We start from the raw sequence: 72,089 nt of genomic DNA, 5'->3' as shown, positions 1-72,089 counted from the left end.
TTGTGGCTCTCCTTTTCTGACAAAGGTAGAGACAAGCTCCTCACAGTCAGTGATGAGGATGCTAACAATTACAAAGTCCTGAAGAGTGCTCTGATAGATGGGTTTGGCTTAACCACTGAGCAATATAGGTTGTTGTTCAGAGACACCCAGAAGACACAGACACAGGACTGGTCTGATTTTGTGGATTGTGCCACTAAGGCTTTGGAAGGTTGGTTAACTGGCAGCAAGGTGCAGGACTATATAGGATTGTACAACTTGATTATGAGGGAGCAGATCCTTAGTAATTGTCAGAACCAGCTTCTCCATCAACACCTGGTAGACTCAGATTTGGCCTCTCCCCAAGAATTGGGAAAGAGGGCAGATAAATGGGTCAGGACCAGGATTAGGCCTAAAAATCAGGGTGGTGACCAAAAGAAAGATACCACCAAGCCTCAAGAGAAGGGTGGGGATAAAACAAAAGAGAAATCTTCCTCAGGGCCCCAAAACTCCACACAGGGTGGTGGGTCGCAAGCTCCCTCCTCTACCACAGTTAAAAAGCCTACTGCCATGAGTGTAAAAGTCCTGGGCATTGGAAAACTGACAGCAGTTGCCCAAAGGCTAAAAACAAAACTGTTCCTCCAACTACTCCTGTCACACCACCTATTACTGTCAGCAGTAATCCCCCAGGTGGTGGGAGTGCCCCCAAAAATGTGGTTGGGTTTTCTTGGGGAACACAGGGGGACCCTGGCTTAGCCAATTCCCCTACAGCAGCTACTCTTGTCTGTGATGGTGGCATGGGGTTTGCCAACTTCACTGCCTGTCCCAACACTTTGGGTAGGTACAGACAGGAGCCCTACATCAATGGTAGAAAAGCTGAGGCCTACAGAGACACTGGAGCTAGCATCACTATGGTGGCCCATAGGCTAGTTCCCTCTGAGCAGCTTTTGCCTGGTTTCTCATACCAGGTAACTAACATTGATGGCAAACAGAACAGTCATCCCATGGCAGAGGTATGTCTCAGCTGGGGAGGGGTCACTGGCCCTAAAAGGGTGGCAGTGTCTCTAACCTTGCCTGTGGACTGCTTACTGGGGAATAACTTAGAACTCTCAGCTTGGGCTGGAGTTGAACAAGACACCCATTCTAAAATGGTAGGCCTTTCACAAAAGGGTAGTGGGGTTGTGCCAGCCACAACCCCTGTCCAAGTAGATTTCCTCCCTGAAAAGGTTGGAAGGGCAGTGGTAGCCACAGCCCTGGCAAAGACAGACTTCCCTGTAGAGATTGGCAGAGCTGTGACAGTCACAGCTCAAACCCAAACTGAGTGCCTCCCTGAAAAGGTTGGCAAGGCTGTAATGGTCTCAGCCCATACTCAGACTGACATAGGTGTAGTGAAGCCTGAAACTATGGATCACTCCACACAAACAGAGAGTAGTGGGGAGGAAGAAAAGTCTCCCTCTCCCCAGACATTAGGAAAAGGTCAGCCTCCTCAGGGATCTGACCTCACCCCTTGTGAAGGAACTGCCCCAGAGGTAGCCAGACCTGGCCTGGCAGAGCCTCTGATGTCAGTGGCCCCTTCCAAGGTGGGACCCAGTCTGGTGCAGGTAGCCTGCCTCTCTCTACCCTGCCTCAGTCAGCCCAGGGCTGCAGAGGTCAGGGAGGCCAGTGGACCCCAAGAGGGCCCCTGTCCACAAGAACGCCCCATCAAAAGAATGAGGATTGCCTGGCTAGTAGCCCTAGCCAGGTGATGGGTAAAAACATTCCTGAGGGATCCCCTTTACAGGTAGTTCGGGACCTCCCCCAGAGGGATTCTGTTGGGCACAGGCAAACATGGGACCTTAGGGCCCCAAACCTGACCTGTCCCTCCAGTAAGCCCACAAAAGGGACCCAGCCTCCAGTTTTAGGTAGCCAGAGGCTGACCCTGAGAGCACAGTGCAACTCAGTGAAAGAAAGAAAGGCATCCATGGTGGAGGATGATTGGAGGAAGCTGAGGCCTCACTTTGAGGACACTCACTTCAGTACTCCATCTCAACACCAGCCTTTTACTTTGCAAAGACACACCAAAGGTAGAGATTCCCTATGGTGGAGACCCTATGATACCTTTAGGGTGAGGGATTGCTTAGTGGACCATGAGACAGGGGGTAACCATGCCAGTGCTGGTTCTTCCTTATATGGCCACTTAGGCAATAGAGGCTTACCTTGTCAAGGCCAGCCTTATCTCCTTTCGTTTGGGGGGGGGGTTGTGTAGGAAGGTGGATATCTGACTATGGTTACCCCCAACTTTTTGCCTAGTGTCTAGCTGGTTTTTCGACTTAGTTGGCCTGAGATCCTGCCATTCAGGGTCTCAGGCTGTCTGCTCTCTCTTTAAAATGGACTCCATGTACCCTAGGTACATTCCCAATTGGTAAGGATCACCTTATTGGACCCTGTACAGTGTACCCTAGGTACCCAGGGCATAGGTGTACCCTAGGCCTCCCAGGGGCTGCAGCATGTATTATGCCACCCCTGGTCTGGCCTTCCAATCAGACACAACTGGCTGATCACTCAGCTGGGGCAAGGTCGTGTAATCACCCCTTGCTTAGATATTGTATACCTATATCTACCCTTAAAATAGACACATGTGTACCTATCAGTCACTCCTATGGCAGGCCTTAACAATCCTGGAGGCAGGGTGCTGGGTAACATGTGAGATGGTGCTCTAGCATGAGCTGAGCCTGTCTGCAGCTTTCGGAACCATGTCCTTATAGCTGTTCTATGATATAGCCTACCATATACTCTTAAAGTGCCTTATAATCTTAAACGGTTATGGTAACTATGGTTTGGCTTTATCGAAACATGTCGTGTAAGGTGTCTAACACTTTGGAATAATACCCCCATTCCATTTCTGGTGATGAGGATATTATTCCCCCCTTCTAGAGGGAGACACATGTTAAAATCCTACTTTGCTGTTTAACTCTAACCAAAGCCTCAGCATCACAAAAAGGATGCTGCTGCCACAGACACGAGTCTGACCTCCTGCTGCTGGGAGTGATCCCGGCAAGGGAGGCTTGGACAATAGGTTTCCTGCTTGGGGAGGTGCTAGCACCTCCCCAGACAGACTTTAGTGTATTGGGGCAGGGAGGGCTGAAAGGAATGAGACATGCCTGGGGCACACAAGGTGTCCCATGCATAGTCCAGTTCAAACTGGTGCTGGGGCACACCAGCCCCAGTCCTGGCGCGAAACTGGACAAAGGGAAGGGGGTGTAACCACCCGCCTCCCAGGTCCCACCCATAAGGCGTGACCTAGCAGGTAACCCAGCCCCCCAGATTAGTATAAGAGTGGTAGCTGGGCCCCAGGAGATTAGATTATCCTGAACCTGCAACTTGAACAGAAACTCTGGACCTTCGACATTCGACGAAAGAAGAAGACTGAAGAATCTCCCTTGTGGCCAAGGAGTGGCTACCCTATGCAAACAGGCACCATCAAGAGACTACCCTTTGCTTTGCTGAAGTTCTACGAGGGACCGACTGCAGAGCCCGACCAGAGCCTTGACTTCCAGACGTCTCCGACCCAGATCCACATCCACAGCGAGCTGAGATCCGTGGAGGCGACGAGAGACGTGGGACCGGCTACCTGGGAAAAGTGGCTAGTATCTTCCAGCGCAGCTACTGAGGCACCCTCGAAGTTGTGCACCGGGGATTGAGAAGCCCCAACCCCAAGCACCATCTGCACCGAAGATCAGCCCCCCACACTCCACGAGTCCTGCGTGGGGCCCTTCTGCATTTTCCTGCTTGCCGCGTCTGTCCGGTTGCTTGCCCTTTGGCTAGTGGCCTCTGTGACGACGCATCCAGAAATCTTCACTGCTGGTTTGGCTCCTCCAGACTGGCTCCCGCTTCCTTGCAAAAGAGAAGCACCCCAGACCTTCCTGGTCTGCACCAGAAGCAAGTCCTCCGTTCTTCGTGGGTTCCGCTTGCCAAGGCTTGGTGAGTCCTAGTTCAACTTCGACGCCGCCGACAGCAAGAGCCTTCGTGGGACAGCTCGCCTCCTGGTCCTGGTCGTCCTCGACGTTTCCTGGTCCCCGTGGCTGCAGCGACAAACTTCACCTTTAACCTGCAATCTTCACGACATCGCCTGGTTCCTTCCTGGTTCCACGTGGTCACTGGCTAGTGACCTTGACTCTGTCCCTTCTGCTCGCAGGTATCCTCTCGTCTTGATCCCAGCCTTGGGATCCACCGGACACTCTTCACTGACTGCCTGTCAGCAACTTTCCTTCAGGCATCCATAGAAGTCCACGACGAAACCCGACGCAAGTTTACACCTATGCACCCGCAGCCCGTGGGCTAGGTAACTTGGGTACTTTGGTGCTCACAAGGGTAGTGGCTATCCTAGGGTCTAGTTTCCGAGTCTCGACTCTCTAGCTGCTTCAGAAGTGTCCTTAAACTGTTAATTTCTAACTGCTAGTAATTCTATCGACTTTTAAGCATTACGCGTGAGTGTTTCCACTCTGCACCTGAATCCCATGGGCCTCCCACTTCCTACCTGTTGCTAGTGTAGTGTAGCCCCAGCGATTCCCTAGGCCTAGGCCTATCCTATTTCCGTGACAGTGGTCCTTATACCACTTCTTTAGTATATGGTTTGCGTGGCCCCTAGGGCCTAACTGTATTACTTACCTGTGTGACTTAATGTATGCTTAAATAAGACTGTGTTGTACTTACCTCTAATCTCATAAAGAGTGCTGAGGGTTTGACTAGAATAAATACACTTTATTTTATATATATATCTGTTGTGGTGTCCTTTCATTTGGTATTCAAGGGATTATATATGGTATCACAGCTGGCTTCACATGCCATTCAGAGTTTAGCCTAAGACTGCTCTTGTCCATGCTACCACTAGGATAGCTGGTCTATAAGGTTGACTTTACAACCAATCACCATAAGGGTTGTTTGGACTGATATAAGGTGTACACTAGAACTAGTGACCTCATACATCAGGCCAACTTCTCACACTGCCCAAAGATTGATTGGAGGGCTTTGTAAAATGCATGAAGCTGGGCAGGTGACTCTCCACTCCCGGGAAGGGAGGGAGGCTCAGAGCCGTCCCAGCAGGCTCCGTTGGCGGAGCCGAAAGACAACGACCTTCCTCATCCCGCATCAGCCGACGGACAGGGAGAAGGTGAAGAGCGACTGTGCTTCTTCGCCTTCTTCTTGTGCCTAGACTTACCCGATGACGAAGAGTTCGAGGAGGAATGATGGTGGTGACTCTGGGACCGGTCCTGCGACCTTCCTCTTGACCGGGACCTCGAGTGGCGCGGAGCTGACTGCCAGGCCTTGAAAAAGATGTCGACAAAAAGTCAAAAAACACTAGTCAAAAAACGACTAAGGGTAACGACGAAAGCAGAGTCGACCAACACCACTTAGTGACCCGCAGGGGTACTGCTGAGAAAAAATTCTCCAGATCCAGTCTTATGCCTGGGGGTAATTCTAAGGTAAGGAATCTATAACTAATAGTCTCTTTCAGATACCTGGCTTTTTTCGTCCTAGGTTGTTGCCTGCGCGCTTCCATCCTGTCTCCTCTTTGTCTGCTATAGTGCCTTGACATTCTTGGGTATAACTGCGCTTAATAAGTGATATCCTATCCTTCAATCTAGGAGAGATCTGAGTTCTTGGGCCAGAGGTGCCTCTTTATGACCAGAAAGTGCCCTTAGGAGAGGGTGTGGTCACTAGTCAATGAGATACTTAGATTCCATTAGCCTGATTACAACTCCCTGGGAAGTGTGGCATCTAGCTATCCCAGAGGGTTCTATTCTGCCCACTTCCAGGATGGCTGAACCCCTCTCTCTGTGTGTGGAGCTTGGTAGCCAACCCTAGCAGTGTGTCTACCTCTGGGCTATATGCCCACTGAAAAACTGGTCTGACTAGTGTTTCCCCTTGCTGTCCCTGACGCCATCCTGTCTACCGGAACAAAGGAGCAGCCCCTCTCGTTGGTGCTTGCAATTTGCCCTTTAAAGGCGGTTTTCTGTTTGTAACTGTTCCTGCCAGGAGGAGATAACATCTCTTCTCCCCCAGCGCACAAGTTACTACTTGTGTAACGATATATCTGTAAGAGACATTAGTTAGTGATAGTTTCCTTACCTTAGAAAATCCCCAGGTGTCAGACTGGATCCGGAAAGTTTTTTGTAGCAGTACCCCTGCGCGTCAGTAGGTGGCGTCATGTGGCTCCGCGTCCGTTGCTGGCGTCGTAAGCGCCGAGATGACGTCACGGAGACTACTTAGGCGCCACCCATGCGCGCTGACGTCAGTTCTGTACACGACTTTCCGCACCAGGAACGCAGAGCCATGCAAGAAACTGACCACTGTGCCATGAAACTAGGGCCCTAAAAAGGGGGATGACCTTAACCCTAGAAATCAGTTCGCAGAACGGGGAGGATGGGTGGGGCGGTAAGGAATCTATCACTAACTAATATCTCTTACAGATATATCGTTACACAAGTAGTAACTTGTTCATCTGAAAGACACGTTAGTGATAGATTCCTTACCTTAGAATAGATACCCCAGCAATACCAACCCCGGTGGTGGGTCTGCGAATAGATTACACCAGAAAGTCACGGAGAACAGAACAACCAAAGAAGCCGTCTCTCCGGACCGGACTGTCAAGGTAGTAATGCTTGGTAAACGTGTGCAGCGAGGCCCACGTACCTGCTTGACAAATGTCCTTTTTTTTTTTTGTCCTCATACAGCCAAAAACTCATGATGGGATTTCTCCAATCACTCCATGCCATCCTTTTCCAGCCCTTGGGAGAGGCAAAGGGCGGTCCATGGTGGCAAGAAACTCTTGCACCTGTTCAGGAGTCACCGACGGACCCGGGTAAGGCGGGTAGGCCGCGGGACTCCCAGGCTCCAAAGGAGCAGCAGGGGCAGAGCCCCTGTCACCCTCATTCGCATCCGAGGACTAACGGCGGGACGTTGGAGAGCTAACTTGCTTCTTCGACTTTTTTATGCCGTCGCTTACCCGAATCCAAGGGCGAAGACTTGGAGCCCGAGGAGTGACGACTGCAGCCCCGCGAGCGTTCGCGGGAATGGTCCCGGAACCTAGAAAGGCGTTGGGACGAGTGCCGGGCCTCCAGCAGTTTCCGGCGCTGCTCCCTCAAGGCCTTCAGGGCCATGGCTCGATAGTCCCGGCAGGACCGGGAGTCATGATCGGGCTCCAGGCAGTAGAGGCAAACATCATGGGGGTCCGCCACCGACATGTTGCGACGGCAGTCCCCACAAGACTTAAATCCAGGCATCCCTATGTGCACCAGGAGAAACAAGCATTTGCTATTGACATTGTAAATGACAATGCCTTTTATTTATGTTTTGGTTTTTACAACTTAAATAAAAGGCATTGACATTTGCAATGCTAATAGCTTAAACTCTCGCAAATGTGAAACCTATTGCATTGCAAATGCTTGTTTACAATGGGGTGGGTGGGAGGCGCATGCATCTTCAAGTAACCCTGCTCGGCCCAAATAAATAATGAAAGTGCCTTTTGTGCTCGCTTGGATCGTCTGTGTGCTGTGCTATTTGTGAAAGAGAGAAAAGGTGGCGCTGCGGGGAAGGGGGCCACGGGAAAGCGAAAAGGAAAGACAAGGGGCGGTGAGTGGGGCATTGTCAGTCAGCAACAAAGAAATGCTAATGAGACAGACAAGAGAAGGAAGGAGAGAGAGAGGATATGAAAGTGGGCGCCGTGCTTAAATTGAAAGTGCTGAGCCCGTGCAGATAAAAGTTATGCGCATGGCAGCAAGTGAAGCGTCACCTTGTTAATTTTTAAAAAAGAATAAAAGCGGCTGCCTGGTTAAATATTAAGCGTGGCGTATGTGTTGTTAATATAAAAGCAAAAATGCAGGCGCTGTGCTGAAACTAATTGCGGCGCCTTGGGGGGAGGGATGAGGGGCTGATGGCCCAGAGTCCGCCATTATTTATTGAGTGTTAATTGATTTAGTTGAGGCGTGCATTACAAAATAAATGTGCGCCCGCTTCACCTGGCAGGCTTATGGCACGCGAATGGTTGTAACAGAACACACCATATAATGCTATAATAATATAGCACGCGCGTGGTCGTAACACAACACATCATATAATGCCATAATATATTGTACTGCACTATTTCATACTATACCATAACACAATAGTATTCCACAGTGCTTTAAGAAGTGTTTTGTGTGCGTCTGTATACATGAACATCTACATGTAGCAAACACTACAAATGGGTGTGTCTCGTGGAACTGATGGCGAGTGTTATTGCTACTCGACATCAACGGTGCTTGTTTTGTCACAGGAGGATGAAAGACCGAGTCAGCCCGAACTCCGCATTGCTCACCGCAAATGGTGCATTTAAGCAATGAACGAACCCACTAAAGGCTGTCCTCATTTTATGACCACAATATTCAGCTGCAACCCCCGGGGTTGCACAACATCTACGTCACTACTTTTACATCATCTGGTTCTACTGTTTTTTTGCCACACAAATGTGCATAATCTACCATCCACTGCATAATGTGCAGATTTCAACATTAAACGAGACCTAAAAAGGCTTTGTTAATTTGGAATGACTTAAAATCCGTTATACATAGCAGCCATACCTGAACTGCCTAAGGCAAGTTAATACGATTAGTAATAATTCTCCCCAATGATTTATCATCTAAATATCAGCCTTAAAAATACTTTGGAAATTCAACCATTTTATTCCGAACATCAACTTAAGAGATCAGAAAACTACACACGTTTTCGTCTCAGATGCAAACTTTTTAATTTTGGTTTACATGCAGTAATTCAGCCAAGCAAAAGCTTCAAATGTAGTAGACTAGAATGCACAAAGGAGAACTACCTCCCGACAGATGGACAGTTACAGGTAGCTCACGAGCTACCTGTTGGAGAAGCCTGCCCTAGATAACCAGCGAAGAAAGAAAAACATAACAAGGAATGAATGAATGAAGGAAGGGAGGGAAAGTGTGAGATGGGACAGAGGGAGAAGACAAAGGGTAAGAGATCATAAGAGTGGGAAAGAAGCAGTGGGGGGGACAGCAAAGGGGAAACAGGAAAGACGAGAGTGTGTGAGAGAGGAGGGAGAGAGAGACCAGGAAAGGTAGGAGAGAAGGGAGAGAGGGCGTGGTTAAAGGAGGAAAGAGGGAGATGAAAAGGGGGAACCGAGATGGCCATTGCTCGCCCAGGCATCCATCCGCCTGCAGTGAGCCCTCCCCTCTCAGTGCAAACACTTGTCACCGGTGGTGGGGGCTAGCCCGGAGCACAGGGAGTTGCCGGCTGCTTCTGCTGGCATTTCATCGAGCTCTAATTACACAGCCTGCCCATTGTCTCAGATGTTTGCCTTCACCACATGTGCCATAGAGGCAGCCGTCCTGGGCCAGAGGGGTGCATATCAGCCGCTTGGGAAACCAAACAGATGCCGCAGGGGCGAGGCCAGGCTGAGCGCCGCAGATAGCAGATTTCCGGCTGAAAGGCTATTTGCCTGCATGTAGTGCTTGAAATGGAAAAATAGAAGTGCAGGTACTCCGTAGGAGGGTACCAGCTTGTTTCTGAGAAGTGCTGGTACTCTCCAATTAACAAGTGCCGGTACACAGTAGTACCGGCCCATTTAAAGCATTGCGTGCAGGTCACCCTTTTTATTTAAAAACAAGCACCAATAAGTGTTTCTTTGTGGCAAATGTTCAGTGACTTTAATTATAGCTTTTCGCACAGCCCCAAATAGCATCATTTTTAAATTGCTGCGAGTTAAAAGAAACATTGTCTAAGCCAAGTGGCTTTTAACCAGGTCTGCCTTCAGTGTGTGATGAGCACGAAGGTAAGTTTAAACTGTGGAGAGACATAATAGCGGTAGGAGGCCGGGAGAGCGCATGTAGCGGGGGGTGGGGGGGGGGGGTGGGGGAGGAATCCGCCTAATTACTCTGCCGATTGTTCTCCCCCTACTTGATTTGACACGAGCTCTAAGGCATTCCTTGGCTGCAGAATCGCCTCCAAGCTTCTCACCGGCTTCTAGTGGGGTCCCTCGCCATCCGCCCCCCTTCCCGGGAGGCCATCTCAGCTCACCGGCCACAGCAGAGCTGAGGCTCACTTCCAGCCGGGGAGACTGCACGGCCACCTCTGTAACCGATTGCCTTCGCTCATGCCGAATGTGTTGTCCACTGCAGAGAACCCCCAATTTCAGCTTAGGGGCGGGAGGGGGGCGAGCGCTCGGCCGGAGTGCCTGTTGCAGCTGGTATCCAGCGCTCAGCCACCGTACACTGCCCCCTGCCTGCAGTCCCCACTCCATTACATATTTGCTCGGCTTTTTCTGCCGGGACGGCCTCGCCTGCCAAAAGGTTTCTTGTCTTTATGAGGCCATGTGTTTGGCCCCATAAAGATAAGAAACCTTTTGCGACGAACGTAATTCAGGCGAGACCGTCCAAGTGGGACGGCTCAAAAAGCCAAGCAAATACGTCATGCACAGCTCTGTTCCAATGGCTGGCCACAGTTTACCATAAACGGTGACACCAGCCTATGGAACAGAGGGGCGGGGCTTAAAGCCCCTTACAGAAATTACCCGTTAACACTAAATATCGCCAGCGAGACTGCGCATGCGCGCAGCCTACGCCAGGCGAGACCTAAAAAGGGAGACAAAAGTCTCAAAAGAGTAGTCAAAAAGTGACTAAGGTACGGGCTCTATCCGGATCTGCGCTTGCTGGCGCGAAAAAAGAAAGAACTGACGTCAGAGCGCATGGGTGGCGCCTAAGTAGTCTCCGTGACGTCATCTCGGCGCTTACGACGCCAGCGACGGAGGCGGAGCCGCACGACGCCACCTACTGACGTGCAGGGGTACTGCTACAAAAAACATTCCGGATCCAGTCTGACGCCTGGGGATATTCTAAGGTAAGGAATCTATCACTAACGTTTGTCTTTCAGATAGATCCTTTGTAGAGTTTCCTGGAAGTCATTTACACTTCTCCCCAGGTCAGAAGATTATCTTAAGGACAGACCTTTGTGTGCAACCGAAAAGGGGCACTGGAAACCTTGGGCGACAAGGTGGCAACTTACTAAAGTTGCTCTTTGCCCACCAGTGACATTAGATTCGATTTCACTATTAAATCAGCTTTAATGCACCAACTCATTTGATACCTATGCGGTATTAACTTTTGTAGTCCCATTAAGAAGTTAGTAGGGCTGAGATGTCAATCTGTAACTCTGTACTTGCAAGTGGGACTACTAGGATTTCAACAGTAAAAACATCAATTGTGGTTTTTACTGTTAGGACCTAAAAGACATGAAACTGCAGGTCCAAACTTTCAATATAATGCACCCTGCCTTTAGGGCTCTGTAGGCCTGCTTAAGGGGGTGACTTGTATATATTAAAAAGGAAGTCTTGGGCTTTGCCATGGCTTGAAATGGCAAAGCAGAGTTAGCAGTTTAGATCTGCTCTACCAGCCAGCGATGGTAGTCAAACTATAGCCTTTGTCACACTCGTGGTGACACAATTAGTGCTGCAGTCCACGAGAGACACTAACTTACTAGCCTTAGGTACCCCTGGTACCATATACTAGGGACTTACAAGTAAGTCAAGTTATGACAATTGGGAACAAGCCAATCAACCATTTACCTTTTTAAGGGTCCAAACACATGCACAGGGTCCTGATTAGCAAAGCTCAGGGCATTTCAGTCATTACACCAGTGCATAGTAGTCAACATAGGGGCAAAAAGTGGGGATGAACGTGCTGAAAGTCTGTTTCCTTACACAACACAAGGTCTCTCCCACGAATGGAGAGAACCTTGGCTCGATCCGTTTGCCACTGCAGAAAATGTGCAAAGTCAGCACTTTTGCATGTTGCAGTTACCATGGAGGAATTCACTCTGAGGCACGTTCTGCCTCGAGTTGAACTTGGGACTCAAGTATGCCTTTCCACTGATACCACCCCTGCCTAGAGTGCTCAAGAAGATCTGGACTGACCAGGCAATCCTAGTAGCCAAAGAGTGGGCACAGAGAGTACAGTATCCAGACCTCCTGGGCTCAGTCATCTGTCCTCCAATACCGGCGGTCCATTCGGGAGGATCTGCTGTTGCAGCAGCAGGGCAAGGTTCTGAACCCAGGCCTTCACAATCTCCATGTTTATGCTTGGAGACTGAGCAGCGGCAGCTGAACACCTTTGACCTTTACTGGAGGTGGTTGATCAGATCTTGGCAGCCAGGCATTCAGGGGTGGTGTAGGAAAGTAGGATCAACTTTCATGGTTACCCCCACTTTTTGCTGGTGTCTATATTTTTTTGACTAGTCTGACAGGGATCCTGCTAATCAGGACACCAGTCACTGTGCTTCCTCTCTAAATTGACCATGGTAAGTACTGTTGTACATCCACAAATGGCTACTGGTGTACCATTGTAAGTCCCTAGTATATGGTACTACCTGTCTGTGCCTGTGCCTTCCACCCGCTGCTGCGAGTTTGAGCCTCCTGTGGCCGCCATCGTTTTCACTACTTTTTTGCTGTATTTCAGCCCGCTCCTCTGGGATACTGTGTTGCCTTCTTCTTGGTATTGTATTTTGCCTTTCTGTTGATTGTTATTTTTGGCTTCCTGAGGCCCCCCTGATACCCCTGCGGCCCCGCCCCTGCCACTCGTCCATTCACCCTCCCGCTTCCCAGCTGCTCCTCCCTCCCACCTCCCCTTCTTAATGGCGGCTGCTGTGCAGCCACGCCTAAGGCAAGCCCGTCTGCGCCTGGACCATGCCCAGCGCCAGACCCCCTAGCCCCCGCAAGCACCACGACACACGTCACCGCTACTATGCCAACCTCGTCCACGCACTCAACACCGGCCGTTCATCTACCTGCGTCCAGGCCACCCCGAAGCGCACCCACGGACCCTTCACCTGCCGAAACCGACAGCCAGCGTACTCCAACACGACCTGCCCCTCCCTCCAGGGCAGGCCACAACCATCTCAGATGCAAATTACTCAACACCCGCTCCGTCCACAGGCATGCCGTCGAACTCTGGGACCTGCTCGACTCATCCTCCCCGGACGTCCCCTTCCTGACGGAGACCTGGATGAATACCTCATCAGCACCCGACGTTGCCATAGCCATCCCGGATGGTTACAAGATCACCTGCAGGGACCACACCAACAGACCAGGAGGAGGAATCGCCATCGTCACAAGAACACCCTTAGAATATCGACCAGCACCGAAGACACCCTCAGCTCCGCCGAACACCTGCATTTCCAGATCCACATCGACCCCAACACCACCCTCAGAGGAACCCTTGTCTACAGACCCCCCAGCCACAGTTCATCGTCAGCCCGCACGCCTTGGCCTCCACAGACTACATCCTCCTTGGAGACCTGAACTTCCACCTCGAGAACGCCGACAGCAACTTCACCACCCTGCTCGACAACCTCGGACTCAAACAGCTCGTCACGACACCCACTCACTCTGCCAGACACACACTCAACCCTATCTTTTACGGCAGCAACCACGTCACCTTCAGCCACACCACCGAACTCCACTGGACTGACCACCACTGCAACCACTTCTCCTTCAAGAAAAACACCGCACACAACCACCCGTAACAAATCCCCCACCGCAGCTGGAACAAGGTCACCAAAAACCAGCTAATCACCACCCTCGCCGAGACCCACCAATCGACCACGCCGACACTGACACAGCCGCCCGCAACCTCAGGCAGTGGATCGACGACTGCGCCAACACCCTCGCCCCGATCAAGAAACCCTCAACCAGACACACCGACAGAAGGGCCATCTGGTTCACCACCGACCTCTAGGCATCCAAGCAGACCTGCCGAAGACTCGAGAAGAAGAGGCGCCACGAACAGACACCGGACAACCATGCTGCCCTCAAGAACGCCAGCCGCAGGCACCACCAACTCATTCGAACCGTCAAAAGGACCTTCTTCAAGGAACGCTTCGACAACAACGCACACAACAGCAAAGAGATCTTCAACATCGTAAATGAACTCGCCAAACCCCAGCTCTAACAATCCCGTCATCACAAGAACACTGCGACTCTCTTGCCACCTTCTTCCACTGCAAGATCATAGACATCCACGACAGCTTCAACACTCAGACCCCACCCGACAGCCGCTGACACCTCAGACCCACCACCCCCCAGCCACACCGGCCTCCTGCTTTCATGGAACCACGTCAACGACTTAGACACCATCCAAACCATGAACACCATCCACTCCGGCTCACAGTCAGACCCCTGCCCTCACCACATCTTCAACTAAGCGAGCTCCATCATCGCACTCCAACTCCGGAAGATCTTCAACAGATCCTTCGAGACTGCCACATTCCCGGAGAGCTGGAAACACGCCGAGATCAACGCCCTACTCCAGAAACCCAAGGCAGACCCAAAGGACCTCAAGAACTTCCGGCCCATCTCCCTGTGAAAGTCATCGAGAAGATAGTCATCAGACAACTGACCCGCTTCCTCGAAGAGAACCACACCCTGGACTTGTCCCAATCCGGTTTCCGCAGCAACCACAGCACCAAAACCGCCCTCATCGCCACCACCGACATCAGGACCCTGCTGGACAATGGCGAAACCATGGCCCTCATCCTCCTAGACCTCTCGGCCGCCTTCGACATCGTATGCCACCACAACCTACGCACACGCCTCCACAATGCAGGAATCTGCGACAAAGCCCTGGACTGGATCACCTCCTTCCTCACTGACAGAACCCAAAGAGTCTGCCTTCCTCCATTCCGATCTGAAGCCACCAAGATCACCTGCGGCGTACCCCATGGATCATCCCTCAGCCCGACCCTTTTCAACATCTACATGACACCACTCGCCAACATCGTCCGATCACACAACCTCAACATCGTCTCATACGCCGACACTCAGCTGATCCTCTCCCTCACCAAAGACCCCGCCAAAACCATCTTCTACGAAGGAATGAAGGCCGTCACCGAATGGATGAAGAACAGTCGCCTGAAACTTTAATCGGACAAGACGGAGGTCCTCATGCTCGGCACAACCCCCTCCGCCTGGGACGACTCCTGGCGGCCAGCCTCGCTGGGAGCTGCGCCGACACCCACCGACCACGCACACAACCTGGGGTTCATCCTGGACTCAACACTATCAATGATCCAGCAAGTCAACGCCGTTTCCTCCTCCTGCTTCAACACCCTACGCATGCTTCGCAAGATCTACAGATTGATCCCCACCGGAACCAAAAGGACGGTCACCCAGGCTCTCATCACCAGCAGACTGGACTACGGCAACACCCTCTACGCGGGAATCACTGCCACACTCCAGAAAAGACTCCAACGCATACAGAACGCCTCCGCTTGCCTCATCCTCGACATCCCCCACCACAGCCACATCACTGCCCACCTGAGGGACCTGCACTGGCTCCCCGTTAACAAGAGAATCACCTTCAAGTTCCTCACCCATGCTCACAAAGCACTCCACAACGCCGGACCAGCATACCTCAATAAATGACTCACCTTCTACACCCCCAACCGGCAGCTTCGCTCCGCTGACCTCGCCCTTGCCACCGTCCCACGCATACACCTAACAACCACCGGCGGCAGATCCTTCTCCCACCTCGCCGCCAAGACATGGAACTCCCTCCCCATCCACCTGCACCAGACCCAGGACCTGCTGACCTTCAGGAGACTTCTCAAGACCTGGCTGCTCGAGCATTAGCAGCCCCCCCTTAACACCTAATTGAGCGGTTGGTACACCAGGAGTCTCCCATGGGCTGCAGCATGTATTGTGCCATTGAGACCCCATTCAAACTGTGACTACAGGCTTGCCATTGCAGCCTGTGTGAGTTGGTGCTATCACCCCTCACAACGGATATAAGTTTTCTTATATCTGAGGTCACTACACTTAAAACCTATAAGTCACCCCTATGGCAGGCCTTTCAGTCCTGAAGGCAAGGCGATTTGTTATAGTGTGAGGGTGTCCATGCATGAGCAGGACACCCCTACACACCCCTGAGTTGATTCTCTAGGCTTTGTAAGTGTGGTCAGCCATTTTAATACATATAGTGGGCTTCAGTCAATACGAAATATCTAACTATATAGTGGCTGCACTGAACCTGGTCAGGTTTGGTGCCAAACATGTTGGAATCATACCCCCAAACCGATTCCAGTGTTGGAAGTATGATCCCATGTACTGGGGGGGCTTCTTAGGGGACCTTACCGTGTACTCCTGGTAACAGCCTCTCAGGGTCTGCCAGCAAGCTAGTGCTGCTGCCGACCACAGGCACGATTCTGAGCTCAAGCAGGGGAAGGTAGAACAATAGGTTCCCTGTCACAGAGATGTGTGACCACCTCCCAGACAGGAACTTGTGTATTAGGCTGGGATGAGGGTGCTTCCTAGCATCAGACTGCTTTGAAGGGCACATTTGCATTGTCTTGGGTGGAAACTGTCGTAGGTAAGAAGGCATTTACTAGCTGTTGGTTTAAAATGCGTTGTTGTTGTCAGGCCCCCTTGCCTGACCAGTATATTTAGGTTGAACCTCCAAGACCCCTTTCTAAAATTCACTTACACCATGAGTAGGTCCAATTTGGTCTTTCTAGACCTAAATATACTGGTCAGGCAAGGGGGCCTGACAACAACAACGCATTTTAAACCAACAGCTAGGAACTGCCTTCTTATCTACGACAGTTTCCACCCAAGACAATTGAAAGACAACCTCCCCTTCAGACAATTTCTGCATCTACGACATAACTGTACGGAGAGAGAAGACTACCAAAAAAACTAGAAGCAAGACAATACCCTAAACACTTGATCACAACAGCAAGAAAACGAGCTGCAAACAACAACAGGGAAGCACTTCTAGAACACAGAAAGAAACTACGATGCAGGACAAGAGACCAATATGCATCACCACCTTCAATATTGCTTCAAATAAAGTGACCAAAATCATCAAGAAACACTGGCAGACACTAAACAGTGCAAAGTTGGACATACCAAGACCTATGTTCATCCACAGAAAAGGCAAAAACCTACGAAACTTTTTTGTCCACACACGTCCTAAAGACAACGAAAAATCAGTGAATCAAAGAACCTTGCACGCACTACCTGAAGGACACTACCCATGCAGCAACTGCAGTGTCTGCCACCTGACGACTGCGACCAAAAAGGTGAAATTCAATAACCAAATGACCTGGGAGTTGCGCAGTTTCACAAATTGCAACACTTCAGGGGTGGTATACCTTATCACCTGTACCTGTAACCTTCACTACGTGGGTATGACCACACGAAAAGTGAGCACCAGGATTGTCGAGCACCGCAGTAATATCAGGTGCAAGCGGGCAACAACACAAATGACATCACACTACATTGAAAAGCAACACACACCCAACGACATGAAATGGGTGGTTCTTGAACACATCAAAAGTAGTGACAATTTAGAGCAAAAACTACTTGAAAAAGAGCAACCTTGGGTTTTCAAACTACGTACAGACAGCCAAGGTCTAAACGATGGCATACCATGGGGGCATTTCACCAAGTAACAAATTCATCAGCACCCCTACATGAGACAGTCCTCACATAACATACCTTTTTAACACTGACAATGAGCGAGAAACTGGCAAATCACATCATTATATTCTCAGCCAATACACACACCACGTTTGTCTACATGTATGTATTGTATTCCCCCCCTTATTATTTATTTTTTAGTTTATTCTATTCATCCTTATTTTTCTTTATCATATAGCATTCATTCTGTGTTCCCCCATTATTTATTATTTTGAGTTTATTTATTTCTCCTTCATTTCCTTTATCATGTAGCATTTATTCTGGCTTTCAATCGTGGACTCTCGTGCAATCAACATTCGCCCCTCCTAAGAGGGCCGCCACCATAGCCAATCATGGCGGCCATTTTGTTATTGTTTCCGCTCTAGTCCTTCCAATACGACTAGGCGGCAACTTTACCCATAAAACCTCCTCGGCAATATGCGGTCTCGAGCAGAGGCGAACACGTCTGAGAGGATTTCCTTTCAAGTAAGTTCTTTTCTGTTTCACAGGTACAGACCGGGCAGTCGGCAGCAATCACCACGGCTCACCCACGTTTCCTCCACTTTTCACAACGAAGCTTTCAACATTGCTTTGTCCCCTTCCTTCCCATTTTTTCACCTTCAGCGTTCAAGTCCGAACTTCTCAGCCCCACGACGACCATGAAGCACAACTTTGCTTCATAATTAGTATGTTTTTTTAAACCCTATATGTATTTTACATGTTCGTATGTTTCGTTTCGTATTACGTCAGTGGGAGTCCTTGAGCTCCAGATCTTGTAAACGCGCTTCTAATAACATTGCGCTTTAGATAACACCACGCAAGAAACCACACGGGGCATTAACGAGTGTTTGTCTTGCTTCTCACCAGAACGCATGATCTTTGTAAAGCACGCAACCAGTTATCTAACCATTTTATCCATCATGTCCATCATACAGTGTCACGGGGTGAGCCCTTTGTTTGTCTTTTCTGTTTTTTAAAATTATACCTAGGCACTGATTCACTTCGCCACCACTAGGTATGGCTAAGTAAGGAGAGTACGTGTTTTTTGTCTTCCTAATCAAGCATGGCAAAATCGCGCACACTAATGAATGAGTGAACATGTACATTGTTTTCTAAACAAATTCGCCTACACCAATGGGAGTAGGTTGTATATGATAACCCTGTTCTTTTGATTTTTATTCACAGATACTACTGATTAATATATTGTATGTATTAACCTCGCTTGCCTAATAATTGCAGCGCGATTTAATATTTTTTCCTCACTTTTGGTCACTTTAGGAGTGGTACTCACAGGGCTGGACCCTGTGGTTGTCCTGATGAAGAGCACTGGGGAAGCTCGAAACTAGTTGACGTCCACTAGGGACCCCTGACCCATTACAGACAGGGACCCTAGAGACCGACCCCGTTTTTAATATATCAACTAGGGACCCGATTAAAGTAATTTTACCCACTAGTTAGATATTTTTAACTCACCCACTCCACCCATATCACTGCACTACACAGTCACTCACAAAAACAGTGCTCCTACGTAGTGTCGCAAGTCGTAGCACGCCTCAACCCGCAGCGGGTTGGGATGGCCCCTATGATGAAGCATGTCACCGTGGGGAAACCCTGGTGAGTGAGGGGACTCAAGAAAGGACATTTTTCCTTTCATGCCTTGGTTATTCTGACTCCAACTGAGCGAGAAAACTTTTTCTTTAGCTAGGTTTTTTTCCCCGAGATTTCGTATATTTTTGGTTCACATACTCTGGGTTGAGCCTGTTCAGGAACCCTTGGTTCCCGCTCTGGCGAGAAACTGGATAAAGGACAGGGGAGTTTTCTCCCCATTGTCCAGCCTGTCCACTGGGGGGGGCGCAAGTCATCCCAACCCTTTCCTTAGGGTATTGAAGGGCTCCCCTGTGGGTGGGTCCTCAGATTTGTCGTGGGACCAGACTAAACCCTGAAACTACGTCACTCTTCAATGGTCTGGACACTTGAACTTCGACTCAAACCGAGACTGCACCAAGGAAGACTCCTATTGCTCCTGGTCGCACTGTTCTTCAAGTCTTCTGCGTAGTCTCCATCTGTGCTTCACCCAGGTTCTCCAAAAGACCTGTGGGCATCAAGGACATCCGAAGAATTCTCCTGACGTCCCAAAGATATCTGGAGGCTCAGAAACACAGGTGGTGATTCTGTGGCTCCCTAGAGGCCTGACCAGCCTGTCCTGCAAATTGAGGACAGTATCCCTCCTCTGGGCTGCTGGGACCAAACCTTTGTGCATCGCGTCTACTTGCAGTTGCCAAGGCTTGTTGGCTGTGCACTCCGAACATCTTTGGGCTACAAGAAGCTCCGGCCTCCAGCACCTCACTTCCTGACCAGAATCCTCCCTGCATCTCCTGCATCGTGGGCCTCAGACTTTGATGAGCTGCTTGTAGGTCCTCCTGCGACTACTGTCTCTCTGGCCTGTGGGTCTTCCTTTGCTTCAGTGGGCTCCCCTGCATACTAGGGGCCTGCTCTGACTCCCCTGCTTTTGGCGAGTCCCTTGTACATTGCTGGTCCAAACGTTTGCTCCTTTCCTTCTCCACACCAGTTGCGGATACCAAGGCTTGTTGGTGCTCCTGCTGAACACCGACCACCTAGATACCGACATCAGACGTGGGACATCTCGTGCACGGCTCCTGGTCTGCCTCTGCATCGCCTGGTCTTCACAGCTGCAGCGACACGGTCACCCTCGTCTTTTTTTAAGCTCTACATCAGTGGACATTGTGCTTCCGTGCCTCCTGGTCACCTCTGAGTGGCATAAACTCTGTCCCCTCCGCTTGCAGGTTCTCCACTTCAAGAATCCACCGGACTCCTTCACAGTCTTCTCCAGAGGCATCTTCAGCGAGGTCTCCCATAGTCATCTACAGCAGGTACCTATGTTGCTTCACCTCTATGTACCCGGCTTCCCTGGTGCAGGTAACCTGGTTCCTGGGGCATCCACGGGTGGGGTGGTTCTCCAACCTTCTGTCTTCCAAAGGGTTTCTTCGGGGTCCTCCTGGAAGGGTCCTTCTTTAAAACTGCAACCCCAACTTCTCCATTGACTTCCACTGAGTATGCAGCTGTGTTTCCACTCTGCACACAGCCTCTGCGGGGTCCCTGGGTACTTACCTTGGGTGGATCCCTGTGTCCACAGCTCCTCTGAGTCTTCTGGTCCAAGTACCGTTCTCCTTTGCAGTTCACATTCAACTTTCTTAATAAACAAGTTACTTACCTTCGGTAACGATGTATCCTTAAGAAACATTAGTTAGTTAGATTCCTTACCTTAGATTCCTTACCTAAGAATATCCCCAGGCATCAGGCTGGATCCGGAAAGATTTTCATCAGCAATACCCTTGCACGTCGCTAGGCGTCGTCTGCGGCTCCGAGTCCGTCGTCGGCGTCGTGATCGCCGGGTTGACATCGGAGTACTTAGATGCCGCCCTCGCGTGCTGATGTCAGTTCTTGTACATAGCTTTCCGCGCCAGGAACGCAGAGCCATGCAAGAAACCGACATTGGTGCCATGAATCTAGGGCCCTGAAAGGGATGACCTTAACCCTAGATATCAGTTTGCAGAACGGGGAGGATGGGTGGGGCGGTAAGGAATCTAACTAACTAATGTTTCTTACAGATATATCGTTACCAAAGGTAAGTAACTTGTTCATCTGAAAGAAACACATTAGTTAGATCCTTACCGTAGAATAGATACCCCAGCAATACCAACCCAGGTAGTGGGTCTGCGAACCAAGATCACACCAGGAAGTCCGGGAGAACGGAACGGCCAAAGAAGCTGTCTCTCCGGACTTGGCTGTCCAGGCAGTAATGCTTAGCAAACGTGTGCAGCGAGGCCCACGTAGCTGCCTGACAAATGTCCTGCAGAGGGACTCCCCGTCCCAGGGCAGTAGTAGCCGCTGTGGCCCGAGTGGAATGGGCCCTCAGCCCCTCAGGAGGTTCCTTCTTAGCTAATGAATAACAGGCCTTAATGCACAAAACGACCAACCGAGAGATGGTTCGCTTGTGCACTGCCCGCCCCTTCTTAGCGCCCACATAGCCAACAAAGAGTTGGTCGTCCACCCGGAACTGTTTTGTGCGGTCCAGATAGAAGGACAGCGCTTGTTTTGGGTCCAGACGGTGGAGCCTCTCTTCCTCTTTCGAGGGATGCGGAGGCGGAAAGAAAGTGGGCAATGTAACAGACTGGCCGATGTGAAAGGTAGTAACCACCTTAGGGAGAAAGGAAGGACGAGTCCTGAGAACAACCTTGTCCGGATGGACAGAGAGGAAAGGAGGTTTAGATGAAAGGGCTTGGAGCTCACTCACTCTTCTGACAGAGGTGATGGCAACCAGGAAAGCAGTCTTAAGAGTCAGAAGACGAAGAGGACAATTATGCAGTGGCTCAAAAGGAGTGCACATCAGATAGGTTAACACCAGGTTCAAGTCCCACTAAGCATTATGAAAGGGACAGGAAACATATGGGTAATGCCTTTAAATAATCGAGCAACAACAGGGGACTTGAAAAGAGAAGGCTGATCGGGAAGCCGTAAGAAAGCAGAAACAGCTGAAAGATATCCCTTGAGGGTGCCCTCAGCAGAGCCCTGCTGGGCCAGGGAAAGAAGAAAGAGGAGAACTTCCGAGAGAGAGGCAGAAAGGGGATCCACAGCCTTTCCTGTGCACCATGCCACAAATTTGTTCCACCTGCAGGCGTATACCATTTTAGTGGAGGGACGCCTGGTTGCCAGAATGACATCACAGACTTCAGGAGGCAAGTCAAATGGCATCAACTGTCGCATCTCAATCTACACGCATGGAGGTGGAGGCTGGACAGGTTCGGGTGGAGGACTGTCCCCTGCTGCTGCGACAGAAGGTCCTCCTGAAGAGGCAGTCGAATTGGGGGATCAATTGATAGACTGAGTTGCTCGGGATACCAGTATCTTCGTGCCCAATCCGGAGCCACAAGGATGACTTGGGCCCGGTCGCGCCTGATCTTCTTCAGCACTCTGGAGTAGAAGTGGGATAGGCGGAAAGGCGTACAACAGACCGCACTCCAGCGAGTGCCGCCTTGGAAATACCAACACGAAGAACTGATGACATTGCGCGTTCTCTTCGGTGGCGAATAGATCTAACCAAGGCTCTCCCCACTGCCGAAAGAGGCCTTGCGCCACGTCCGAGTTCAGACACCATTCGTGATCCATCATGCACCGGCGGCTGAGTTCGTCCGCCCTGGCGTTCAGGGAGCCCGCCAGGTGTTGAACCACCAGGGTAATGCCCTTATGTTCCAGCCATCTCCAGCGGCGCAGAGCCTCCTGACAAAGGGTCCACGACCCCACCCCGCCCTGTTTCTTGCAATACCACATGGCGGTGGTGTTGTCTGTGAACACCTGCACTACACTTCCCCGAACAGAGGAAAGGAATGCCTTCAGTGCAAGCCGGATCGTCCGCAGCTCCAATAGGTTGATATGGAGCCGGGACTCCGCCGGAGACCAGAGGCCTCTGATCTCCGCCTCTGCCATGTGGCCCCCCATCCCAGGAGGGACGCATCCGTCACCACTACGTGCTCCGGTTGGGGTAGGGAGAGGATCTGCCACTGACACAATCGCGGTCCGTGAGCCACCACTGCAACTGTCTCATAGTGCCCTCCGAGATCAGGACGTGGTCGGACAGATTGCCCTGATGTTGAGCCCACTGGAACTTCAGGTCCCACTGCAGAGCCTGTATCCGCCACCTGGCGTGATGTACCAGCAGGATGCAGGAGGCCATCAGACCCAGCAGACGCAGCACCAACCTGACCGAAACTCGGGATAAAGGCTGAAAGATCTGAATCAGAGTCTGAATATCCCGAACCCGCTGTTCCGGAGGATAGACCCGAAACTGCACTGAGTCCAGAACCGCTCCGATGTAAAGGAGCTTCTGGGAGGGACTCAGATGCAACTTCGGCATGTTGATGGAGAACCCCAACATATGCAGGAGGTCAGCCGTCGTCTGGAGGTGGGAGACGACTGCCTGGGGGGAGCCCGCCTTCAACAACCAGTCGTCGAGATAGGGGAAGACTGGAACCCCCAATCTGCACAGATGAGCTGCGACCACCGCCATCACTTTCGTGAACACCCGAGGGGCACTGGTGAGGTCGAAGGAGAGCACAGTAAACTGAAAGTGCTCGTGGCCTACCGTGAACCGCAGCTAACGCCGGTGGGCCAGCAGGACGGGGATGTGGAAATATGCGCCCTGCAAGTCCAAAGCTACCATCCAGTCCCCACGGTCTAGGGCAGCCAGAAACTGAGCTAAGGTGAGCATCTTGAACTTCTCCTTCCGGAGGAAGGCGTTGACGCTCCTGAGGTCCAAGATAGGGCGTAGGCCCCCTTTGCCCTTCTTGGGAACCAGAAAGTAGTGGGAATAACAACCCCGACCTACTTCTGGGCCAGGAATGCGCTCGATGGCCCCCTTGGCCAAGAGGGCCGTAACTTCCTCCTGCAGAAGTTGCAAGGGATCCCCTGACATGCGGTGGTACTGTGGTGGCATGGCTGGAGGGGTCGTCTCGAAGGGGAGGGAGTAGAGTAGCCCCTTCGGATGATTTGCAGCACCCAGCTGTCCGATGTGATGGTACACAAGTGGAGCAGGTGATGGCGAACTCTGCCTGAAATGGGCCTGAAAGCTCGGACTAGGAAGGCTTTGAGGCAGATGCTGCTGGGGCAGATGTGGGGGATGTTTGATGTAACAACGCGTACCATTACAATGCAGTATGTTACATCGCGGTTTTAACAACGCAAGTCATTACATCGACTTGCGTTGGAGGGCGCTGGACATAGGAATAGTGTGAATTACTATTCCAACTCCAGTCTACGTACAGTAGGGAAGGTGTTGGAAAGTAATTCACACTATTCCTTATCCTACAGCGCCCTCCAGTGCAAGTCGGTGTAACAACTTGCGTTGTTAAAACCACGATGTATCTATACCGCGTTGTAATGGTTGCGTGGTAAAGGATGTTTCCCGATGTGGGCTGACTGGCTTTCTGTCCCCCTGCTCCGCCTCAACAGAATCCACGTCCGCAACCGCGTTGAGGCTGGTTCTGTGGCCTGTGGCTGGAGGACGTGTGGGGGCGCCCCTTCCTTGGCCACGAAAGGGGCGAAAAGCGGAAGTTTGTGGGCGCGGGGCCGAGAGGTCCAAGGACTTGGCCGTAGCCCTGGAGTCCTTAAAGCACTCCAGCGTACTATACAGCTTTGTCGCCAAAAAGGCGACGGCCATCGAGGGGCATGTCCATGAGGGTGCTCTGGACATCACCGGAGAAATTTGTGGACCTCAGTCAGGCGTGGCGACGAATCGCCACCGTGGTCGCAATTGCCCTACCTAGCGAGTACGTTGTGTCGAGCCCACATCGTATTGAGTACCGTGCTGCCTCCCGCCCCTCAGCAAGAGCCTGGCCGAGTCGTGTCCGGGCCTCCTCCGGACACTGGGGCAGCACGTCCGTCACCATATCCCACAAGGAGTGGGTGTAACGGTCCAAAAGGCACGCGGTGTTGATAGACCGCAACCCCAAACTAAGGGAGGAAAACAGCTTCTTCCCAAACTGTTCCAACCTTTTGGATTCCCGATCTGGAGGAGCGGACGGGAAGGCGGTCTGGGAGGTTGAGACCTGGATAACCAGGCTCTCAGGGGTGGGGTGCACAGACAGAAAGCTGGGGTCGCCCGGTGCGGGGCGGTGGCGCCGGGCCACGTTCCGGTCCACAGGAGTGACTGTGTAGAGCTTGGACCAGGTGCCCATCAGAACGTCAGTCAGTGCTTCATTGAACTGCAGTAGAGGCTCCGAGGAGCTTACTGGCAGTTGAAGCACTTCAGTGAGGAGGTTAGTCCTCACGGCCACTGCAGGGAGCTCCAGATGAAGGGCTTCGGCAGCCCTGCACAGCACCACAGAATAAGTAGCACCCTCCTCTGTAGCCACGGAGGGAGGAGAGATGAAGCCAGTGTCAGGGGAAGTGTTGAGACCAATGGTGTAGGAGAGTAGGGTCTGCTTTCTATGTTCACCCCCACTTTTTGCTTTTGCTTCACTGGTTTTCTACTTAGATGTGGCTGTGGGCCTGCTAATCAGACCCACAGCCCAGCTGTTCTCTCTCTAAATTCATACTATGTACTTTAGGTACATAACCCAATTGGTAAGGATCACCTTCTAGGGCCCTGTACAGTGTACCTTAGGTACCCAGGGCATAGGTATACCCTAGGCCTACCAGGGGCTGCAGCATGTATTATGCCACCCCTGGCTGGCTGTCCATTATGACACAACTGGCTGATCACTCAGCTGGGGCATGGTCGTGTAATTATCCCTTGCTTAGGTGTAGTATTCCTATACCTACCTTATATATAGACACATGGGTAACCTATCAGTCACTCCTATGGCAGGCCTTAACAATCCTGAAGGCAGAGTGCTTGGTAACATGTGAGATGGTGCTCTAGCATGAGCTGAGCCTTTCTGAAGCTTTCAGAACCATGTCCTTATAGCTGTTCTATGATATCGCCTATCATATACTCTTAAAGTGCCTTATAATCCTCGCGGTTATGGTAACTATGGTTTGGCTTTATCAAAACATGTTGTGTAAGGTGTGTAACACTTTGGAATACTACCCCCACACCATTTCTGGTGATGAGGATAATATTCCTCCCTTCTAGAGGGAGAAGACATGTTGAAGACCTACTACCCGGTTAAAAGTTAACCAGAGCCCCAGCATCACAAAATGGATGCTGCTGCCACAGACACCAGTCTGACCTCCTGCTGCTGGGAGTCCTTCCAGCGAGGGAGGTTTGGACAATAGGTTTCCTGCCTTGGGAGGTGCTAGCACCACCCTAGACAGGACTTAGTGTATTGGGGCAGGGAGGGATGAATGAAACGAGACACTGCCTGGGCACACAAGGTGTCCCATGCATAGTCCAGTTCAAACCGGTGCTGGGGCACTCCAGCCCCAGTCCTGGTGCGAAACTGGACAAAGGGAAGGGGGTGTAACCACCCCCTCCCTGGTCCCACCCATAGGAGGGACCTAGCAGATAACCCAGCCCCCCAGATTAGTATAAGAGGGGGAGCTGAGTCCCTAGGACTTTGAATTATCCTGAAAACTGAAACTTGAACAGAAACACTGGACCTTCGACATTCGACTACGGAAGAAGATTGAAGAATCTCCCTTGTGGCCAAGGAGTGGCCACCCTGTGCAAAACGGCACCATCAAGCGACCTGCCGTTTGCTTTGCCCAAAGTTCTACGAGGAACCGACTGCAGAGTCCGACCAGCGCCTTGGCTTCCAGACTTCTCCGACCCTGATCCACATCCACAGCAAAGCTGAGATCCGTGGAGGCGATGAGAGACGTGGGACCGGCTACCTGGGAAAATTGGCTACTAGCTTCCAGCGCAGCTTCTGAGGCATCCTCGAAGTTGTGCTCTGGGGATTGAGAAGCCCCAACCCCGAGCACCATCTGCACCGCAGATCAGCCCTCCACACTCCACGAGTTCTGCGTGGGGCCCTTCTGCATTTTCCTGCTCGACGCGTATGTCCGGTTGCTTGCCCGTTGGCTAGTAACCTCTGCGACGATGAACCCTTGACTTTTCACCACTGGTTTGGCTCCTCCAGACTGGCCCTTGCTTCCCTGTGAAAGAGAAGCACCTCAGGCCTTCCTGGTCTGCAACAGAAGCGAATCCTTCATTCTGTGTGGGTTGCGCTTGCCAAGGCTTGTTGGGTCCAAACTCGACATCGCCACCGCCAACAGCAAGAGCCCTTGTGGGACAGCTCGCCTCCTGATTCTGGTCATCCTCGACGCCTCCTGGTACCCGTGGCTGCTGCGACAAGCTTCACCTCTTCACCTGCATCTTCACGACATCGCCTGGTTCCTTCCTGGTTCCTTCCCGGCTCCTGGCTGGTGACCTAGACTCTGTTCCCTCCGCTTGCAGGTATCCTCCTGCTTGATTCCATCCTTGGAATCCACCGGACACTCTTCACTGACTGCCTGTCAGCATCTTTTCTTCAGGCATCCATAGGAGTCGACGACGAAACCCGACGCAAGTTCACACCTATGCACCCGCAGCCCGTGGGCTAGGTAACTTGAGTACTCCGGTGCTCACATGGGTATTGACTATCCTAGTGTCTAGTTTCCAAGTCTCTAACTCCTAGTTCCTTCCGAAGTGTCCTAAAACTCTTAATTTCTAAACATCACTATTTCTATCGACTTTACGCATTACGCGTGAGTGTTTCCACTCTGCACCTGAATCCCGTGGGCCTCCCACTGCCTAGCAACTGATAGGATAGTGTAGCCCCAGCGATTCCCTAGGCCTAGGCCTAACCTGTGTTCGTGACAGTGGTTCTTATACCACTTACTTAGTATATGGTTTGCGTGGCCCCTAGGGCCTAACTGTATTACTTACCTGTGTGACTTATGTATGCTTAAATAAGACTGTGTTGTACTTACCTCGAATCTCATAAAGAGTGCTGAGGGTATTTTGACTAGAAAAAATACATTCTATTTTTATAATATATCTGTTGTGGTGTCCTTTCATTTGGTTTTCAAGGGATTGCAAATGGTATAACAGCTGGCTTCACATGCCATACAGAGTTTAGCCTAAGACTGCTCTTGTCCATGCTACCTCTAGGATAGCTGGTCTATAAGGTTGACTTTACAACCAATCACCATAAGGGTTGTTTGGACTGAAACAAGGTGTACACTAGAACTAGTGACATCATATATCAGGCCAACTTCTCACATTGGTGGCAGCGGTGGGATCTGAGCTTGCTGTTGTAATACCATTGCAATCTTGAGATATCAAATTGAAAGATCACAAGGATATTTGTAAGGTACATATAACATAGCTTATAAATACTTAAGTTCTACTGAACTTAGTTGTTGTAGGTTGAAGGGCCTAGCACACCCTGACTACAACTACTAGAGAGGTTTTAGTAGATACAACTAGTGTAGGTAGGTGCACACACCACACCCTCACTAGATCATGTCTCTGAGAGGAGATCAAGTTGATTCTCTCTCAGGAGGGGGATATCCTAGAAAGATACCCTCTAGATATGATACCCTAACTTTTCAGGAGATGAGACAATTGTGTACCTCCAGAAAGTTAAAACAGGGTTCAAACCCTACCCTCATTTATCTAGTGGAGATGTTAGAAGAGTATGGTGCTCAGAGACCCTCCCAGGATGGTGCCTTAGGTACCAATGAGGGTCTGCCCTCTACAGAAGACTCCCCTCACAAAACTGATCTAGATGAGTCAGAAGGGACTTCAGAAGATGAGGAAGATAGCCAGGTCAAAGTTAGAAGACTTAGCCAGGCTAACGTAAGCCTACATGGGAGTCAGAATGGGGTCCCCCCATTCAGATCCTCAAGTGGACTTAACCAGAGAAGCAGGAGAGGAAGATCCCCTTCCAGGGAATCTATCCACTCCCATGTCTCTAATAGCTCCAATGCCTCTTCTCACAGGGGAATGACTTCTCCGCAGAGAAAAGAACATCAGGCCAGAATGAGGGAAGTCAATCTAAGGATTGAAAGGGAAGAACTTGCCCTTGCCAAAGAGAGACGTGCTCTGGCCAGAGAGCAAAAGTTAAGTGGGTTAGGACCCACTGGTGGCAGCAATATCCCAATGATAGAGACAGGGCCTATGACAATAGAAACCTGAGCAAGATTGTCCCTCCCTACAAGTGTGGGGATGACATCCACAAATGGATAACTGCTTTGGAGAGGGCTTGCAAAGTACAGCAGGTACCCCAAAGTCAGTGGGCAGCTATCTTGTGGCTCTCCTTCTCTGAGAAAGGTAGAGATAAGCTCCTCACAGTTAGTGATGAGGATGCTGACAATTACACTGTCCTGAAGAGTGCTCTGATTGATGGGTTTGGCCTAACCACTGAACAATGCAGGTTGTTGTTCAGGGATACCCAGAAGACACAGACTCCGGACTGGACTGACTTTGTAGATTGTGCCACTAAGGCTTTGGAAGGCTGGTTATTGGGTAGTAAGGTTAAGGACTAGGCAGGATTGTATAATTTGATCATGAGAGAGCAAATCCTTAACAACTGTCAAAACCAGCTGCTGCATCAACACTTGATTGACTCTGACCTAACTTCTCCCCAAAAATTGGGAAAGAAGGCAGATAGGTGGGTCAGGACTAGAGTTAAGCAGAAAAACCAGAACCAGGGCGGTGATCAGAAAAAGGCAGACCAGAAGGGTAATGAGCAGAAATCAAAAGACCAGAAGTCTTCACCAGGCCCCCAAAAGGCTCAGGGGGAGGGTGGTCCCAAAAAGGATAAAAAGAAAGCTGGCCAAAAGAAACCTTGGTGTAACTATTGTAAGTCCAATTCCCATTGGTTTAGTGAATGCACCAAAAAGGACAAGCCCCCAACCACCATTGCCCCTAAGGCAACTGTACCCCCTAGTCCAGCGGTAAGTGGTGGTTCCCAGCAAAAGGGTGTAATAGGGTTAACCCTGGGAACTGAAGTGGATTCTGGCCTAGTCAGAATACCCACTCAGGCTATTCTGATCTGTGATGGGGACATAGCTTTGTCCTCTACTGTGGGTCCCAGTAACCTGGGCAAGTACAGACAGACTTCTTCTATCAACCAGAGAATGGCTCAGGCCTACAGGGACACAGGTGCTAGTGTCACAATGGTGACACCTGCCTTTGTGGACCCTGGACAGATCATGCTAGGTGAGAATTACCTAGTGACCAACGCTAGCAATGCCACTACCTCCCATAGTGTGACAATTGTTAACTTCTCCTGGGGAGGGGTAACTGGCCTCAAGAAAGTTGTGGTGAGTTCAGATCTTCCTGTAGAGTGTCTGTTGGGAAATTACCTTGAAACTTCAGTGTGGGCTGAAGTGGAGTATAGGACCCATGCAGAAATGCTGGGAATAGATGCACATGTCCTTGCTGTGACTAGGTCACAGGCCAAAAAGTACAACACTGAACAAGTGCTGGATCCTGGGACAATGGACCAGACACAACCCAAGAGAAAGAGCAGTAGGGTTAAGGCTGTGCCTTCCCCCCTGCCTCAGGTAGAGAATCAGCCCTCACAGGAGGATGATTCTGAGAGCCCTGAAGGAACTGTCCTAGAAGAACTGGAACCTGACCAGGTTGAGTTTCTTGGGACAGGGGGACCTTTAAGAGCAGATCTGAGGCAGGCACAATTCGACTGTCCTTCTCTTGAACCCCTCAGACAGCAGGCTGCTGCTGAGGCTGCAGGGAATGCTCAAGGTACCCTTAGAGTGTATTGGGATGAAGGGCTGCTGTACTCAGAGGCTAGAGACCCCAAGCCAGGTGCGTCCAGGAGGTTGGTCATACCATTGAGTTTCAGAGGCTTCCTTCTTACCTTGGCCCATGATATTCCCCTTGCAGGACTCTTAGGCCAGAATAAGACTTGGGACAGACTTGTCCCTCACTTTCACTGGCCTCACATGTCAGAAGGAGTTTTGTCGCTCCTGTGTCACCTGCCAAGCAAGTGGCAAATCAGGTGGCACCACAAAGGCCCCCCTCATACCACTACCTGTGGTGGGGGTTCCCTTTGAGAGAGTGGGGATAGACATTGTAGGACCAATGGACCCCCAAACAGCATCTGGGCACAGATTCATACTGGTGATAGTGGACCATGCCACCAGGTATCCAGAAGCTATACCCATAGGGACCACAACAGCTCCTGTTGTGGCAAGGGCCCTACTTGGAGTATTCTCCAGAGTGGGTTTTCCAAAGGAGGTTGTCTCTGACAGAGGTTCCAACTTCATGTCAGGATATTTGACTGCAATGTGGAAGGAGTGTGGTGTTAAATACAAATTCACTACACCCTATCACCCACAATGCAATGGGCTCGTGGAAAGGTTCAACAAGACCCTAAAAGGGATGATAAAAGGTTTACCAAACAAGCTTAGGCGAAGATGGGACATCCTTTTGCCCTGCCTTCTGTTTGCCTACAGAGAAGTCCCACAAAAGGGGGTTGGCTACAGCCCTTTTGAGCTTTTGGTTGGGCATCCTGTAAGGGGACCCCTGTGTCTAGTAAGGGAAGGATGGGAGAGACCTCTCAGACAACCCAAACTGGACATAGTGGATTATGTACTTGGCCTCCGCTCCAGGATGGCAGAGTATATGAAGAAGGCTTCTAAAAACCTTGAGGCAAGCCAAGAACTCCAAAAAACTTGGCATGACCAAAAGGCTGTGCTGACTGTGTACCAGCCAGGACAGAAAGTGTGGGTGTTGGAGCCAGTGGCCCCAGCAGCACTCCAGGACAAATGGTCTGGACCCCACACTATTGTTGAACAGAAGGGAGAAGTCACCTACCTGGTGGACCTTGGGACTCCCAGAAGCCCCCACGGGGTGCTTCATGTCAACAGGTTAAAGGTATATGTTGACAGGGCAGACATGGGCTTACTCATAGCTACAGATCAGGGGCAGGAGGAAGAGAGTGACCCCCCTCCCAGACCTGCTGACTCAGAACCCTGATGATGGTTCAGTTGATGGTGTGGTCTTTTCTGACAGCCTCACTGACCATCAGCAACAGGACTGCAGACAAGTTCTACAGGCCTACAGATATATGTTCTCTCTGACCCCAAGTCAGACAAACTGGTGCACCCATGAGGTGGACACTGGTGACAGTCTGCCTTTGAAGAGTAAAATCTACAGGCAACCTGACCATGTCAGGGACTGCATAAAGATTGAGGTACAAAAGATGTTGGAGCTGGGAGTCATTGAATCTTCAGAGAGCCCTTGGGCTAGTCCTGTAGTTCTTGTGCCAAAACCTCACACCCAAGATGGTAAGAGAGAGATGAGGTTTTGCGTGGATTACAGAGGTCTCAATGCTGTCACTAGGACAGATGCCCACCCAATACCTAGGGTAGATGAGCTCATTGACAGATTGGCAGCTGCCAAGTTTTTGAGTACACTTGACCTGACAGCAGGCTACTGGCAAATCAGACTAGCTGAGAGTGCAAAGGCCAAAACTGCATTCTCAACCCCAGGAGGACATTATCAATTTGTGGTAATGCCTTTTGGCTTGAAGAATGCACCTGCCACTTTCCAAAGGTTGGTGAATCAAGTCCTTACAGGCCTGGATGACTACTGTGCAGCTTATCTTGATGATATTGCTGTCTTTAGCCCCACCTGGGAGGATCACCTGAGGAATGTTTTAGAGGCCCTGCAAAAGGCAGGCCTCACTATCAAGGCCACTAAGTGCCAGATAGGGCAGAGCAAGGTTGTGTACCTGGGCCACCTAGTAGGTGGGGGTCAGGTTCAACCACTGGAGAGCAAGATCCAGACCATAAAGAACTGGACTCCTCCAATTACCCAGACTCAGGTCAGAGCTTTCTTGGGCCTGACTGGGTACTACAGAAAGTTTGTTAAGAACTATGGGTCCATTGTGACACCACTTAATGACTTGACCTCTAAGAAGATGCCAAAGAAGGTTCAGTGGACAGTAAGCTGTCAGAAGGCATTTGATGACCTGAAGCAGGCCATGTGCACTGCACCTATTCTGAAAAGTCCAGACTACTCCAAAGAGTTCATTGTCCAGACAGATGCTTCTGAGTTGGGTGTGGGAGCTGTTCTTTCACAACTGAATATAGATGGTCAAGACCAGCCCATTGCTTTTATTAGTAGAAGGCTGACCCCTAGAGAGAAACGTTGGTCAGCTATTGAGAGGGAGGCCTTTGCTGTGGTTTGGGCCCTGAAGAAGCTGAGGCCATACCTGTTTGGCACTCACTTCAAGATTCAGACAGACCATAAGCCCCTCTTGTGGCTAAATCAGATGAAGGGTGAAAATCCCAAACTTCTTATGTGGTCCATTTCCCTACAGGGGATGGACTTCACAGTGGAACATAGACCTGGGACTGACCATGCCAATGCAGATGGACTCTCCAGATATTTCCACTTAGAACATGAAGACTCTAATGGTCAAGGTTAGTTTAATGTCCCTAAGTTTGGGGGGGGGGTTGTGTAGGAGAGTAGGGTCTGCTTTCTATGTTCACCCCCACTTTTTTCTTTTGCTTCACTGGTTTTCGACTTAGATGTGGCTGTGGGCCAGCTAATCAGACCCACAGCCCAGCTGTTCTCTCTAAATTCATACTATGTACTTTAGGTACATAACCCAATTGGTAAGGATCACCTTCTAGGGCCCTGTACAGTGTACCTTAGGTACCCAGGGCATAGGTGTACCCTAGGCCTACCAGGGGCTGCAGCATGTATTATGCCACCCCTGGCTGGCCTTCCATTATGACACAACTGGCTGATCACTCAGCTGGGGCACGGTTGTGTAATCACCCCTTGCTTAGGTGTAGTATTTCTATACCTACCTTATATATAGGCACATGGGTAACCTATCAGTCACTCCTATGGCAGGCCTTAACAATCCTGAAGGCAGAGTGCTTGGTAACATGTGAGATGGTGCTCTAGCATGAGCTGAGCCTGTCTGCAGCTTTCGGAACCATGTCCTTATAGCTGTTCTATGATATCGCGTACCATATACTCTTAAAATGCCTTATAATCCTCGCGGTTATGGTAACTATTGTTTGGCTTTATCAAAACATGTTGTGTAAGGTGTCTAACACTTTGGAATACTACCCCCACACCATTTCTGGCGATGAGGATAATATTCCTCCCTTCTAGAGGGAGAAGACATGTTGAAGACCTACTACCCGGTTAAAAGTTATCCAGAGCCCCAGCATCACAAAATGGATGCTGCTGCCACAGACACCAGTCTGACCTCTGGCATCCCCCAGCTCTTCTGCCCAGTCCATACGCAACTGGCACTGCTGTGCCAGAGGGTCCTCAGACCCCTCCCAGTCGTCCCCGTCATCCGACTCCTGGTAGACAGGCTGAAAGGTCGGAGCCGGGCGGTAGATGAATTGCTCATCCATCGGCGCCGGAGACGGCGCTGGGCCGCGTCGCTCCGACGCCGGACCCGTACTGAACCTGGGGACGACGTCGTCCGAAGACGGCGCCCGGGCAGCACCGAAGGGATCGCGCCAGCGGAGGGGTTGTAAGGTCAACCGGCGTCGACCGCGATCCAGCGGCGTCGGGACCGAAGTCGCCGATGGTGCCGGAGCTGCCGGCTCGCTAGCCCTCCCCGTCGGACCTGCGGGGCCCGAAGGCACGCCGGCAGGCCTCGACGGCGGAGCGAGACTCCTCATGGCCACGAGGAAGTCTCGGATCTCGCTTGGAGTCGCATTAGGCCCAGGGACCGGAGGGCATGGGGCCGGATGTGACTCCTATGGAGCCGCGCGGGTTGTGCCACCCGAACCCTCAGCCAAGTTGCGCGACCGGCGAGGGGAGTCAGAAGAGCGATGTCGCATCTTCGACTTCTTACTGCGCCTCGACTAACTGGAATGCGAGGACTTCGACCCCGACGAGCGGTGATGGCTGCGGCTCCGTGACCAGTCCCTCGACCTTCTCCTCGACCGGGACCTTGAGCGGCACGGAGCCGACTGCCGAATCTGGAGCAGCTTGCGGGACCGCTCCCGCCTAGCCTTCGAGGTCAAGGCCCGGCAGTTGAGGCACGACTCGGCAACATGGTCGGCCCCAAGGCAGTAGAGACACCGGCGGTGGTGATCCGTGACCGACATCAGGCAATGACAGGCGTCGCACGGCTTGAACCCAGCATCCCTATCGGCACCAGGAGTAGAGGTCGACACGAAAGAGGAACCAAAAAAGTTTTTAAAAAATTTAGTCAAAAAGTGACTAAAGGGTATGCTCTTCCCGGATCTGCGCTTACTGGTGCGGAAAAAAGAAGAACTGACATCAGCGCGCGAGGGCGGCGTCTAAGTACTCTGACGACATCATCCCGGCGATGACAACGGACGCGGATCCGCAGACGACGCCTAGCGACGCGCAAGGGTATTGCTGACGAAAATCTTTCCAGATCCAGCCTGGGGATATTCTAGGGTAAGGAATCTAACTAACGTGTTTCTTTCAGATATATGGTTTGGTCTCCCTCTGGAGACCAGTGTATATTAGTGCTACTTACCTGATTGTTTCAAAGTATTCCTGTGTATTGTGTTGATATCTCTGGGTAGGAGAGATACTAATGAGATAGTGACTGTGTTCTGTAATAAATAAATTTATTTATATATAAACACTGTGGGGTTCTATATCATTTACCTCATACTATTGATTAAAACAAGCTGCTTTACACTCCTTCAAGCCTGAAGGCCGCTCTCCACAGCTACCACTTTGAAAGTTTTCTATGGTTATCAAAGACCACTAAAATCACCTCAAGAGTTGTCTGGATTAGTGCAGGGCGCACCACTTGAATAAGTGTGCACCATATACTAAGCCAGTCTCCTACAATTGATTACTATCTATTGCTGAATTCATGCATCAATTTCTCTCCCATCCAGCTACTCAATAATTCCGGCATGTTTCCATCCATCCACTCATTAATGAGTGCGTGCATTCATGGCTGCATCCATCCATGCACGCATTAATCTATCGGTCCATGCACTAACATCTTCGTGCTTTCATGCCTACACTCACTTGTCGCATCAGTGATTGTAGAGACCCTAGCACATGTAATATTCAAATATGGTTCTTTTCCAAAGTTATTCACATAAAAACAGTGGATCAATCAGTCAAGTTATTTTTATTTTCTTTAATCAAACTTCAGGTTTCCGGTGAGTAAGACGTTCTTTAGCCAACACGTGTTTCGTCACCTCAGTATTATTGTACATGCGACTTGTTCACGGCTAGGTAGGAAAACAATATGATAACTTGTGTTACAATTTTTAAAAGCATCCATTTGTCTGTTTTTTTAAGAAAATTAACAAATGTGCTACCAGGGGAGAGTAGGTGCCAGTGCGTGCATAAGATAAAGTGACAATACAGTTTCGTTTTATTAAAAACAGAGCGACAGAAAATCTCATAATTTGTGTTGAGACAGAAAATCAAGTGAACCCGTGAGAACTGAAATTGTATGTGATAGACTTTCATTTTATATGTTTTAGCATCCAGTAGCACGGAGAAAGACTAGAAATAAAAATAACTTGACTGATTGATCCACTGTTTTTATGTGAATAACTTTGGAAAAGAACCACATTTGAATATTACGTGTGCTAGGGTCTCTACAATCACTGTATCTTGTGGCTTTAGCCACAAAAATCTAGGGAGGCAGGTGGTTCTCCCCAACCCCACAGCACCATTACTACTCAGAATCTAATTGTATAAATATCTAGTGAAACCACCTTTGGCGCCTATATCCTATGACTCATACCACTTGTCGCATCAGTCTGTCGAATATTTGGGTTATCCATCCACCCATACACTGATTCTTTCATGCATTCATGCTTGCATGCATCAATCCTTCCCTTCATGTTTTCGTGTATTTCCTCGTGGATTTAGTAGTCGACCTATTCACTAGTGCGCGTGAAGTGTAGCACTGCTCCCCATTACGTCATACTGGGTCTTTACCAGACACGAATCATGTCTGTTTATTTGTTAAGCTGGAATTGAATATGCACCTTCATTGCCATGAAAAGGGCCTAAGACAACTTGTACACTCACATGCAGAATCCATGTTTCACTCTGTGCACAAACTGAGAGAGATCATGCACCTCAGATATGGGACATGGCACGTGAGCTTGATGATCTTAGACCCATGGCCACTTAGGTAGTGGGGGGTTTAAATCTGCTGGACGCTTCTGACCAGCCCCAACCTCAGTGGGTGCCACTTGGGATGCAGCTGTCTGTAACTGCAGAGTCTGGTTTCCAACCAGATGACATGATGTCACGGACAAGAGCCTTGCAAGTTCTCCAAAATGCTTTACTTGGCCCCTAGGACAATACAGGGCAAGCCTTGCCAATGAAAGCTGCAGGTATCCCCAGCGTCTTCGGCAAAAGACAGTCCCTGCCACAGAATCGTCTTCATACAGTATGACAGCGCGTTGGGTAAATGGATCTGCTGCAGTTAAATGCAGGGGACAGGTATGATCTTGTGCTCAGAAGGGCTGGCTCAATCTTTCTTCCTCAGTGGTGGATAAAATGAGAGCCACTGAGTTGTGGAAATAATGCAGATTTTTATGCAGGAGCAGCAATTTTTATCACCCTTCTAATGTATTTTAGTTAGGGGACACCTTGTGCTGCCTCCATAATCGAGGTAGTCGAATAAGAGGTATGGTTCACTTATTCCGGCCCCTTGTCCTATTCCTTTGAGGAATCCTGGTTTTAGGTCTTCATGTTACACCTGCGATGGCTCAGATGAGGGTTTTGTCGTATAGATGTTAATGATGAGTATCACGCAAGGGATATGATGCGATATGTGTAGACTGGCAGGTCTGTTTGCCCTGCTAGTTTCCCCGATGCCCAGTGTACTTAATGATCTTGATTCTTTTTTTTATAGAATTATATGGCACGCATTCGACCAGAAAGTGTTGGAGTGCTTTGCATGGGTGCTTGAAAAGGAAATGTTGCCCACTCTTTTTTTGTCTAATTTTCCCACCCCCCCACCCCCCCACCCCACGAACCACCTAATGACAGACTTGCTCACTATGCTCGCTCATCATAGGCCACTCATCCCGAACTTTTACGCCCCAACACTTTCAAATGTCACCAGTCGCCACTGCAGGCATTCCTCCACAAAAATTGTATATGCCTTTTGTTGAGACAAATTTGATGCTTAGTGTGGTATTCTGTAGACAGATTCACTGAAGTCCAAGTTATCGGACGTTTTTTTTTTATGCTAGCCTCGCCAAGCTTTGCTCTGGGACTCATTAAAGGGTACTTTTTAGTTCTTTTGCAGGTGCCGGATCAGCCTCACTGTTTACGTTTCCAGTTGAAATGCGCTTTTTGCAGGTTTACAATTTTACTTTCCTCCCTCTACCTTTTTCATGCCGCAGTGCAGTGCTTCACAGTTCTTCCTTGCTGCAGCTTATCCTCAAGACAGTATTCCTCGTTGCCATAACATCAGCGTGGTCTGTGAGTGAGCTTCAAGCTCTCTGTGTCAACCAGTAGCACACCATCTTCTTCCCAGACAAGCTGATTTTGTAAACACAGGCATCTTTCTTGCCTAAAGTGTCAAGGCCGTTCCACACTGGTCTAAACATCTCTGTGCCAGCTTTCTATGCTCCGCCTCACCCTCTATGGAGGGGGAGAGACTCCACCGTTTGGACCCCAAGAGAGCTCTGAAAACAGAGTGGATTATCAGTTCTTTGTGGGGTGCTCTGGAATTAAAAAAGGGAAGGCTGTGGAGAAGAGAACCGTCTTCCGCTGGATCTTGTTTTGCATTAAGATCTGCTACGCACTATCCAAAAGGCAGCCTCTGGAAGGACTGTATGCTCATGCTACCAGGGCCAAAGCTGTTACCACTGCGTTTGCATGCAGTGTCACTGTCCTGGACATTTGCCAGGCAGCTACGTGGGCGTCCTGCCATATGTTCACGAAGACCTACTGTCTGGACAATCATGTTCACAGAGAGGAGCATTTTTACTGCTCGGTCCTGCAGGACTTTCTAGTTTGAGTCCATTCACATACCCACATCCAAATAGCTACAGCTTTGGTATCTATTAAAAGGTGAGGAATCTGTGCCTAGAAGTCTCTATCAGAAGGACAAGTTACTTACCTTCGGGAATGCTCTTTCTGGTAGAGATTATCTAGCCACAGATTCCTCAATGACCCTCTCAACACTATTCATTAATAAGATCGAAAGTCTAGGAATCTGCACACTGGTCACCTCCAATTTGCTATTGTGGCTCTGAGTCTGGGGGTGCGGACAGTTTTGAAAGCAACTGAAAGCAGCAAGCGGATGTGGTCCTATATAGGCTTCAAAAGTCATTTCTGAGGTGGACCAGTGTCAGTGTGGAGCCGCACGCACCAACTGGCAGGCAGATGTACTGCAGAAAAATGTCCGTACCCAGTCTGACACATGGGGAATATTCAAAAGGTGAAAAATCTGCAGCTGGATAGTGCCTCTACCAGAAAGAGCATTACCGAAGGTAAGTAACTTTGTTGTAATCATTTTCTCCTAAATGCTGCTGAGGCTATAAAAACACCATGAAGTGATCCAAGTGCATCTGGCACAAGGATTACTCCCCAGCAGGTAAACCCGCTTATGCCAAAACGTTATCTCTTCGTGAAAATGAGGTATACAAGACTCGTCTCTCAAGTTATCAGGTTAGGAATAGCCCACAAAAGGTACCAAGAGGTCTGTGTTCTAGTCAATTAATTTTCTTTTCCAGGATGTTCACAGACTAATGAACAAGTTACTTACCTTCGGTAACGCATTATCTGGTAGAGACAATATCTAGCTGCAGATTCCTTACCTTTGAATTTTCCAAGCTGGATCCGGAAACTTTTGTTTGAGCAGTACGCCTGCACGTCCATTTGGCTCCCTGTGACGTCATCAGCGTCGTTAGCGTCGGTTATGAAGTTGGGGTCACCTATATAGGTCACCTATATAGGCGCCACCCAAGTGCGCAGACATCAGTTACTTTTCACTTTTCCATGCCAGAAGCGTAGAGCCATGAAGTAAACTGACAAACAAGTTACTTACCTTCGGTAACGATATATCTGTAAGAAACATAGGTTAGTTGTAAATTCCTTACCTTAGAATTACCCCCAAAGTACAAAAAACAATATTCACAAGGAACTCATTTATAAATGTTCATCTATTATATGCAACATCAATGGTTGCTTTTGAATTAATCACACACATGGATGTCAATAATAATGACCTCACGAGATTGAGTCAGCTACGAACGGAACACGAACAGTTCATTTGTGGACTAGGCGACTGGTTATTAATGGGTCAGCGCTGCATAGAGGGTATACAACGGTGCTATAATTGAAGCAAGAAGACTTTTTCCTCTCTCACAATATCTAGACACAATTTCGAAAGAAGAGTGAATTAAATCATAGGGAATCGGACTTCTATAAGATTCCTTAAAAAAATATTCGATTATCATCTCGAATCTATACTTTGGAGGAGGATAAGCCCAAGTCTGGATATATTTCTTCATCCAGCGTATCATTTTACATACTGGATCCTATATGGACGAACGTATGGGTCACACCGTCCCCAGAAATACAGTCCTGATGAGACCCAGTATCTAAAGCGGGTCGAAACGCCGTCGACAATAGAATAAGAGACAGCTTTGACTGAACTATTGTACATTGTATATAATCTGTCCTTAAAATTTTTCCAATAACCTTATAAAGTTTTCTTTCACCTTGTCACGTTATAAGAGGTTATGGTTCCTTCACTGGGGTTCACTTTGCACTGCGAACGTATGAAATAAATGTGTTTTATATATAAGATGTTATATTTGTGACTTAAACATTGTATATTAAATAAACTAACCTCGGCTGAGGTTTGGTATATTTCAAAAGGAAATAGGTCTTGTGTGGGCTTACTGTGATTATTATTAATTTAGTTTCACTGCATCTTTTAGGTCATTATTATTGACATCCATGTGTGTGATTAATTCAAAAGCAACCATTGATGTTGCATATAATAGGTGAACATTTATAAATGAGTTCCTTGTGAATATTGTTTTTTGTATTTCGTACTTACCCGGTTCACAGGGACATAAGGGTTGCTCTTGTGAATTAGAATATTAGAATTACCCCCAGGCAGAAGACTGGATCCGGAAAAGTTTTTTCGTCAGCAGTACCTCTGCATGTAGAAAGGTGGAGTCGGTCGGCTCGGCGTCCCTCGTTTGCGTCGTGGTCGCCAGGATGATGTCGCAGCAGCTACTTAGACGCCGCCCTCGCTGACGTCAGTTCTGTACACGACTGTCCGCGCCTGTATTGCCTTGCCCACTTGCGTAATCTAAACTTACGCACACCACTTACTTACACAGAAACTCCAACACTCCTCTGGAGGTAAAATGAGCTTTATTAGTATCGTAGACAAGGGCAATAAGTCACTGAAGCTAGTAAGTTCTTAGGCACCAAGTGAAACAATGAATACACCTCACTATATATATATATATATATATACAAATATGAGATCTTGAATATAGATATATAAACAGTTAATGTACAAAGCACCTCACCAGATGAGTCTGCACCGGAGTCTTCAACATCCCTGGCCAAGCACCGAAAACACCAAGTCGGGAACCCTGTAGAGACTGGGGCACAGGAAGTAATCTCTCCAGGCACCAAAGTCGTCCCGCGAGTGCATCCACTCCAAGACTGAGTTCCTGAGCTCCACCCCACGGACACCGCTTTTTATAGTTAAATCAACACGTTCGAGAACCCTCTAGTAGGCGTTCTCGCCCATCTATCCATCATAGGTGCTGGCCGCATCTCTGCATCAGATCCACCCATACAGACCTGGCCAGATTCTGTTTGGGTGCGCTGAGGCAAAAGGCATTCCTTTCCCTATCTCCGGCCTTGGAGAGCCTTGCACAGCGCATCCTCCCTATGTCCTAGAGATAAGCATAGAATGCACAAAAACAAACTCAGGGTACAAAATAACCTCACGAGGTATGTCTCGCACCAGCTTGTACTGGTTTACGTAAAAAACATGTTTATGTTACTGCTGAAGTGTAACTACAGGGCAAAGCAGCACAAAATGGAGATGCAATGCAACAAAATGGAAGACCAGAGCATCACATGGAAACGAGGTCAATATGCAGTTTAGCACGTGTAACGTGTAAAATGGCAAATGCAATACATTCCACCCCTTGACCCTCGATTCACCCATCATATCCCATTGGCCTAAATACTATGGATCTGGGACGAAGAAGGGAGAGAAGATTAGGAATTCATTGAATACAACAACATAATGAAATAGAGACATAAATAAGCACTACGATAACACCCAAGATATAACGAAGCTGTTCAAAGTTAGGCAGCCACCCAAATAACCAATCCCACCATCCTTGATTAGCGTTTTGGGTGACCCCTTTCACTAAATCTTTTAAAGCATTAATATGCGCATGGATAGATGTAGAATGATCAGATAAATTGAAACAACAGAGTCCATCAAAGTCCTCGCAACCGCGGTTGTGTTTTAACAACAAATAGTCCACAGCTGCCCTAGTCTGCAAAACAGCTTTTTTCGTTCCTTGAACATATAATAACAAATCAGCTAAAGCAGCAGAAGTATGATTGAGATTCTTCACAATTAAACAGGCAAGCTTAGCAATAGTTCTTGCATTATAAACGGACAATCCTGGCACTCCTACAATGGAAATAGCCAAGCTAGTATACTCTGCTCTAGAAAGCAAGTCAATATTGAAGTCACAATCCTCAGGTAATTGAACAGCTGCTCTAGAAGAGCGAATATGTGTGACAGAATGCATGGGAAAAAGCATAAGACTTAATCGTGATAAGGCACAAGGTCCTCCAGTTATATTAGCTGGTATGTAAGTGTATGAAATATTGCCGCACGAGAACAGCCATCCCTTAGATAATTTCACATGGTTAATATGGCTAGCGGTTAATACTGTATGATTACAGACTATATGATTGGTAACATTACTGCAAAAGCTGTCATGTTGTGACTGACATAATGTTTGTTGATCAGTGGTCAATTGTGTGCTTTTCTCTAGCTTCAATTGGCCACACTTGCCAATTTTGGCAGGGTCACAAGTTAGTAGATAGCAAACGTCTCCAGTAGTGATGTTGTAGGTAACAATACTCGTCATGTTCCTCCAGAGGTTATCTGTAACCTCCGGGCAAAAACGACAGTAAGACTCAGATGTGTTTGAACATCAGTTTCCTCCACTACCCCATCAAAGTTAGTTTGGTTGAAGATGTGCAGAAGCACACGTGCAGGGGTAGGTACGGCAACAAGACAAGTGGATATCATATCAGCTGTACTCTGAAGATTTCTCATACAGAAGTGGGAAGTGTTCAGCACATTCCCGGCCAAGTAGGTCCAGATGTTATCCGGTTGCTGCAACAATGCTGTCATCCGACTCGGGCGGTTAATCCCCTTCGGCATCCCCGGGCCCTCCCGGACCCCTCCGGACACGCCCAAACACAGACCACACAGCGCAAGCATCGCAGCGGCAAGCCATACTGTGATCTAGAAACAGAAAACAAACTGGTATAATCACTCTCGTAAATAACATTTTTCAGCAGGTACATTTTCCCACTTTATGTCCGGGTCTCATGATGACAAGGATATTATCCTTTCCCTTAGCGATTAGTTCTGCAGGTTCAGGAGGTTTTTTTGGGGACTCTACCCATACTTTCGCACCTGGGTTCTTGTCAGTAGATCCGAACCCACCCTTTCCTCACACAGTTAGAAGGGCTGGGGCCGTCCCCTTCATGACATTTCCTCCATAAACCGGCATGATGACCATTTGGGCAACTCGGTCACCGGGTTGCACAATCAGATCATTGTCTCCACTGTTCAATAGAATAACTTTGATCTCCCCCTGGTAATCGGCATCGACCACCCCTCCCAGAACCTGGATGCCTTTAAGGGCAAGTCCAGATCGAGGAGCGATCAGTCCGAAATGCTCTGGGGGAATTTGAACTCCAATTCCTGTCTCAATCAAGGTAATGTCTCGTGGTTGCAATCAATAGAGTTTCAGGGCATGTAAATCAAGACCAGCAGCCTCTGGTGTGGCACGATATGGAGCTAAAGCTCCGGGAGCTGTCTCCCAGTACAGAATCGTGTTTGTGGCCACATGGGGCTTGATCTGTAAAGCTGGGGTCAACATGCGCATTAAAGGAGTTTCTGCATTGGCAAGGGGTCGGTTGTTCAAAATTTGCAATGCATCAGACAAGTGATCCCTCTACCCCTTCAATGACCCATCAGCCAACTTTTTCAACTGCTCTTTCAACAAACCATTCATTCTCTCAATCAAACCCGCTGCCTGTGGGTAGTAGGGTATGTGATAGATCCACTCAATGTTATGCTGCAAACAAAAATCTTGCACCATCTTTCCTTTAAAGTGTGACCCATTGTCACTCTGGACCTGCAAAGGAATTCCGTAATACAAAATCAACAAATTCAAAGTTTTCAGAGTGTTAGACTGGGTTGCTCTCTTACATGGAAAGGCGATGAGATAGCCAGAATAGGTATCCACCACCGTGCATGCATACTGACATCCTCGACTCATTGGCCCGATGAAATCAATTTGCCATATTTGCCCTGGCAACTACCCTCTGCCTAGCTGGCCCCTCACTACCTGCGGAACCGGTCTGTGTTGGGTATGCTGACAAACGGGACAGTGAATGATCGAAGTTTTAATCAAATCTAGGGGAATACACATCCCTCTACTTTCTGCCCACCTGCTAGTGGCTCGCTCGCCCAAATGTCCGCTTTTCTGATGCGCCCATTTAGCCATGCCCACCAAGTCAGAATCCTGCGTCGCCACCTCAGCTTCACGAATCTTCGCTTCTTGGTCTGCAAAGGAATTGCACCAATGCTCTAGTGAGTCAGTCGGGCAATGAGCATCAACATGATAAACTGTGACTGTACTCTGGGACAACAATTCCCAAATCTCCTGCCACAACTCCTTTCCCCAAACCTCCCTATTGTGAATTATCCAATTATGAGCATGCCATGTGGGAAGCCAAGTGGCTAACCCATTGGCCGTAGACCATGAATCAGTATAAATGTGACATGTACCAGGGAGCTCTTGCTTTAAAGCCTGGTAAACCGTGTACAATTCTGCGAACTGACTACTTCTTCCCTCTCCAGTAGTCGACAGCAACTTTTTGGTCACAGGATTGTATGACACCGCCTTCCAATGTCTCTTGGTCCCTACATATCTGGCTGAGCCATCTGTAAACCACACATGCTTTTTGTCCTCCGTGGACAACTCTGAGAATGGCCCGCCCCATTTCACTGGGGACTCTCGTACTCTGGGTACATCTTGCAACATTTCTGCATCTGCTACTGGAGTCTACGCCACTTGCTCATGCAGCACTGCGGTACCTTTAGGACCCACTCGTGCTCTGTCTTGTATGTACCACTTCCACTTTATGACGCTAGCCTCCTGTGCATGCCCAATCCTGCGTGTCTTGGGTGAGCTCATCACCCATTGCATGATAGGAATTTCAGGTCTCAAAAATACATTGTGCCCCAGGGTTAATTGCTCGGTATCCACCAGAGCCCAATAGCATGCGAACAACTGCTTTTCAAAAGGAGTGTACCGCTCTCCAGCATCAGGTAGTTTCTTTGTCCAAAACCCTAGGGGCACCTTCTGTCTCCCCTGTTTTTGCCACAGGCTCCAGGTCGCATACTGATCCTGGACTGTTACATTCAAATCAATGCTTCCCTCTCGTATGGGCCATAGAGCCAGGGCACGCTGTATAGCTTCCTTCGCTGACTCAAATGCCTGTTGCTGGGCCTCCCCCCATTCAAACTCATGCTTCTTCCGTGTAACCTTGTACAGAGGGACCAAGATCTGACTCAAATGGGGAATGTGCTGTCTCCAAAAACCAAACAATCCAATGAAACGCTGCGCCTCCTTCCTGTTTCGCGGCACTGCAAACTCCTTGATCTTTTGCCTTACTTGTGGCAGCACCTCTCTATGCCCCTGATGCCACTGAATACCTAAAAACTTCACACTCTGGGAGGGTCCCTGCACCTTCTCTGGGTTAATCACCCGCCCTTTGCTTTGCAAATGCTCTACAATTCTGTCTAGTTGAGCCTGCACCTGTTCTTGGGTCTCTCCTTGAATCAACACATCATCAATGTAATGACAAAGTTGTACCCCAGGTATAACTGACACCTCATCCAAATGCTCTGCCACCAACCGGTGACAGATTGTAGGGCTATGTAAATACCTCTGGGGCAAAGATTGGAATGTGAACTGCCTACCATTCCACGAGAAGGAGAATTGTTCCTGGGACTCTGGGGCAATTGGAATCGTGAAAAAAGCATTAGCAATATCAAGTGCCGCATACCATGTCCCATTGTGTTTCTGAATTTTCTCAATCAAAGTGATGGTGTCGGGGACCACGGCTGTCAACGGGGGCGCAAGCTTATTCAGCTCGCGGTAATCAACAGTCATACGCCAGCTTCCATCCGGTTTGCGCACGGGCCACACAGGGTTATTCCACGCCGTGGTAACCGGTCTCATCACCCCCGCCTCCACCAAGTCCCGTATGGTTGCGGTAATCTCATCATGTCCCCCTGGGATCCTGTACTGCTTCATGTGAACCACTTTTGTTGCTTGGGGCACCTTCACTGGGGGAATCTTCAAGCACAGCAGCCACAGAGAGGTACTGCTTTGACCCAAACTGATAGCATCCGTCATCTAAATATAGGGTCATACCTTTCAAAATGTCAATACCAATAATGTACTCTGGAATGGGCACAATCAAGACAGTGTATGCTCTCTTTGGAAGTCTGCCTATTTTCATCTGAATTACCGTTTGCACTGCTGGTGTCTCCTGTCCACCCAAACCTGTGAAAGTAAAATACTGTCCTTTAAATTTTCGTGGATTGCCATGTATCAACGTGGCCTCCGCTCCGGTGTCTACTAAAGCCCGCACCTCCTGAACGTTTCTATTTTTCCAATAGATCTCAACCCTCACATGCGGTCTATGAGCTTAGCCCATTTCCTAATCTAATTTTCTCCTGCGCAGCTCTGTATCTGCCCGGTGCAGGTCCCGGCGCAGATCTGAATGCAATGTCGGGTAATCCTTAGGGAACAACTCCTCCTCTTCCCGGTCCCCATCTGAATCTGTGCAATCTCGGTCCCAACCTTTCTCTTTTGTCACTTTCACATGAGATTCCCTCTCTCTCTCTCTCTCCTGACTTGCTTTGTTGTGTTCCTCCTCAGACTCTGCTCCCTACGACTTACTTACTTGTTATCCTTTCTATTCACATGCCTACTCCCGTCCTTCTTATCCAGTCCTCGCTTACGGTACATTTCCCACATACTTTTGGTCTCAATACCATCAATCTCCCCATCCTTTAACAGCGCCAAAAACATATCACGTCGGGTTACTCGGTTGTTGTCAGTGCGGGACTCTGAGCGCGAAGCCCTGTCTGGCTTGTTCCACTCCCCAAGCTCTCCCAACTCACGGATCGCCTCAACTACTTCTCCTATGGTATTACCAGTTTGGTTAATCAACAAAGTCATTATCACCGTTTTGTATGCGGGGGGTGCTAAATGAATGATTTTATTCCGTACTGACACAGTCATTCTCTGACCCGCCAAATCATGCGCCTCACCTGTAAGGATTGCCAGCTTCATTCCCTCCTCCTTAATTCTCTGCATGGCATCTCTCAGGGTGAACCATGGTTTTTCATTCCCGGGCCAGTCTGACTCTGTGGGATACCTGTAACCACATCCCTGCGCTGCTAGTTGCAACAGGGTAATTTGGTCATTACCATTGTAATTCCGAAAATGTCCCTGCACAGTGGGATCAGTACTGAGAATGCAAAATTTGGCAGCATCTCCACTGTCTAACATTACTCCAGAAGCGCCTTGATCATAGAGGTGCACCATCCAAGTTAATAGTGCCTCGCCAGACTTCTGTCTAAATCTTTCTAAAATATCACTGATCTCCTGTTGAGTAAAATCCTCCAGACTATTTAACATAACCCCGTCCAGGTGCTGTGGACTGGATTGAAGTTTCCGTCTTAGAATGGCCTGAACTTCCACTCTCTTGCTATTATTTACCTCCTCCTGTCTTTCTCTCTGAAAAGGCTGCTCTCCTTCTGAGGAGACCTCTGATGATTCCCAGATGTTAGAGTCCAAGGTGGATGGATCAAAATCTAAGCCTGCTTTGGCAATCGCTAAATGGACTTTTCGCTTACTCACTCTACCACTCATTTTCCTGTATCTGTGTTCAGCGACACGGACTGCAGCCCGTTCTGCTATAGTCTGATATGTTTCTAATTTGTCTTGTAATAGCTTAATCTGACAGGAAAGCATCGTCGACATATTCTTAGCTTCAACGAGTTGTTTTTCTAAGCGCAACTGTTCCCGCTGCAGAGATAAGCATTTGTCAAAAACTTGACGATAGGCATGCAACAGAGCCCAACCTCGGCGGCTCACTGTATATAATTCTTTACCTTTTTCCACGGGAACCTTCTGTAAACAATTTAAAACATCTTATGGCGTTGCTTCGCCCAAACAGTCAAACCAGCTCTCACTTAATCCTGTGCTTTTAGAATACTCACGCGCCAGCGCGGAGTACGGCGTCGCTTCCCATCCAGGAATTTGCATGGGGGCAAAAGGAATTTCACTTGGTGCCAAGGAACCAAAACCACATTTCCTCTTTTTAAACATGTTCCTACCCGCGTTATTTACGTATCCTGCCCGACTACGCCAAAATGTATTGCCTTGCCCACTTGTGTAATCTAAATTTACGCACACCACTTACTTACACAGAAACTCTAAACTTACGCACATCACTTACACAGAAACTCCACCACTCCTCTGGAGGTAAAATGAGCTTTATTAGTATCGTAGACAAGGGCAATAAGTCACTGAAGCTAATAAGGGTCTTAGGCACCAAGTGAAACAATGAATACACCACACTATATATATATATATATACATATACAAATATGAGATCTTGAATATAGATATATAAACAGTTCATGTACAAAGCACCTCACCAGATGCGTCTGCACCGGAGTCTTCAACATCCCTGGCCAAGCACCGAAAACACCAAGTCGGGAACCCTGTAGAGACTGGGGCACAGGAAGTAATCTCTCCGGGCACCAAAGTCGTCCCGCGAGTGCGTCCACTCCAAGACTGAGTTCCTGAGCTCCACCCCACGGACACCGCTTTTTATAGTTAAATCAACACGTTCGAGAACCCTCTAGCAGGCGTTCTCGCCCATATATCCATCATAGGTGCTGGCCGCATCTCTGCGTCAGATCCACCCATACAGACCTGGCCAGATTCTGTTTCGGTGCGCCGAGGCAAAAGAAATTCCTTTCCCTATCTCCGGCCTTGGAGAGCCTTGCACAGCGCATCCTCCCTATGTCCTAGAGATAAGCATAGAATGCACAAAAACAAACTCAGGGTACAAAATAACCTCACAAGGTATGTCTCGCACCAGCTTGTACTGGTTTACGTAAAAAACATGTTTATGTTACTGCTGAAGTGTAACTACAGGGCAAAGCAGCACAAAATGGAGATGCAATGCAACAAAATGGAAGACCAGAGCATCACATGGAATCGAGGTCAATATGCAGTTTAGCACGTGTAACGTGTAAAATGGCAAATGCAATACAGCGCCAGAAACGCAGAGCCATGCAAGACACTGACCACGGGTGAACAAAACTAGGGCCCTGTAAGGATGTCCTTAACCCTAGAAATTAGTTCGCAGAACGGGGAGGATGGGTGGGGCGGTAAGGAATCTATAACTAACCTATGTTTCTTACAGATGCACAAGTTACTTACCTTCGGTAACAATATATCCGTAAGAAATATCAGTAGTGATAGATTCCTTACCTTAGAATTACCCGAAGGCGTCAGACTGGATCTGGAAAGTTTTCTTCAGCAGTACCCCTGCGCGTCGGTAGGCGTAGTTGGCGCTGAGATGACGTCCTTGAAGCTAATTAAATGCGCCCACGTGCGCTGACGTCAGTTTTGTACACGACTTTCCAGGAACGCAGTGCCATGCAAAAAACAGACCACTGGTGCCATGAAACTAGGGCCCTGAAAGGGATGATCTTAACCCTAAAAATCAGTTCGCAGAACAGGGAGGATGGGTGGGGCGATAAGGAATCTATCACTACTAATGTTTCTTACAGATATATCATTACGAAGGTAAATAACTTGTGCGTCTGAAAGAAACACGTAGTGATAAATTCCTTACTTTAGAATAGATACCCCAGCAATACCAACCCCGGTGGGGGGGTCTGCGAACCAAGATCACACCAGAAAATCCTGGGGAACAGAACGGCCAAAGAAGCCGTATCTCCGGACTTGGCTGTCCAGGCAATAATGCTTGGTAAACGTGTGCAGCGAGGCCCACATAGCTGCCTGACAGATGTCACGCAAGGGAACTCCCTGTCCCAAAGCACTAGTAGCTGCCGTCGCCCTGATAGAGTGCGGCTCCTTTTTAGCCAAAGAATAACAAGCCTTTATGCACGGAACGACCCACTAGAGATGGTCCGCTTGTGCACGGCCCGACCTTTCTTGGCGCCAACAAAGAGCTGATCCTCCACCCGGAACGGTTGTGTGCAGGTTCAGGTAGAATGAGAGCGCATGTTTTGGGTCTAGACGGGGAGCCTCTCGTCCTCTTTTAAGGGATGCGGAGGCGGAAAGAAGGTTGGCAGAGTGATATTCTGCCCGATGAACAAGTTACTTACCTTCGGTAACGATGTATCTGTAAGAAACATTAGTTAGTTAGATTCCTCACCTTAGAATATCCCCAGGCGTCAGGCTGGATCCGGAAAGATTTTTTGTAGCAATACCCCTTGCGCGTCGCTAGGCGTCGACTGCGGCTCCGCGTCTGTTGTTGGCATCATGCGCCGGAATGACGTCGGAGTACTTAGACGCCACCCTCGCACGCTGACGTCAGTTCTTGTACATAGCTTTCCGCCCCAGGAACGCAGAGCCATGCAGGAGACCGACACTGGTGCCAAAAAGTCTAGTGCCCTGAACAGGATGACCTTAACCCTAGATGTCGGTTCGCAGAGCGGGGAGGATGGGTGGGTCGGTGAGGAATCTAACTAATGTTTCTTACAGATACATCGTTACCGAAGGTAAGTAACTTGTTCATCTGAAAGAAACACGTTAGTTAGATTCCTCACCTTAAAATAGATACCCCAGCAATACCAACCCCGGTGGAGGGTCTGCGAACCAAGATCACACCAGAAAGTCCTGGAGAACAGAACGGCCAAAGAAGCCATCTCTCCGGACTTGGCTGTCCAGGCAATAGTGCTTGGCGAACGTGTGCAGTGAGGCCCACGTCGCCGCCCGACAGCTGGCTTCACATGCCATTCAGAGTTTAGCCTAAGACTGCTCTTGGCCATGCTACCACTAGGATAGCTGGTCTATAAGGTTGACTTTACAACCAATCACCATAAGGGTTGTTTGGACTGATATAAGGTGTACTCTAGAACTAGTGACATCATACATCAGGCCAACTTCTCACACATGTCTTCTCCCTCTAGAAGGGAGGGATAATATCCTCATCCCCAGAAATGGGATGGGGGTATTATTCCAAAGTGTTAGACACCTTACACGACATGTTTTGATAAAGCCAAACCATAGTTACTATAACCGTTTAAGATTATAAGGCACTTTAAGAGTATATGGTAGGCTATATCATAGAACAGCTATAAGGACATGGTTCCGAAAGCTGCAGACAGGCTCAGCTCATGCTAGAGCACCATCTCACATGTTACCAAGCACTCTGCCTCCAGGATTGTTAAGGCCTGCCATAGGAGTGGCTGATAGGTACACATGTGTCTATATGTAAGATAGGTATAGGAATACTACACCTAAGCAAGGAGTGATTACACGACCTTGCCCCAGCTGAGTGATCAGCCAGTTGTGTCATAATGGAAGGCCAGGCCAGGGGTGGCATAATACATGCTGCAGCCCCTGGTAGGCCTAGGGTACACCTATGCCCTGGGTACCTAAGGTACACTATACAGGGGCCAATAAGGTGATCCTATCCAAATGAGTTATGCACCTAAAGTACATAGTATAAATTTAGAGAGAGAACAGCAGGGCTGTGGGTCTGATTAGCAGGCCCACAGCCACATCTAAGTCGAAAACCAGTAAAGCAAAAGCAAAAAGTTGGGGTGAACATAGAAAGCAGACCCTACTCTCCTACATAGAGCACAACTCCACTCGCGATGAAAAGCGTCGCCTAGCGAGTGCCGCCTTGGAAATTTCAACACACAGAACTGATGACATTGCGCGTTCTCTTCGGTGGCGAATAGGTCTAACCAAGGCTCTCCCCACTTTTGAAAGAGACCTTGCACCACCACGTCCGAGTGCAGACGCCATTCGTGATCCATCATGCACCGGCGGCGGAGTTCGTCCGCCCTGGCGCTCAGAGAACCTGCCAGGTGATGAACCACCAGGGAAATACCCTGATGTTCCAGCCATGTCCAGAGATGCAGAGCCTCCTGACATAGGGTCCACGACCCCATCCCGCCCTGTTTGTTGCAGGACCACATGGCAGTGGTGTCTGTGAAGACCTGCACTACTCTCCCCTTGACAGAGGGAAGGAATGCCTTCAGTGCAAGCCGGCTCGCCTTAAGCTCCAGTAGGTTGATATGGAGCAGGGACTCTGCCAGAGACCAGAGTCCTCTGATCTCCGCCTCTCCCAAATGGCCGCCCCATCTCAGAAGGGACGCGTCCGTCACCACTGTGTGTTACGGTTGGGGGAAGGGAGAGGGATCTGCCATTGACCCAATCGCGATTCGTGAGCCACCACTGCAGTTGTTGTGCAGTGCCCTCTGAGATCTGGACGTGATCGGACAGGTTGCCCTGATGTTGTGCCCACTGGAACTTCAGGTCCCACTTGTTCTGCTTGGGTTTTCGGATCAGATAGAACCCGCTCATCAGAGCCTCTCTAACCCAGCCAGAACGTTTCCCTCTCCCTAGGGCCTATTCACAACAAGTAACCACCGATAAATACATATATACCACCTAAGGACAGGGAATTCCTACTATATACACATATATATATATATATATATATACACACACACATATATCTAGACCTACAAGTGGCGGCCTCGCGATCCCAGACGGACCCAGGACTTCCTACCCAGACGGCAGCCTTAGCCTCGCGGTCCCAGACGGACCCAGGACTTCCTACCCAGACGGCAGCCTTAGCCTCGCGGTCCCAGACGGACCCAGGACTTCCTACCCAGACGGCAGCCTTAGCCTCGCGGTCCCAGACGGACCCAGGACTTCCTACCCAGACGGCAGCCTTAGCCTCGCGGTCCCAGACGGACCCAGGACTTCCTACCCAGACGGCAGCCTCAGCCTCGCGGTCCCAGACGGACCCAGGACTTCCTACCCAGACGGCAGCCTCAGCCTCGCGGTCCCAGACGGACCCAGGACTTCCTACCCAGACGGCAGCCTTAGCCTCGCGGTCCCAGACGGACCCAGGACTTCCTACCCAGACGGCAGCCTCAGCCTCGCGGTCCCAGACGGACCCAGGACTTCCTACCCAGACGGCAGCCTTAGCCTCGCGGTCCCAGACGGACCCAGGACTTCCTACCCAGACGGCAGCCTTAGCCTCGCGGTCCCAGACGGACCCAGGACTTCCTACCCAGATGGCAGCCTCAGCCTCGCGGTCCCAGGCGGACCCAGGACTTCCTACCCAGACGGCAGCCTCAACAAGTTCATCCTATGATTACCATAACATACAACAGGGGAATCAGTTTTACTATTTATCAGATCACACAAGAACTGCCAGTTTGAGCACAACCTGTTCTCTGGTTCGAGAGGCTCCTCTCTCCCTTGTTCAGTTACCACTTACCTGATCAGGGTTAACATCTGTTCATGTCAAGTCACAGCTGACTAGAAGAATAGGCTACCCTCTTATACAAGAACACGCAGCACATGTTGATTCACTACAAACTGGATACTTTATTATTTATTATATACGCAATCACATAACATTACTGTGTAACACATAACCTGCAAAGAAAAGTGAAAGATTAGGTTGTACACTCTAATAAGAAAGGGGTCGACATCACCTTAGTCGTGTGTAGCCTGCACTCAATGGTCATCTAGGTTCCCCTCTCGTCTGTGTCTCGGCTCGCCTGGAGGTCACACCTCCGTAGTCTCCCTTCTCCGAGTCACTGGGACCTCTTCCTCATCGGCTACTCTCTCCTCTCTGGCAATTCTGCTAGAAGAGTATCTGTCTCTCGGTTTTTCTCCGCCTTCAAGTTTGTCATCTGTCTTCCCTGAAATAAGTAGTAGCTTTACTGCTAACGGCTAGATGCCGCCTACGGACAGAAGTAAGTGTGCATCGTAACTGCCTCAGACTTTCACTAATATAGAGGTGCATTTCCTCATGGAAAATTCCGGCCCGTAACCTGCCGCCCACCAAATTCTTGTACCTCCCCGTACCAAGGACACTTTCCCAGCCGGCCGGCCTGATGTAGTGTCTTCGGCATGAAGAAAAATACAATCCTTCGATAAGGGCCGGTCTGAACCGGTTCTCTCCAAGCGAATAATACCTCATAACTAAAACATCCCCTTTAACCTAGAAGCATCTCAAGCTGCCGGAGCAGAAAGAAAGATGGAGTCTCTCCTGTTTGAGGCCTACCAGGCCTGAATTCAGCACGGCTCCATGAAATACCCTCACTACAGGGCAGGTTATCCCTAATACTAACGAATCTATCCCCTAGGATATGTGTGCAAGCCCTTATCTATGGGGAAGAGCACAGGATCATGTCGAAGTGCCTATTAAATAGACTTCATTCACTACTCTAACCCTTAGGCTTGAATGGTAATAGACTGAAGTCACCCTAATCACCCATCAACACAATAGGGCCGGGAAAATCGAGCAGTACACCACTTCAGAGCCCGCATATGCCAGCAGGCATGATCCACCAATAGGATGCAGGGGGCCATCAGCCCCAGTAGCCAGAGGGTCATCCTGACCGAAACCCGGGATAGAGGCTGAAAGATCGGAATCGTAGCCCGAATATCCGGACTCGCTGGTCGAGAGGATAAACCCGAAACTGCGCCGAATCTAGAACCGCTCCGATGAAGAGGGGCTTCTGAGAGGGAATCAGGTGCGACTTCGGCACGTTGATGGAGAACCCCAGCCAATGCAGGAGGTCAGCCGTAGTCTAGAGGTGAGAGACGACTGCCTGGGGCGAGCCCATCTTCAACAACCAGTCGTCAAGATAGGGGAAGACCGGAACCCCTAATCTGCGCAGATGAGCTGCGACCACCGCCATCACTTTCGTGAACACCCTAGGGGCGCTAGTAAGTCCAAAGGGGAGAACCGTGAACTGAAACTGCTCGTGGCCTACCGTGAACCGCAGGTAACGCCGGTGGGCCGGCAGGACGGGGATATGAAAGTAAGCGTCCTGCAATTCCAACGCTACCATCCAGTCTTGAGGGTCTAGGGCAGACAAGACTTTAGCAAGTATGAGCATCTTAAACTTCTCCTTTCGGAGGAAGCGATTGACATTCCAAAGGTCTAAGATAAGATGCAGGCCCTTGTCCTTCTTGGGGACCAGAAAGTAGTGGGAATAACAACAACGACCTACTTCTGGCCCAGGAACGCGCTTGATGGCCTCCTTGGCCAAGAGGGCCGTGACTTCCTGTTGAAGAAGCACAAGATGGTCTCCCGACATGCGGTGGTACTGAGGTGGTATGGCTGGAGGGGAAGTCTTGAAGGGGAGGGAGTAGCCCCTTCAGACAATTTGCAGAACCCACTTGTCCAATGTAACGTTGCGCCAGTGGGGGAGATGATGGCGAATCCTGAAGCCCACTGGCTTTTGATGGGCCTAAAAAGTCGGACTAGGAAGGCTTTGCAGTGGACGCTGTGGGGGTGGAGGTAGACTGACCCGCCCGCTGGCACCCAGAACCACCTCGAAGGTTCCCACGTCAGCGCTGAGGATGTTGCAGCGCAGACCTGTGGCTCTGGAAGTAACGTGTTGGGGCACCCCTTCCGTGGCCACAAAAGAAGCTGAAGGCGGAGGAGGACGAGTGGCTCACAGTCCTAAGGATTTGGCCGTAGCCCGCGAGTCCTTAAAGCGCTCCAACGCACTATCCGCATTATTGTCAAAAAGACGAATGCCATCAAAGGGCATGTCCATCAAGGTGTTCTGGACATCACCAGAGAAGCCAGTTGTTCTCAGCCAGGCGTGGCGCCGAAGCGCCACCGTCGTGGAAATCGCCCTGCCCAGCGAGTCAGTGGTATCGAGCCCACAACGAATATTGAACTTCGCTGCCTCTCTCTCAGCTGCAACAGCTTGGGAGAGCACTGTCCGTGCCTCCTCCGGACAGTTGGGCAGCACCTGCTCAACCGTATCCCACAGAGAGTGGGAATAACGGCCCAAAAGACATGCGCTGTTCACCAACCGCAGCCCTAAGCTGGCAGATGAAAACAGCTTCTTGCCAAGCTGCTCCAGCTTCTTGGATTCCGTATCCAGAGGAGCGGAAGGGAACGCGCTCTGGGAAGTAGAGGCCTGGACAACCAAGCTCTCGGGAGTAGGGTGTTGGAAGAGAAAGAGGGGGTCGCTCGGAGCCGGGCGATGGCATCAGGCCACTTTCCTGTCCACAGGAGCCCCTATGTGGGGCCTGGATCAGGTGCCCAAAAGGATGTCGGTAAGAGCCTCATTAAACGGCAACATGGGCTCCAAAGAGCTCGCAGCCGGCTGATGCACCTCTGTCAGGAGGTTAGTACTGACTGCCACCGTAGGAAGCTTGAGGTTGAGAGCCTCGGCCGCCCTACACAACACCACTGCGTATGATGCTTCCTCCTCCGTAGCCACGGTAAGGAGACAACATGCCAAGGTCAGGAGAGGAGACCACTGGCATCCCCCAGTTCCTCTCTCCAGTCTTGCTCAGAGTCTAGCTGATCAGTTAGAGGGTCATCTGACCCCTCCCAGTCCTCCTCCTCATCCTCTGGGTGTGAATCTGGCTGATGAAGGGACCCCAGAAGTGAACAGGGGTACAAAAACACCCCTTGGTGCTGGATCCGGCATCGGGTGACGCTGGTCTGGCTCCGGGTCCACATCAGGATGGAGGCCTTGGTCGACGTTGGCCAGGGGCACAACCAGCGTAGGCTGCGGTAGTGGTGCCGGAGGAAGCGGTGCCGGTGGAGGTGTTATAAGGTCAACCAGCGCCGATCTGGATCCAGGCCTGGATCCAAGTGGGGCCTGCGGCACCAGGGCCATCTGTGGAGAAGGCCTAGGCCCCCCTACCAAGTACGCAGGGCCTGAAGGTGTGCCGGCGGGTTCGAAGCTACCCAAAGATGGCATGCACCGCCTCATAAAATTTACGAAGCTGGGCAGGAGTCGCTCTGGGTCCCGGGAAGCCCGGAGTCGACTCTTCGGGCACCACGCGCGGAGACGCAGGAGGGGCACCGCCTGCATCCCTCGTCGCATCAGCCGACCGACGGGGAGAAGTCGAAGAGTGACGATTGTTCTTAGACTTCTTCTTGTGCTTCGACTTACCCAACCCTGAGTGAGAAGTATTCGAAGACTTGGAAGAGTGATGATGGCTCCGTGACCGGTCCCTCGACCTCTCTCGCGACCTCGAATGGCACAGAGCCGACTGCCGGCACTCAAGAAGCTTTCGGGACCGCTCCTGCAAAGACTTCGGAGCCATGGACCAGCAGTCGGAGCACGACTTAGGGTCGTGGTCGCGCTCAAGGCAAAAGAGGCACACGCGGTGCGGATCCCTAACCGACATCAGTTGGCTATAGGAACCGCATGCCTTGAAGCCAGGCATCCCTACGTGCACCAGGAGTCGAAGACTCAAAAAAGTCGTCGACAAAAGTCGATCAAAAAGATCAGTCAAAAAGTGACTGGAGGTACCGCTCTCTCTGGATCTGCGCTGGCTGGCGCAGAAAAAGAAAGAACTGACGTCAGCACGCGAAGGTGGCGTCCAAGTAGCTGCTGCGACGTCATCCCGGCGACCACGATGCCAACGACGGACGGGGGGCCAACCAACGCCACCTTTCGATGTGCAGAGGTACTGCTGACGAAAAAACTTTCCGGATCCAGTCTGACGCCTGGGGGTAATTCTAAGGTAAGGAATCTACAACTAACATGTTTATTTCAGATTTGTGTGTCACAACTAGGGCTCTGAAAAGGGAGCAACCCTAGCACCAACAAATGAGTCCGCAGAGTGTGAAGGCATGGGTGGGTCTGTAAGGAATTTGCAGCTAGATATTGTCTCTATCAGACAAGGTGTCACCAAAGGTAAGTAACTTGTTCATCTGATAGAGACTTGTAGCTGCTGATTCCTTACCTTTGAATTAGATATGCAAGCGATACCATCCAAGGATTAGACTGCGGACCAATTTGTATATTAAAGAGTACTGCAGGACCGAACCGGCAAAATGCCTGTCCCTGCGAACCAGACAGTAGTACTTGGCGTACATGGGCAGCGACGCCCAATGTAGCTGCTTGACAGATGTCGAGGACTGAGACAACCTTAGCCAATGATGTAGTCTCAACCTTACCCCTGGAGGAATGAACTCTTAAGCCCTAAGGGGGCTGCTTTTTAGCCAAGGCGTAGCAGATCTTAATGCAGAGGATGACCCAGCGAGATGTGTTCAGTTTCTGCACTGCCCAACTTTTTTTAAGCTCCCACGTACCCACAAAGAGTTGGTCGTCCACCTGGAATTCTTTTGTGCAGTCAAGGGTGAATGACAACACTCTTTTTTTGGGTCCAGACGATGAAGATGTTCCTCTTCCTTAGAAGGATGAGGGGGGAGCAAAAAAGATAGGCAATATGATCAATTGACCCAGATAAAATGGGGTCACCACTTTAAGCAAAAATGAAGCACAGGTGTGAAGCACCACCTTATCCATAAAAGCCATCAAGTAGGGAGGCTTACTTGTCAAAGCCGCCAACTCGCTCACCCTCCAGGCAGATGTTATTGCCACTAGAATGGCTGCTTACCATCAAGAAATCCGAGGGGAAAATTATGTAACGACTCGAAAAGAGCACACATGAGAAATATGAGGACCAAATGAAGGTCTCACTGCGGCATGACAAAGGGCGTAGGTGGAAACATATGAACAAGCCCTTTTAAGAAAGATAACCCTTGGGAGTACCCAAAGCAGAGACCTGCTAGACAATGGTAAGAATAAAGTGAAGAATAGTAGATAGAGGAGCAGAAAGAGGGCCAGTAGACCTTTCTGTACAATATTTTACACATTTTTACCAACGGCAGGCATATACAGTCTTAATGGAGGGTCGCCTTGCCACCAAAATAACATTACAAAGTTCAGGAGGAAGATCAAAAATCATCAACTGTCGCTGCTCAATCTCCATGCATGGAGGCTGAGAGTTGACTGGTTCAGGTGGAGGACCCTCCCCTGCTGCTGCGACAGAAGATCTTTCAGAAGAGGCAGCCCGATCGGAGGATGGATGCTCATTTGAAGAAGCCCTGGATACCAGACTCTGCGTGCCCAATCAGGGGCCACGAGAATGACTTGGGCCTGGTTATTCTTGATCTTCTTCAGAACTCTGGGCAGAAGTGGTATGGCCGCTCAATCTCCTCGCAAGGAGGTGGAGACTGGACAGGTTCGGGTGTAGGACCGTCCCCTGCTGCTGCGACAGAAGATCCTCCCGAGGAAGTCGGATTGGGGGATCGATAGTCATACTGAGTAGCTCGAGACACCATACTCTTCGAGCCCAGTCCGGAGCCACAAGAAGGACTTGGGCCCGGTCATGCCTGATCTTCTTCAGCACTCTGGGTAGAAGTGGTATAGGCGGAAAGGCGTACAACAGACCACAACTCCACTCATGACAAAAAGCGTCTGTAGCAAAGTGGCTCTGTATATACTGTTCCCAAATAGGTACAGTGTGCACAGAGTCTACAGTCCCCAGAGGTTTGGCAGAGGCTAAAGTTAGATATAACCTTACTCTCTAAAGTGGTAGCTTGGTCGAGCAGTAAGGCAGGATCAGAGGACAGTGTAAAGCATTTGTTGCACACACTCAGCCAGCAAATGGTCTCACACACTCAAGAACTGAACTGTAGGCCAATGGTTTTGTATATAAATATATGGTTGTTTTATTTTAGATTAATAGATTTCAAAATATACTTTCTCTGAATGAGAGGCTTTAGATAAATACTTTCAATATGCAATAGGCTTTTGAATGCACAGTTGTTGCAATAGGCAACACAATTTCAAACACAATAATACATTGAGCTCAATGAGAATTTCTAGTTAAATGCAATTAGTTACTTTGAGGATTACTTTTCTAACCACAGGACTGGATCCTGGATTCAGTCCTGGGACATTTCCTGTAAACAGTTGAGTAAAAGTGTTTTGGTTACAGTAGTGATTTTTAAGCAATATTTTGGTATTTTAAAAGTTGACACTTCGAAACTTTTTCTCCTAGACTCACCAATGTTATCCTATGGGAGGAATTTCACTTAGCAGGTAAGTGGTAGGTCGCTCCCCCCCCACCGCTGCAGCTCCGCCTGCACCCCCGCTGTTGCTGCTGCCGCCGGTGTATTCGAGGCCCTCCACCACCCGCAGGCTTCCACCTACGCCTAATCCCTGGTGGCCAGTGGTGGCCTTAGGTTCGTTTTCGCTCGCTGCCTGTTGCTTTGTGCCTGTAACTGTCTGTGCCCCCTGCCCTCCGCTTTACTTCTGTGCCCCTTTTTATTCTGTACCCCTCGCCAACTTCTGTGCCTCCGTTCTTGTACCCCTGTGCTGACTTTTGTGCCTCTGTGCCCCTTTGATTTTGTACCCCTTTTGCTCCTCTGTGCCCCTTGATTTTGTACCCCTTCTGCTCCTCTGTGCCCCGCGCCGGTCTCCTGTCCTCCAACCCCGCCGCTGCCTCCCCTGCGGCCCCGCCCCCTCCGCGCCCATTCGTTAAATCCGTCTTTTGCCTCCCAGCTGCTCCTCCCTCCCCACCTCCCCATATATGGCGGCCGCGCCGCTGGCGCGCCGAAGGCGCGCATAAGGCAAGCCCGTCTGCACCCATCCGCGCCTGGACCGCGCCCAGCGCCAGAACCCCTAGCCCCCGCACCAGCCAGGAATGCCGCCTCCGCTACGACGCCAACACCCTCATCGCTCTCAACCCAGGAAGAACCCACACCTGCTGCAAGGCCGCCCCGAAGCGCACCCACGGTCCCTTCACCTGCCGGAACTGCAGCTTCTGCTGCCTCAAAAGCGCCAAGACACCTGCCGCGACGGAACCCGACCAGCTTAGTTGCATCCTGGTCAACACCCGCTCTGCACACAAACACACCGTCGAACTCTGGGACCTACTCGACACCACATCACCGGACGTTGCCTTTCTGACCGAAAATTGGATGAACGAAACCTCCTCACCAGACATCGCCATAGCCATCCCAGTCAGGTACAAGATCACCCGCAGAGACCGCACCAACAGGGCCGGAGGAGGAATCGCCATTGTCCACAAAAACACCATCAAGGTCTCAACTACACCAACGACGCCCTCAGCACTGCCCAACACATGCACTTCCAGATCCACACGGACCCCAAGACCACCCTAAGAGGCACCCTCGTCTACAGACCACCAGGACCCCGGCCTCAATTCTGCGACTTCATCGCCGACCTCATCAGCACGCACGCGCTGACCTCCACCGACTACATCCTCCTCGGAGACCTGAACTATCACCTGGAGAACAACAACGACAGCAACTCCCCACCCTGATCGACAATCTCGCCAACCTCGGACTGAAACAGCTCATCACGATGCCGACCCACATCGCCGGCCACATGCTAGATGCCATCTTCTCCTCAAGCCCTCACGTCACCTTCAGCCACGCCGCCGAACTTACCTGGACAGACCACCACTGCATCCACTTCTCCTTCCGGAAAAATCCCTCACACACCACCGCACTCTACAGACCCCCCGCCGCTGCTGGGGCATAGTCTCCCAAGAAAAACTACAGACAAGCCTCGCACTCGACCCTCCGACGAACCCCAACAACCCCGATGAAGGTGCACTCACCCTCAAACACTGGATGAACGACTGCGCCAACACCGTCGCCCCGCTGAAAAATCAGCAGAGACACCAGCAGAAGAGTCAGCTGGTTCACCCCGGAACTCCTCGACTCAAAACGCACCTGCCGGAAACTGGAAAACATATGGCACAGTGACAAGACGCCGGACAGCCGCGCTGCCCACAAAGACGCCATCCGCAACCACCACCACCTCATCAGGACCGCCAAAAGGACCTCCTTCACAGACCGCCTTGACAACAACGCACACAACAGCAAGGAGCTCTTCAACATCGTGAAGGAACACTACAACCCCAGCTACAACGCCAACGCCATCCCACCCTCGCAAGCCCTGTGCGACTCCCTCGCTGTGAGAAGTTAGCCTGATGTATGATGTCACTAGTTCTAGTGTACACCTTATATCAGTCCAAACAACCCTTATGGTGATTGGTTGTAAAGTCAACCTTATAGACCAGCTATCCTAGTGGTAGCATGGACAAGAGCAGTCTTAGGCTAAACTCTGAATGGAATGTGAAGCCAGCTGTGATACCATATATAATCCCTTGAATACCAAATGAAAGGACACCACAACAGATATATATATAAAATAAAGTGTATTTAATCTAGTCAAACCCTCAGCACTCTTTATGAGATTAGAGGTAAGTACAACATTATTTAAGCATACATTAAGTCACACAGATAAGTAATACAGTTAGGCCCTAGGGGCCACGCAAACCATATACTAAAGAAGTGGTATAAGGACCACTGTCACGGAAATAGGATAGGTCTAGGCCTAGGCCTAGGGAATCGCTGGGGCTACACTACACTAGCAACAGTTAGGAAGTGGGAGGCCCACGGGATTCAGGTGCAGAGTGGAAACACTCACGCGTAATGCGTGAAAGTCGATAGAATTACTAGCAGTTAGAAATTAACAGTTTAAGGACACTTCTGAAGCAGCTAGAGAGTCGAGACTCGGAAACTAGACCCTAGGATAGTCACTACCCTTGTGAGCACCGAAGTACCCAAGTTACCTAGCCCACGGGCTGCGGGTGCATAGGTGTGAACTTGCGTCGGGTTTCGTCGTGGACTTCTATGGATGCCTGAAGGAAAGTTGCTGACAGGCAGTCAGTGAAGAGTGTCCGGTGGATCCCAAGGCTGGGATCAAGAAGAGAGGATACCTGCAAGCAGAAGGGACAGAGTCAAGGTCACTAGCCAGTGACCACGTGGAACCAGGAAGGAACCAGGCGATGTCGTGAAGATTGCAGGTGAAAGGTGAAGCTTGTCGCAGCAGCCACGGGTACCAGGAGACGTCGAGGACGACCAGGACCAGAAGGCGAGCTGTCCCACAAAGGCTCTTGCTGTCGGCGGCGTCGAAGTCGAACTAGGACTCACCAAGCTTTGGCAAGCGGAACCCACGAAGAACGGAGGACTTGCTTCTGGTGCAGACCAGGAAGGTCTGGGGTGCTTCTCTTTTGCAAGGAAGCGGGAGCCAGTCTGGAGGAGCCAAACCAGCAGGGAAGATTTCAGGGTGCGTCGTCCCAAAGGCCACTAGCCAACGGGCAAGCAACCGGACAGACGCGGCAAGCAGGAAAATGCAGAAGGGCCCCACGCAGGACTCGTGGAGTGTGGGGGGCTGATCTTCGGTGCAAAGGGTGCTTGGGGTCGGGGCTTCTCAATCCCCGGTGCACAACTTCGAGGGTGCCTCAGAAGCTGCGCTGGAAGATACTAGTCACTTTTCCCAGGTAGCCGGTCCCACGTCTCTCGTCGCCTCCACGGATCTCAGCTCGGCTGTGGATGTGGATCAGGGTCGGAGAAGTCTGAAAGTCAAGGCTCTGGTCGGGCTCTGCAGTCGGTCCCTCGTAGAACTTCAGCAAAGCAAAGGGTAGTCTCTTGATGGTGCCGGTTTGCACAGGGTAGCCACTCGTTGGCCACTAGGGAGATTCTTCAGTCTTCTTCTTTCATCGAATGTCGAAGGTCCAGAGTTTCTGTTCAAGTTGCAGGTTCAGGATAATCTAATCTCCTGGGGCCCAGCTACCACTCTTATACTAATCTGGGGGGCTGGGTTAATTGCTAGGTCACGCCTTATGGGTGGGACCTGGGAGGGGGGTGGTTACACCCCCTTCCCTTTGTCCAGTTTCGCGCCAGGACTGGGGCTGGAGTGCCCCAGCACCGGTTTGAACTGGACTATGCACGGGACACCTTGTGTGCCCCAGGCATGTCTCATTCTTTTCATCCCTCCCTGCCCCAATACACTAAGGCCTGTCTGGGGTGGTGCTCGCACCTCCCAAGGCAGGAAACCTATTGTCCAAGCCTCCGTTGCCGGGATCACTCCCAGCAGCAGGAGGTCAGACTCGTGTCTGTGGCAGCAGCATCCATTTTGTGATGCTGGGGCTCTGGTTAACTTTAACCGGGTAAGTAGGTTACAACAAGTCTTCTCCCTCTAGAAGGGAGGGATAATATCCTCATCCCCAGAAATGGGATGGGGGTATTATTCCAAAGTGTTAGACACCTTACACGACATGTTTTGATAAAGCCAAACCATAGTTACCATAACCGTTTAAGATTATAAGGCACTTTAAGAGTATATGGTAGGCTATATCATAGAACAGCTATAAGGACATGGTTCCGAAAGCTGCAGACAGGCTCAGCTCATGCTAGAGCACCATCTCACATGTTACCAAGCACTCTGCCTCCAGGATTGTTAAGGCCTGCCATAGGAGTGGCTGATAGGTACACATGTGTCTATATGTAAGTTAGGTATAGGAATACTACACCTAAGCAAGGAGTGATTACACGACCTTGCCCCAGCTGAGTGATCAGCCAGTTGTGTCATAATGGAAGGCCAGGCCAGGGGTGGCATAATACATGCTGCAGCCCCTGGTAGGCCTAGGGTACACCTATGCCCTGGGTACCTAAGGTACACTGTACAGGGACCAATAAGGTGATCCTATCCAAATGGGTTATACACCTAAAGTACATAGTATCCATTTAGAGAGAGAACAGCAGGGCTGTGGGTCTGATTAGCAGGCCCACAGCCTTATCTAAGTCGAAAACCAGTAAAGCAAAAGCAAAAAGTGGGGGTGAACATAGAAAGCAGACCCTACTCTCCTACACTCGCCAGCTTCTTCCACCGGAAAATCACCGACATCCATGACAGCTTCAGACCCCGGACGGCCCCTGCCGACCACACCGCACCGAACTCACCGCACCCCACCGTCCACAACACCCTGATAATCTGGGCCAACGTGAGCATCGAGGACACAATCAAGACCATGGGAACAATCCACTCCGGATCCCCGTCCGACCCTCTCCCGCACCACATCTTCAACAAAGCCAGCAACTCCATCGCACCCCACCTGCACAAAATCATCAACCTCCCTTTCAAAACCGCCACCTTCCCTGAGAACCGGAAGCACGCAGAGACCAACGCCCTACTGAAGAAACCCCAGGTGGATCCGAGCGACCTCAAGAATTTCCGGCCCATCTCCCTGCTTCCGTTCCCAGCAAAGGTCATCGAGAAGATAGTAAACACCCAGCTCACCCGTCACCTCGAAGACAACAACATCCTGGACCCGTCCCAATCAGGATTCCGCAGCAACCAAAGCACCGAGACCACCCTCATCGCCGCCACAGACGATATCAGGATCCTGCTAGACAACGGCGAGACGGCGGCCCTCATCCTCCTGGACCTCTCCGCCGCCTTCGACACCGTTTGCCACCGCACTCTACGCACACGCCTCCACGATGCCGGGACCCAAGAGAAGGCTCTGGACTGGACCTCCTCCTTCCTCTCCGGCAGAACTCAGACAGTCCGCCTCCCCCATTCCGATCCGATGCCTCCAAGATCATCTGCGGCATCCCTCAAGGATCTTCCCTCAGCCCGACGCTGTTCAACGTCTACATGGCTCCACTAGCACGCATTGCCCGACAACACGACCTCAACATAATCTCCTACGCCGATGACACTCAGCTGATCCTCTCCCTCACCAAGGACCCCCTCACCGCCAAATCCAACCTCCACCAGGGAATGAAGGCAGTCGCAGACTGGATGGAGGACAGCCGCCTCAAACTGAACACAGACAAGACGGAAATCCTCATCCTCGGGTCCAACCCCTCCACTTGGGACGACTCTTGGTGGCCACGTCACTGGGGTCCCCCCCAGCCCCCACCGACCACGTACACAACCTGGGAGTAATCCTCGACTCGAAACTCTCCATGGCCAAACAAGTAAACGCAGTCTCCTCCACCTGCTTCAACACCCTCCGCATGCTCCGCAAGATCTACAGATGGATCCCGACAAACACGAGGAAAACAGTCACCCAGGCCCTAGTCAGCAGCAGGCTCGACTACGGAAACGCCCTCTACGCCGGAGCTTCGTCCAAGCTCATCAACAGACTACGAAGAATCCAGAACGCCTCTGCACGCCTGATCCTCGACGTCCCGCGCCGCGACCACATCACCCCCCACCTGAGGAACCTGCACTGCCTCCCATTCGACAAAAGAATCTCCTTCAAGCTCCTGTTCCACGCACATAAGGCACTCCACAAAACCGGCCCAGCCTATCTCAACAGTCGACTCTCCTTCTACGTACCCAACAGGAAACTCTGCTCTGCTGACCATGCCCTGGCCACGGTCCCACGCATCCGGAGAACTACTTCCGGAGGCAGATCCTTCTCCCACCGCGCCGCCTAGACCTGGAACTCCCTCCCCCTCTACCTGCGACAAACCAGGAGACAACTCAAGACCTGGCTCTTCGACCAACAGCAGCAGCTCCCCACCCCTTAGCGCCTTGAAACCCTCACGGGTATGTAGTGCGCTTTACAAATTATTGATTGATTGTTACTTTTTCTAACTCAGTGTTGGATCCTGGATCCAGCACTGGGGTATCCCCTGTAAACAGTTGAAAGAATGTGTTTTGGTTATACAGGAGATTTTTAACGAATATTTGAAAGTTTGCAAAAATTTTCAGCAAAAACCAGGCACTGTTATCCTATGAAAGGAAATTCAAATTATAGGTAAAGTATGTTCTTGTTACTTTTGTAATCCAGTGCTGGGCTCCTAGGTTCAGCACTGGGACATCTATCTAAAACGGTTAAGTAATTACGTTTTCACAGTTGGTGCGATTTTTAAAGAATATTTGTAGTTTGCAAAAATCGACACTTGGAAGAAATTTCACAGAAAAACAGTCAATGATTTCCTATGGGAGAAAATTGGGTTAGCGGTAAGTATGGTTGTAATTACTTTTCAGGGTCAGTGCTGGGCACCAAGATCCAGCACTGGGGTCTCTCCTGATAGCAGGTGAGTATTTTCGTTTTCGTCACTTTTAGGTGAATATTTTAAAGTTTAGAAACTCCACACTTAGAAGAATTTCCAAGTGAAACCAGTCAACGTTACCCTAAGGAAGAAAAGAGAGTTATCGGCTTTTGGGTAAGTACTCGACTGGCAGAGTTAAGGTTCTGGGCATAGACTCAGGGGTCTCCCAGGGTCAGGTAATGTAAGACCTGGGGTCACCAAGCCCTAAGGGGGTAACATGACTCGAGCGGCTGGGCACCCAAAGGCTTGAGTGTAAAGCGACCATACAACACACACATCCCCCTGAAGCAGGAAACGCACACAATAATGGACGCCACACCGTAGGTTCAGTGAAAATCAAACAAGTTTATCTAAGCAGTTAGATGTAAATGCAGTTCATTAGATGTAAATGCAGTTCATTAGATGTAAATGCAGTTCATTAGATGTAAATGCGGTTCATTAGAGGTAAATGCAGTTCATTAGAGGTCAATGGCCTTCTCCACATAGGTTAGCATCTGTTTCACCAATATTGCATAATGGTGCAGTAGGCAGTACCTGATGACCTCGGCGCTATATTCACCAGCAGTTCCCCCTGAGGCCCTAGGCCACACTCGTATACCTTAACATCCGTTGTAAGGACTGGGAATCGTAGCGCCACACCTGGGGACTAGTAGGGACCCAGGGCAGACTTCGAGGGCTTACCGCCCCCCTGGTACCCTTAACGCCTCAGTGGGCGATTACCGCGCTACTCGCACCAGTCAGGCCTTGTACACCTTTGAACAGAGCTTAAGAACCCAGCGCTACTCGTGATAATGGCACATTGAATCCTTGTGAGCAGAGCCTATAAACCTAGCGCTACTCGTAATAACTAAGCATTGAACACTTCAGAGCAGAGCCTGCAAACATTGCGCTACTCGTAATAATTGAGCATTGAACACTTCGGAGCAGAGCCTGCGAACATAGCGCGACTCGTAATAATTGAGCATTGAGCACTTCCGAGCAGAGTCTACCAACACAGCGTCACTCGTAATAGGCAAGCATCCGGCACATCTGTGCGGTTTGTGGGGCACGGCGCTACTCGTGCTAAGCAAGCCTCAAGTACTTCTATGCAGTTCGTGGGGCACAACGCTACTCGACAGTCTTGGAGGAAAGGGGAAATCCCTCGGAGGGGTGTCAAAGTCTTGGGTGAACGGGGGGAACTCCCACGGTGGGGAATCAGGGTCTCAGGGTGCGGTGCTGCTCCCGGTCTGTAGGGAGCGCACCGGGTCCGTCCCAAGCCTCCCGGCTTACCTAGATCCGGACTCTGCAGTAGATCCCTCCGTGACGGGGGCAGGCCACGGCCTCACACAACTCCGCCAGCAGCTGCAACGGCAGCGACGGGGCCCCGGGCTTCTCCGCGGGCCTCGACGCGATGAGGGGGCACACTTCAGGCTTCCGGGCCGCGGCGGTGAGCGCGCTCTGGTCCCCGCACAGAAGGGGGGGGTCAAATTAAGCGGGAGAGCTCCGCGCTCAACGGGGATTGATGCCGGGGATCCCAGGCCAGGTCAGGGAGCGCAGGGGTCTCAGCGCTAGTACCTGGTTGATCCCCAGCCGTTCCGCAATCAGCTTTGGCATAAAGTTTCAGTGTTCAGGTTTGACATGAAGTCTCAGCATTCAGGTTCAGCATGCAGTCGTGACATGAGGTCTCAGCATTCAGTTTCAGCATGCCGTCATGACATGAGGTTTCAGCATTCCGTTTCTGCATTCAGGGGTGACCTGAAGTCCTGATGGCGCAGATGTCTCTGGCGCCCTTGGGGGGTTCTGTTCCTGGGGGGTAGGGATTGAGTTGGCGACTAGGTCCTTCCTAGTCAGGCTGGGCAGAGGTTCCCTGGGTCCTCCTACTGCTGGGCAAGATCAGTGGGCTTTACAGGATCCCTCACTCACTTAAGAGGCAGCACCTAAATCCTGTCACTCTCAGAGGCATAAGTCCCTGGCTAGGCCCTACCGCCTAAAACTCCTGCGTGGATTCTCCAGCTCTGCTTTACCCCACTGGCCAACTAACTAGAAAAAGTTCCCTCCCTCACTTAAGTAGCCCTAGGTCAGGTGACCTCTAGCCAAGGCGGCAAAAGTAAAAACCACACCTCCCTTCTAGAAGGATCCAGCACATTCCAGGAGCTTCCCCATTCTACCTATGGGACAAAAAGGCGGGCTGGTGTCGCAACATTGTTGTGGGGTTCCAGCCAGCTCCTGGCAGCTAGGGTGCTACTAATGAAGACCACTCTGCAGTAGCAGGGGCCTGTGGCAGCCATCTTGGGAGAAGGGAGCACCGGCACCTTAACACTGATTGGCAATAAAAAAGGTGCCCGGAGACCTAAGTCCAACATAAAAACAAGCATTTGCAATGCAATAGGTCTCGCATTTACGCGAGTTTGAGCTATTGACATTCCAAATGACAATGCCTTTTATTTTTGTTTTTAAACCATAAATAAAAGGCATTACAATGCCAATAACTTAAACTTGTGTAAATGCGAGACCTATTGCATTGCAAATGCTTGTTATCGTTTGTGATCGCTATCAATATCACGTTGAATGTCACATAGTCAGGAATCATTAAATAAGAGCACAGACCAAAACACAGCAATTTGATGTTCTGCCTTTAACTTACTTACTCTTATTTATTCCATGTTACGGTTAAAAAGACGAGCCTTTGCGTCACAAGGTGTCCACAACCAATCAAGTAAGCTAAAACATATTTTATTTGAGATGGAAAAAGCGCGATTGTCCTGGATTGGCTGGCGGACCTCGTGTCAGTGGATTGGCTAGCAAAGTTCCTGACAACTATTCATTTGCTGTAGGGTCTTGGAGTCAGTACAGTGGTTTGCAATTGGTCGGAAAATTGTTATTGTAATAAAGGACAAAAATGTACATCTGAGAAAAACAAAAAGGTTGGTAATTAATACAATTTATGTGTTCACTCACAATCCTGGGGGTTTAAATTGAACGAATGGAAAGTGAGTTGATTATGAGTAGCATTGGTAGCGAAAGGGGGCAAGCACTAAGAAAATTAAGAGAGTGCAATTGGCCTTTTGGTATTAAAGGCAATCTCTTCCTTATTTCCCAACACAGTGGGCTTCCACCCAAGTTGTAATCATCAACAGTGCATTTTAGGAGACTGATGCCAACTGCCAACCACAAACTCCCTAACGCCCTACATGCTTACAAGTACTCATACATTGCTGTATGGTATGTAGTGCTAAACCAATCCCTTACTTGTATCCAGACATCAGTGTGCGATGGGCATCACCGGCAGAGAAGAGTTCAGAAACTGAGTTCCAAACTATATAAACAAAGGAGTATACACATCCCTCTTGATTCTAAAACACTAGTAACCGGTGCCGGAGGGCAAAGGTGAAAATTAACTTCACTGCTTTCTCCTCCAGCTAAGCAAGTCAAATCGGAATACAGTAGGACAAATTTACAAAAGGAATCTGTGCTCGTAAAAACACTCCTATGAACGGGCGCAGATTTTCTACTTTTCGCTGTTCACAAAGATTGCTTCTACTACACCGAGAAGGCCATGCCAATCACAGTCTACCAGACAATCGACTGGCAAAGTCATGTGACATTTTAGGAGTCACTACTTCCACATGCAAATTTTGAGCATGGGTACAATTACACACTAAAACGGCGGCAAAAATACGCAGTTGTATTTTTGGCATGGAGAAAACCCCTCCTTCACACCCCCATGAAGATTGGGGAGGGTCCCCTCACCTTCACACCCCAGAAACGGTTTAATTTCAGCCATTTGCTGGAGCAAATCTAATTGGTTCTAGGGTGGGAAAGGGCTGGAAAAGAGACTTTATTGGCTGAAAGTTAATGAATTTGGGTTTTACTAACTCCCATGTCAAACTGCCTTCCTGCTCCTCCTATTTCTGTGTTCTTGTGGTCATTTATACCGTTAATTTCAGAGTGCATTTCCCCCTGTTAAGTGTCGTGTTTAGCTGGGACCCCCCTTTAATGACGACAGACACCGTTCTCTTATGGAGGGTGTTGTAATATGCTTATGCTAGTATGGGTGATGTCACTCCTGACACATTGGTGAGGTCTTAAGGTTCTAGAGTTCTCATCTTGAGCTGGTGGAAAAGAATGCTGTGTGAGAATCTGCTGATGAACCTGCTGGCAGTTGGATGGATGAGCTGTTTAACCTGCATCTTCAATTAAACCATTTCTCATATCTACAAATGGATTCTGGATCTTCATTCAAATACCTATGATGTACTTTTTAACACTGGCGACGAGGATGGGATAACGGATAACAGCTCAACTCCAGACTACAGCGACCTTAAAGATTAGAAAAACGAATTTATTCATTTGTCAAGTAAGACTGTAATTTTTATTTCTAAGTGCGTTTACTGAGACTAGTCCATTTCATCCGGCGACCTTCGCGGTGCTACAGTGACATTCATCACCTGTATAACGTTTATACTATGATTGTGTTGATGTTAAGGTTTTTTTACTTTTGAGTAAATTCCTCGTAGGCGCTCAAGCATCTTTCAAGGATACTATTCTTGTGTGGCACAAGCTGACGATCTTCTTTTATTACTGCCGATTCAGTATCTTAAAAAACTTGCCAGTTACAAGATTATTATTTAAATTGGACTTGCCTGTCATTTGCTCGCGCTCTCTCTGTTTATCTCGAGCACAACGTTCTTCGAGGTCAATCTGCTGAATTCCTCCATTGTTAGCAGATAGTACTGGATTGAACATACGATGTACGTCGAATCTCTGCCTGGAACGCAACGTCTTCTGCTATCCTGGTAACCCTGAAACGCACGCTACTCAGCCATTATTTGACGTCCCTCGGTGGAAGCGCATGACGTGCTGACA

The 72,089-nt window shown here is 49.9% G+C and overlaps 1 protein-coding gene and 1 pseudogene across 1 annotated transcript; both read right to left on the bottom strand.

Moving 5' to 3' along the window:
• Nucleotides 1-42,160: 42,160 nt before the first annotated feature.
• LOC146870356 (uncharacterized) lies at nucleotides 42,161-44,727 on the bottom strand (annotated as a pseudogene).
• Nucleotides 44,728-47,170: 2,443 nt separating this feature from the next.
• LOC146870355 (Friend virus susceptibility protein 1-like) lies at nucleotides 47,171-48,250 on the bottom strand. Its single transcript, XM_085642900.1, has one exon. It carries the CDS (start codon nucleotides 48,248-48,250, stop codon nucleotides 47,171-47,173), a length of 1,080 nt encoding a protein of 359 aa, XP_085499026.1.
• Between the last annotated feature and the right edge of the window lie 23,839 nt (nucleotides 48,251-72,089).

This window comes from Triturus cristatus, chromosome 1_1 (assembly GCF_964204655.1).
Source record: "Triturus cristatus chromosome 1_1, aTriCri1.1, whole genome shotgun sequence".
NCBI classification, from domain to species: domain Eukaryota; kingdom Metazoa; phylum Chordata; class Amphibia; order Caudata; family Salamandridae; genus Triturus; species Triturus cristatus.
Note: the sequence above shows the minus strand (reverse complement) of the source record. Positions and strands in the feature narration are given on the sequence as shown.

Bases quoted from the DNA above. Each gene is read 5' to 3' on its own strand.
- LOC146870355 (XM_085642900.1), bottom strand. From the start codon at position 48,250: ATGCTTTCCTGTCAGATTAAGCTATTACAAGACAAATTAGAAACATAT.